The sequence below is a fragment of the Suncus etruscus genome, chromosome 6 (genome assembly GCF_024139225.1).
Source record: "Suncus etruscus isolate mSunEtr1 chromosome 6, mSunEtr1.pri.cur, whole genome shotgun sequence".
NCBI lineage: Eukaryota > Metazoa > Chordata > Mammalia > Eulipotyphla > Soricidae > Suncus > Suncus etruscus.
In genome coordinates, this window is record NC_064853.1 from 18,419,640 (window position 1) to 18,480,587 (window position 60,948).

At 35.7% G+C, this 60,948-nt stretch overlaps 1 protein-coding gene across 7 annotated transcripts; it reads left to right on the forward strand.

Moving 5' to 3' along the window:
* The first annotated feature begins 3,347 nt into the window (after nt 1-3,347).
* LOC126010975 (cytochrome P450 2J2-like) lies at nt 3,348-57,517 on the forward strand. 7 transcript variants are annotated; one of them, XM_049774591.1, is made up of 9 exons: nt 3,348-3,594; nt 8,545-8,707; nt 12,009-12,158; nt 15,263-15,423; nt 17,263-17,439; nt 20,383-20,524; nt 22,948-23,135; nt 24,052-24,190; nt 57,290-57,517. In XM_049774591.1, the coding sequence occupies exons 1-9, from the start codon at nt 3,397-3,399 to the stop codon at nt 57,466-57,468; spliced, it is 1,497 nt and encodes a 498-aa protein (XP_049630548.1). In that variant the 5' UTR covers nt 3,348-3,396; the 3' UTR covers nt 57,469-57,517. The 7 variants fall into 7 exon arrangements, with proteins under 7 accessions (XP_049630548.1, XP_049630547.1, XP_049630549.1 ...); XM_049774590.1 differs by lacking the exon at nt 24,052-24,190 and adding an exon at nt 54,877-55,015; XM_049774592.1 differs by lacking the exons at nt 15,263-15,423; nt 17,263-17,439; nt 20,383-20,524; nt 22,948-23,135; nt 24,052-24,190 and adding exons at nt 44,069-44,229; nt 47,609-47,785; nt 50,817-50,958; nt 53,553-53,740; nt 54,877-55,015.
* Nucleotides 57,518-60,948: the final 3,431 nt, after the last annotated feature.

Sequence of the window (60,948 nt, forward strand, 5' to 3'; positions counted from 1 at the left end):
GTTACTAACAACAGAGATATTCATTAATTCTAGTCTATCAGCATAGCTATGTAATTTCTTTGAGACTAAAAAATAAGTCAGTTTTATTTGAGTCGTATATATTTGATAGCCTTCCTATTAGATTATCCCATGCAATTACTAGTAATCAGTGCTTCTTTTTTTGGGGGGAGGGCCCACACCCGTTTGACGCTCATAGGTTACTCCTGGCTCTGGGTTCAGAAATAGCCCTGGCTTGAGGGAACCAAATGGGAAGCCGGGGATCAAATCGAGGTCTGTCCTAGGCTAGCCCTTGCAAGGCAGACACCTTACCTCTAGTGCCAAAGAGATAGCATGGAGATAAAGGTGCTAGCCGGATAACATAAAAAAAATTTTTTTTTGGTTTTTGCTCCACACCTGGTGACGCTCAGGGATTACTCCTGGCTATGTGCTCGGAAATCACTCTTGGTTTGGGGGACCATATGGGGCGCTCGGGGATAGAACCGTGGTTCATCCTAGGTTGCACAGGCAAGGCAAATGCTCTATCGATTGAGCCACTGCTTCAGCCTCACCCTTCTTTAATCTCTGGCACCAGATAGAGTCTCCTTAGCACCACATAGAGAGATTCTTGAGCACAAACTAATGACTAATGGCTGGGTGTGCTAGAAAATTTTTTAATAAAATTAAATGAGTAAGTAAAGATTTAAGCTAAGTGAGAGATAGCTAAGAAGTCAGAAAGTAACTGAGTTAAAACACTAGCAATATATATAAATCTGAGTGCCATCCTACATAACATTTGTGGTACCCTGATCACTAATAAGATTGTCCAGGAGCCCCCCCCCCCCCCGTAACAATGAGCTGAGAAACACTGCTGGGATAAATACCTTATAACCTTGGTGCCCTAAGCACTGAACTTGAGATTTGGTTAGCAGGGCTATCATCAGGCTCCCAAAACTGAACCAGGGGTGAAAGAATATAATCCATATCTTATTTCTGATCCTATCACAAAGCATGTACTCCAACCCTTTGAACTATATTCCCAACCCAAATACAGGTATTTGTTATTTATTTATTTATTTATTTATTATTTATTTTTGGGTTTTGGGTCAAGCCCAGCATCGCTCAGTGGTTACTCCTGGCTTTACACTCAGAAATCGCTCCTGGCAGTCTCAGGGGACCATATGGGATGCCGGGATTCGAACCACCAACCTTCTACATGCAAGGCAAACTCCCTATCTCCATGCTATCTCTCCGGACCCCGATATTTGTTATTTTAGTTGTTGCTGCTGCTGCTGCTGCTGCTGAGAGTCAAACCTATGGCTTGACATAGCAAGACACATCTCTGGCCTGACACTTATCCTTGGCCCCTTTTATGTGTTTTGTAGGTAATCTTTTGTCAAGTATACTTCGGCCTTTTCTATTATATTCTAATTCTTGCTGATAATTTTAAAATTTTAAGATGTGCTGAAATTTGTAAAATACTTGTTCTGCATCTATTGATCAACTAGATAATTTTTTTTAGACTGTTGATAAAATAGGCTATATTTATTGACTTTCAAACTATAAATTAACTTTGTTTATCTAGAATAGTTTACTGGGTCACAATGTACGAATATTTTTATCCAGTTTTGAAATGACTTTGCTAGTATTTTTCTTAAGTTGTTGCCTCTAAGTTCAGGAAAATACACACCCAGGCCCTCATTTGTTTTTTTTTTGTTGTTGTTGTTGTTGTTTGTATGTTTGTTTGGTATGTTTGTTTGATTTTGATTATTACATTGAATAATTTTGTGTTCATGGAATCAATCAAAAATTATTTCCTATGCTTGTATTTTCTAAAGATGTAGAAAATTCCTATATTTTACCTGAAAATGTGATAGAATTTTCCAATAGATCTTTTCTTCAATATTTATATTGATATTCATAATAAGATCATCTACTTTTCTTGTGTGGCTTTTTACTTTTGTAACTACTCGGGGATTGATTCATTTCACGTGGAGTCTCAAACTATGGACATAGAGTAATTACCTTATTTTTCTATTACCTATCTAATATCAGAGAATTTAGTAAGATCGTCCTTATTTATTTGTCAAAGTAATTTTTGTATTTTCTTCGTCTACTTGAATAAATGTATTACAAGCCCCAGAGCTTCACATTGGAGATTGTTACAATCAGAATTGATTTTTAGTTAAATAGTTAATTGGTTTTCAATTTATTATTAGAATTTCATGTGGCATATAATATCTATAGTGATGTAATTCACATTTCATCTAGTTGCTTTAAAATTTTCTTTATGTGATTTAATTTTTAAAAATCAATATGTAATGTTGCATTCTCTCTCTTATTTCATTCTTCTTTTCTATTCTCAGAGTAGTTCCATGATTTAGAGGAATAGGTTAGTGATCCACAAAGAACATAAGGAAGGACTATATAGAGTAACACTGAACACCAATGCCAGGACTCACCCATTCACTTAAATTCAGTTTATTCACTTTTGTGTTACTTTCCTTCAGAACAAAATTCCAAATTAATCCTCGAACCTGAGGCATGTACATAATATGTAGAATACTTTTCATAAGTTGTATTACATCTGAAAATTTTTGGACCTAAGTGCCCTTATGATTTGCATAAGAAGAACAAGAACTCCAATGTTTTTGTTTTCAAAATTCTAAAAGGTGTGTGTGTGTGTGTGTGTGTGTGTGTGTGTGTGTGTGTGTGTGTGTTTCTAAATCTATGCTGTTTCCGTTTTTCATCTTTAGTAAGACAAAGGATGTCCCACAGATAGTGGTGGAGGAGGTTGGGGAAAGATATTGGAACTAGGGGGTACTGAGAGGACCTCAGAGAGGATAAGGTAGCATCTCAGAAAAAGTCCACAAGGACAGGAGTAAAGTAGATTCTTTCGGTACTACTTAAGCACTTTGTACCAGGACCTCTGCTGGGAGTCCTGAAACATTACAGAGAATCTTACACACCCAAAGATTCACTTATTTGCGATCTTTGGACCAAGAAAGGCTCATGAGTCAGAGTCAGAATAAATGACATCACTTCCTGTTTACAAACTCCCAGTTACACTGAAACAAGATGAGGGGAGTACTCCTGCTCCAGACAAAACCTTTCCCAAACCTGGGCAAGTTTCCTAGGAATGCCGGTGGCAGGGAGAGGTGGGGCCAGCGGGAGCAGAGAAGGAGCTGAATGAGCTTTTCAAGCCTTGGGCACAGCACCTAGCCTGAGTTCTGGGGCTGAGACTCAAGAATTCTCCAACTGGGAACCTGTCCAGGCACAGAGGGCTGGTCCCAGAGCGAGCTAAAAGGGGCGGGACAGGATGCAGCAGCAGGGAGGCAGTGACAGCTGTGACTGTCTTCTACTTAGATCTCACAAGGGGAGCAGAATATATTTACCCAACTGCCAACCAAGCTCTGGATCATGGGTTTCCTGGAGACGGTGCTTTGGTCTGTGCTTCATGCGCGCACTCTCCTGCTGGGCGCAGTCGCCTTCCTATTCTTTGCTTATGTCTTCAGAAAGCCTGGCCCTAAGAATATGCCACCAGGCCCCCCGCGCCTGCCAATCCTGGGAAACTTATTCCAGTTGGGCTTTAAGGAGCCACACTTGCAGATCCAACAGGTAGGAGCTGTGGGTAAAGAGACTGGGGTGGCATCCTGAACTTGACCCCTAGGGCCAGGCCATTCCAGATCTCAGGTCTGGAGACAGAGGCAGAGGTTAGGGTTAGGTTATAAAGACCTAGTAACCCACTGGGAGCCTAGACCCTGCTGCAGGGTCTCCTTTCTGAAAATTGATAAAAAAAATGTTCTGAGGGATTACTAATCTACCTCTTAACTTAGAGCTGCACGATGTGCTAGACTTATTTCACACTGCTTGCTTTACAGGAAACATTTGATTGCTTTCAGTTTTTATTGACTTTGTGTTTTGTTGGCTTTGATTTGAGGGCCGCACCTTGAGAAAATCAGGGTTTCCTTCTGACTCTGTTCTCCAGGCTCATGCTCGAGAGGCTCAGGGAAAGATGGAACTAGTTCAGTCATATGCAAGGCAAGCCTTCAATCTCCTGTACTATCGCAAGGCCCAATTACACTTTATTTTGGGCATTGAATTTTTTGTTGATTTACTTTATTCACTGATGTTGATTGGACCTGTAGGTTGTCTTTTACCAATTAGAAAACTTTTGGATCATTAATTCTTAAAATAATAATCTCTAATAAACTCTTTCCTTAAAGATCCTTTTGTACACTCTGATGTTAGAAATATTAGATCTTTGGTTTCTCAAACATGGATCTGAAGAATCCAGATCCATTCTTTTCTATATATTTTAACTCTTCTTGGATATATATATTTTGTTGTTTGTTCTTTGGGCACACCTGTGACGCTCAGCGGTTACTCCTGGGTTTGCGCTCAGAAATTCCTCCTGGCTTGGGGGACAATATGGGATGCCGGGGAATTTAACCCAGGTCCGTTCTAGGCTGGTGCTCACAAGGCAGATGCCTTACTTCTTGCGTCACTGTTCAGGCCCCTTCTTTAGATATTTTTATAGATCCATTCCACAGTCCTTAATTTTTCTTTAGTTACCACTCTGTTATGAAGCTAATTTCTTTTAAGTTCTTTTCATCTACTTTTTTTTTTGGGGGGGGGAGGGCTCACCCGTTTGATCTCAGGGGTTATTCCTGGCTAAGCGCTCAGAAATTGCCCCTGGCTTGGGGGGACCATATGGGACACCGGGGGATCGAACCACGGTCCTTCCTTGGCTAGCGCTTGCAAGGCAAACACTTAGCCTCTAGCATCACCTCTCCGGCCCTCCATCTACTTTTTAAAGTATTTTTTGAAACTGTCCTATAGGTTCTTAAATACATTTCTAAAGAATTTTTTTCTTTCTAATAAGAATGTAATTTAATGTAAGAATCTAAAAAGTTGTAGTTTTCAACAAGACATATTTCTATCATTATGTTAGCATTTTTCCTTTATTATTTCAACATCTGCACCACTTCAGTGTTGGTATCAACAAACTCAAGCTTGATATTACTTGTTCTTGATACAGCAGGTATATTTGACTATAAAGTGCACATGTTTTATTTTACCTTATCAGACATTGTGCTTACCTTTTATTCCAGCAGACAATATCTGCAAATTCATAAAGCTCAAAGGTCAGTGTAAGTAATAAAGACGCCCATTAGGTCTCTTCCTCTGTTAGCAAAGGGTGATGGGTGAAAATGGGAACAAATGGCAAAGCCTCCACTGAATCTTGTAGCCTCTTTCTTACTCCAACGGTAAATGGAAATCATATCCCTTCCTATCCCTGCTTTAAGAAAATGGTTTCTTATTCATTATTTATTTAAATGCAATGTTTTTTTATTTTATTTTTGTCTTTGTTTCAGAACCACATCCTGGCCCTCAGAGGCTAAACATGGTGCTGTTCAGTGCTAGGATGGCCATATGCAATGCCAGAGATTAGACTACGGGCAACTCCATGTTAGGCAATCACTTTAATCCCATTATGTTCCTTCTTTCCCTGCTCTAGAATTATATTTTCAGAGGATAAAAACCCAAATTATTAATCATCCTCCTCCAGAGAGTCTCTTTATAAAGTTTAAGTGTGGTCACTGCTACTAAGCTCTCAGTCTCAGAGAGGAGAGATACCAACAGGCTGCTGTCAAAGTCTAATGTAGACATGTTTCCAATCGTAATAAGCAACCCCAGCCCAGGAAATAGGATGGCCCCAGCATTCTTGATGGTGTTCACATCTAGAGAGGTTTGACAGTTAACAGGATCAATTATCTTATGTCATATTTAAGGCTTATTGACTAAGAGATAAACTATATTCCATAGAGTTACTTTTGTCTACATCATTAATCCTATGATTAAATGATGAGATTTGATTCAATCTTGTCTGAAATAGTATATATGCTCTTATTTTGCCACCAAAATAGAAATTACTAGCAATAAATAGGCTAGGGATGAAACCCAGGCTGGTATCTGATACCTAGCTCAAAATTTGTATCCCCAAAACAGGTGTGCTCATTTGATTTTTATCCCTCTTCCTCTGACTCATTTGGCTCAGCATAATACTGTCCCTATACATCCACAAATAAGTAAATTTTATGACTTTATTTTTCCTAATAATACTGCACAGTATTCCATTGTATAGATGTATCAATGCTTTTTATCCACTCATTTGTTTGAGGAAATCTTGGCTTATTTCCAGGTCTGATTATTGTGCATAGTTCTGCAGTGTAGATTCCATTTTTGGCATTGTGGTTTTTGTGCTCCTAGGGTATATTCCCAGGAGTAATTTTGCTGGATCATATGGGAACTCAATTTCTAAGTATTTTGAGGAATACATATATTGTTTTCCCAAGAAGTAGGTCAAATTGACACCAGCAAGGAATGAGAATCCCTTTCTCCCCACATTCATACCAGCACTAGTTGTTCTTGATATTTTTATGTGTTCCTATTTATGTGAAGTGAGATGATATTTTATTAAGAACAAATTAATTTTAGTGACTAGAAAGATAGCACAGCAATAGGACATTTGCCTTGCAAGTAATTGATCCAGAACAGACAGTGGTTCAAATCCTGGCATCCCATATGGTCCCCCCAAGCGAGGAGCAATTTCTGAGCACCTATCCAGGAGTAACGCTGAGTGCCATCAGTGTGGCACAAAAAACAAATAATAAAAACAAATTAATTTTAGCATATTTTCCCTAACACATTTCAGGTAAAGGATTATGCATTATCATGTTTTGTCAGTATGTTTTACTGTAAAAAGTCTTTCATATGTTCTCTGAGTCTTATTTAGATTCACATACATGTAAAGCAATAGGCAGGAACACTTGCATAGCACAGTAAAGAACTATGAGAAAGCACCAGACATTCATCAAGTTATTCATCCAAATTTTCAAAAAATCAAGTGATTTATAGGGAACTATTCCTGCCACTTTTAAAAATAAAGGCATGTACTTTAGAGGCAGAACACCTTGAATTGGAACCTTAACTCAGACCTTCTAAATAAGACAGACTATTCTCTAGAACAAACAGATTGGTAACAGGTCGATAAACTTTGGAAGATTGAAGTCAGGCATGGTTTTGAATATGGGAGCAGGATGGTATAATATTAAATTGATTAGATTTTATCTATCGGAGACCATGGAGTTCTGGGTGCTAGAGCACACTTTGGCACATTGGAACATATCTGTGCTAGGAGTTGGAGATGAAGGGCAGAGATATATGAACAGGAAAAAAAATTCGATATTTGTAATACTGTTTGAACTAGACACAGTACATAGCCTACTGTGAGTCAAAGATTTTTGTTGGTATCTAATCACTGTCAACCAAACCTTCTTGTAGCTACCTGCATACATAGCTATAGCTCTTACACCACCACTACTACCATTACCATCATCTCTTTCTTGCTACACACATTCACAAACACACACACACTTTCTTTCACTTTCTCTCTTACTCCTCCTCCATGAACTTTCATCTTCAATTATTTTGCTCAGATTTAATAAACACTTAGATTTGGGAGCCATCTCAAACCTTACATAAGGCCTGGAAGACAGTAGGATTGCCATAGACCCCCAACACTATATCCCATTTTGGCTTTATTTCTTTCACTACCACTCATTTCTTTTTCTTAAAGATAATGACAGCATTGTTACCCCAGGGAAGTTGTGAGATTTCATGAAATAAAAGTGGAAGATGCTCAACATGGAACTGAGAAACAACTATGACCATAGCACCCTCTTCTTATGTGTCCTGCCACATGGTCTCATTCTCTATCGCCATGGGGGTGCGGGGCACCTCCATTTACTCATAGGGCTTGTTCTGTGATATATATGGCTGTGCATCTGGCACCAGAAAACAAAGTAGTTTTTATTTTCTTCTTTCATTTTTCTTCAGAGAACCCTTTCCTGAAGGAATAGTTTTTACCCTTTTATGTTTGGGGAGCCAAGATTTTTAAGAATGAAGCTTGAAATTCATAGAATAAAGCTAAAGAGTTAGGCAGTCAAGAGGCACACATACTATACAGCCCTGGATTCTTCTTTTCTATTGCCACTCCGACATAATAATCAATTCTTAATTATCTAGACAAGTGGAGTCTGAAGAAGTTTTTCTTCATATTAAAAAAAGAAATTTACTGAGAAGTTCCTTTTTGCTACATACATACATACATAGTCTAAATAGCTCTGATTTCCTCTGCAAAAAGGAGATGCACTGAATCATTTTCTTCGATTTTCTCTAGAAAACTTGTGATTAGAGACACGTAATTTATAACAATCGTAGCTTCAAATTTCATTATAGGGACACAAGAAATATGCTCACTCAATTCTCTAGGTTGAATACATGAAGAAGTATTTTATAAAGAATATCCATGACCTATGGGAGATTAAGTCAGGATCAAGATGCAAAAATATGAATTGGAAAAGGGAAGAATTTTGTCATCAGATTATAGTGTGTTTACAATTTACACACAAAAGATACATTCTAGAGAATACCTTTCCAGCCAATACATACATGTGCATAGTCATGTGCCTAGTCACCTCTGACTACTGAACTGTTTTTTAGGTTGTGAAGAAATACGGGAATGTTATTTGCATGAAATTTGGTGGTATGTATACAATCTTTATAACTGGATTACCTTTAATCAAAGAAGCCCTTGTCCATCAGGACCAACACTTCATAAATCGTCCCGTACTTCCTATGCAGAACCGTATCTTCAAAGGAAAAGGTTAGTATCTTAACTTATTTGTGTTATATCAGATGGTCATCTTATACTGTATCTGTTCTTACACAAGATTTTCTGCCAGTGTTTGAAATGATATTGCCATGTCTTAACCCTTCTGGTATCTGTAAAAATGTCTTTCCATAAATCCTTGAAGTTATCACTAGATAAATAAATAATAATAATAAATAATAAATAATGAAGTTATCATGAAATAAAATTCTAACTGAAAAATGAATTCTCACCCTACCATAGCAAACTATTCTATAGACTTCTCAAGTTCTCTTTATCATATTTTATTCAGCAATTCTTCTTATACTCACTTTTTAATCTGCCTGGTAAAGCAGAGTACTAGGAGGAGGTGCTGGAGGTGGCTTCTGTCCTACAACACCAATGGGATTTCAATAAATCCACTTTAGGGAGAGTGGGTTGCACAGGTGGTGAAATATGAAATAATGAAACCACACAAAATAAATTGTATGGGGACCTGCATCTTCAATAGACATGAGACAATTTTCCTCTTCCATGTTGATAATATATGTAGTCAACCCAGTCTCAGGTATGAAAGGAATTTCTGCCTTAACAAAAGGCGGGAGTCATAGAAGAAGGGACACAATGACAGTAGGCCCTAAAATATACAGATCAAAAACTAGCCAGTAGAGGTGCAAAGAAGTCCTGAGCTAGGAAGGAGGATCTAGCATAATAAGGAGAAGGGATGTAGCTAGTTTAGAAAGGAGAATCTTAGGACAAAAGATGAAAAACCTTTTTTGCTACAGTTTGGAAGCTGGCCCAGTGGCAGGAAGATAGAAACTGTTTGTTTACCATTTAGAAGTTGAAACCAGAAAGGGGGGTTTGTATCTTAGCTGGCCCTAGCTTTTGAGATGCAGATTTATTTGGCCAGTAGGGAAACTTCTTAGACTTTTGGTGCTGAAAATTTCCCTGAGCAGAGTCATTAACTGAGGCCCTATTTTCACCTGTAATTTTTACAAGGGAGAGAATGTGCCAAATAACAAGAAATTGTAATATCACTATCATGTCATGAATTTCAAAAATATTGCCACATAGGGGCACATAGGGGGTATAATTAACGTCCACCAACGGGCTTGCTGGTTAAATATTTCTTGGGGATTTATTAGCTCACTGCTCCAGGAGAATTCATAGATACATCTGGATGTGTCTTATGCCATGGAGTAGCAAGGAGGGATATAATATCAAGCATAACAGATAATTTCATAGCCTTATACAATTTATATTCTACTTAGACTATTTCATGTAACTAAATAATCAAATGTATTGGTGTTATGGCCAGCTGCACTTACTAGCATCATCTAATTGAATTTTGTGATTCAGAGAAAGTAAGCATAATATATAGTATAGATAATAGAATAGAAATTTATAGTATATTAATAGAAGAGAATAGAGCAGAAAAGAACTTAAAGAGCCAAATTGAGCAGCACAGAAAAGATAAAAGAATACCAATAGAACAAAACAAAGCAGAATAGAGGAACAGAAACAAGGGATGTTTCTGAAATAGGAAGAAAGAATGAACTCAATATTTTGAAAAATGGGCAATGTAGTAAACAGAAGGTTGATATGGATATAATTCAGAGATTGGGAAGCCGCATAAATTGATAAAAGTAATTATTAAGCATGTAGCTGTTTATTCTAGTGGCATAAAAGTCTTTAATAATTTGAAACAGCAAAAGAATTATTGTAGTTAGTTGTGCTTTTTAAAGACTTATCTAAAATAAGTCATTGTAGACACGGGGTTGTAGTATTGCAGAATAGGGAAGATGGTAGATAGGTCTAGGGAGAGGTCAAGAAATGACAATCCAGTAGATTAATAAGAGATTGTGACCAATGATACATAAATTTAAGATGTTCGGGAAAGGGCCCAGAGAGATAGCACAGTGGCATTTGCCTTGCAAGCAGCCGATCCAGGACCAAAGGTGGTTGGTTCGAATCCCGGTGTCCCATATGGTCAACCGTGCCTGCCAGGAGCGATTTCTGAGCAGACAGCCAGGAGTAACCCCTGAGCACCGCCGGGTGTGGCCCAAAAACCAAAAAAAAAAAAAAAAAAAAAAAAAAAAGATGTTCGGGAAAATCCAAGAAGATAAACTGAAAACAGTGGGAGTAAAATGAGGCATTGAGATACAAAATAGGTAAATGATAAGACTAAGAAATAATTCTCTAAATTCTTCTTTAAGGACATGTTTTCTTTTATTTCAGTTGGTCAGATGTTGTAGAACAAATCATGCAATAATCATAATTATACTGTGTTAGAAATGCCAAACCACCAAAATCAAGCTCACACATTTGTATGTGCCTGGAACTTAGAGACAGAATATGATAGGTCACAATCAATAAACAACATGTGGCATTATAGGAGTTAATGTGAATATTGTAAATGGTAACAAAAGAGAACTTTAGATCTCAGCTTGAAAAACTGCACAATCTCAAATGAGATGAAGTAGCAAAAGATATGGATCTTCTTTACTGTCAGAGAATGAAGAGATAAAGAGAGTGTTGTTTCCTAAGCCCCATCAAATGATGATGTTTCAAAAATAGTTTCTCTTGATGGCAATACCAAATAAAATGAAAGCTGAAAAGTATCTCTGGACTTAACAACAAGGAACATTATTTCACTTATAAAGTACAAACCAAAGTCAGATTTTTTTTGTGGGGAGAAGCTAAAGAGTATTCTGGAAGCTGAAATCTGGCATTATCTATGCTAAAAATAAATTATGGTGTGTTGGATACACAAACATATGTTTTTACTCTTTGCTTGTGAAATTCTTTCTGTAGAGATCAATTATTCTTAAGTCACTTTTTTATCATTAAGGACCTACTTACAAGAGGATCTCTCTTCCTACAGAGGTTGTTTTTTTGTCTTATCTATTGGTACTTCTTAGCTGTAGCATAACATTAATGCTTAAATTTACTATGTTAATATTAAAATATGTCATCGACCCTGAATTTTAGTGCTGCTCAGCAACTTACTATGCCTTTCAAGGTTTATTATGTAAACCACTAATTCTCAAAAGCAAAATGGTAGGTGGAAAAGAATAATTTTACCTATCACATAGAATTGCTATAAACTGAAATATAATGCACAAAGAAAGTATTTCGTATTGCAAACAATCAGTTCACACTGGTCATTATATCAATTTCCTTGGTATTATTTCTCTAATCTTTAATTTTTAATATTCTTTACATTCCATCTACTTATGACTTATTCAAAAAGCATTATTATGAAAGATATTCATGTAGAAAAGTAGAATAGCATATTCTTGATTTTTTTCCCAAGGAATTATTATGTCTAATGGCCAAGCATGGAAGGAGCAAAGAAGGTTCACTCTGACAACACTAAGGAACTTTGGTTTAGGAAAGAAGAGCTTAGAGGAACGTATTCAAGAAGAGTCATACTACCTTGTCCAATTTATAAAGGAAGAGAATGGTGAGTGTTTTACAGAGCAAGTTTACTTGGTTATAGCAGCATATTAACCGCATAAGTACTTTCACTGTGCACAGTTTCATATAAAACATCATGGTACAATAGGAAACTCTTACTATACCTTGTCAATAAGATGTCTGAAATTATGCACACCTAGCTAGTCATTAATCACATTATTTATTTAAACTCACTTTACTGCTCACACATTGACTTTATGACTCTCTTATTTAATATCTTTATTTAAACACCTTGATTGCAAATATGATTGGAGTTGTGTTTCCGTCATTGTAAAGAACACCCCCCTTCACCAGTGCAACATTCCCATCACCAATGTCCCAAATCTCCCTCCTCCCCACCCCACCCCCCACCTATACTCTAGACAGGCTTTCTACTTCTCTCATTTATTCACATTGTTATGATATTTCTCAGTGTAGTTATTTCTCTAACTGCACTCTTCACTCTTTGTGGTGAGCTTCATGTTGTGAGCTAGACCTTCCAGTCCTCCTCTCTTTTGTCTCTGACAATTATTGCAAAAATGTCTTTTATTTTTCTTAAAACCCATAGATGAGTGAGACTATTCTGTATCTTTCTCTCTCCCTCTGGCTTGTTTCACTCAGCATAATAAAATCCATGTACATCGATGTATAGAAAAATTTCATGACTTCATTTCTCCTGACAGCTGCATAATATTTCATTGTGTATATGTACCACAGTTCCTTTAGTCATTTGTCTTGGTTGTTTCCAGAGTTGCACTATTGTAAATAGTACTGCAATGAATATGGTATGGGGAAGAGATTTTTGTATTGTACTTTTATGTTCCTAGAGTATATCTCTAGGAGTGGTATAGCTGGATCGTATGGGAACTCAATTTCCAGTTTATAGAGTAATCTCCATATTGCTTTCCATAAAAGTTGGACTAGACGGCATTCCCACCAGCAGTGAATAAGAGTTCCTTTCTCTCCACATCTCCACATCCCAGCCAACACTGCTTGTTCTCATTCATTTTGATGTGTGCCAATCTCTGTGTCATGAGATGGTACTTTGTAGTTATTTTGATTTGCATCTCCCTGATGATTAGTGATGTGGAGCATTTTTTCATGTGCCTTTTGGCCATTTGTATTTATTCTTTGTCAAAGTGTCTGTTCATTTCTTCTCCTCATTTTTTGATGGGATTAGATGTTTTTTTCTTATAAAGTTCTGTCAGGGCCTAGTATATTTTGGAGATTAGCCCCTTATCTGATGGGTATTGGGTGAATAGTTTCTCCCACTCAGTGGGTGTCTCTTGTGTCCTGGGCACTATTTCCTTTGAGGTGTAGGAGCTTCTCAGCTTAATATATTCCCATCTGTTTATTACTGCTTTCACTTGTTTGGAGAGTGCTGTTTCCTCCTTAAAGATGTCTTTAGTGTCAATGTCATGGAGCGTTTTACCTGCGTGTTGTTCTATATATCTTATAGTCTCGGGTCTGATATCAAATTCATTTGGATTTGACCTTTGTAATTGGTGTTAGCTGGGGATCTGAGTTTGCTTTTTTTGCAAATGGGTAAGCAATTGTGCCAACACCACTTGTTGAAGAGGGTTTCATTGCTCCATTTAAGATTTTTTGCTCCTTTATCAAAAATTAGGTGATTGTATGTCTGGGGAACATTCTCTGAGTACTCAAGCCTATTTCACTGCTTTGAGGGGTTGTTTTTATTGCAATACCATGCTGTTTTGATAACTATTGCTTTGTAATACAGTTTAAAATTGGTGAAATCCCTAAGTATAGTTTACCTATTTGAGGGTGTTTATTATTCCAAATGAATTTCAGAAGTGTTTGATCCACTTCTTTGCGTATCTTTAGATGTATCACATTAAATCTGTACAATGCTTTGGGAATTTTTGCCATTTTAAAGATATTAATTTTGCCAATCCATGAGTAGGGTATTTGTTTCCATTTCTGCGTGTCTCTCTTATGTCTTGGAGCAGGGTTTTATAATTTTCTCTGCATAGGTCCTTCAATCTTTAGTCAAATTGACTCCAAAATATTTGAGTTTGTGTGACACTAATGTGAATGGGATTGTTTTCTTAGTGTCCATTTTTTTCTTATTATTATTAATGTATAAAAAGGCCATTGATTTCTGTGTGTTAATTTTGTAGCCTGCCACATTTTTATATGCATTTATTGTTTTTAGAAGCTTTTTGGTAGAGTCTTTAGGGTTTTCTAAGTAGAGTATCATGTCATCTGCAAACAGTGAGAGCTTGACTTCTTCCTCTCCTATCTGACTTCCCTTGATATCTTTTTCTTGCCTAATTGCTATAGCAAGTACTTCCAGTACTATGTTGAATAGGAGTGGTGAGAGATGACAGTCTTTTCTTGTACCAGAATTTAGAGGGAAAGCTTTTAGTTTTTCTCTTTTTAGGTTAATATTTGAAATTATCTTGTGGTAGATGGTCTTAACTATATTGAGAAAGGTTCCTTTCATTCCCATCTTGCTGTTATTTCAGTTTGGAGTTTTTGATTTCTATATCTGTGGTCTGTTCAGTTTGATCTATGCTTTCTTTGAGTTCTATGAGCATCCTTCATATTTCTATGCTAAACTCCTTATCTGAGAAGTTAATTAAGGTGGTTGACGTTTTTTAAGTCATCAGAGCTGCCATCTTCATTCTCTATGAATGCTGTTGTCCTGCGTTGTTTCCCTATTGCTTGAAGTGTGATTCTTACTCCCTGTTGAGCTGGGGTTCATGTTCTATAAGAAGTGCGTGGCTGCAGAGCAAAGCTCCGTGTCCAGCCCTTTTTTCTTTTTTATCTTTTTTATTTTTTGCTGTGTTCTTTGATTTTCACCCAGCATCAGGAAGTAGCCCCAGGTGTCGCTTTTAAAAGAGTCCGCTGTAGCCCAAAACACAGCAGGAATTATCTTTGTGGGTGGAGGCACTCCTACCTGAGTTAGGCCCTGGAGAGCTGATTTTGCTGTGTTCTTCTTTGATTGTCACCACGGATCAGACTTCTCACACTTTTCAGACTCATATGTGTTAGCCAGAACCTCATGCATGGCTCTGCACTCAGTATGTCATAAGGCATGAGGGTCTTCCTAGAAAGTAAAGAATCCACTGTTTCTTTCACTTCCAGGACAGCCTTTTGACCCTCAGTTCAAGATCAACAATGCAGTTTCCAATATTATTTGTTCTGTCACCTTTGGGGAGCGCTTTGAGTATCAGGATGAAAAGTTTCAGGGTCTTCTAAGGATGCTGGATGAGGCCATGTCTTTATTAAATTCTCCATGGTGCCAGGTAAATAAGTTCTTATTCTATATATCAATATATATATATGCAATTGATCTTTATCTTGGTTAATATATTGCATCATATTACATACATGTATATTTTATACTATTGTTCTGATTTTAGGGGGTACACTCCCAGTGACAATGTGAGCTAACCTAAATATGTTACTCAGGGTGAACTTGTAATGGAATAGTGAAACCTAGACTTTCCCAAAGGCAAAGCTTGCACTCTATTTTATGAGAAATCTCCCAAGTTATGAGAAAACAGGAAAATTGACTTCAACACATCACTGTTTGAAGTTCATCTGCTGTCTTTATTATTATAAGTAATAGGGCCTGGGAGATAGCACATAAATTATAAATATGTAGAGTATTTTCCACACCACAATGCCATGTATGTAGAAATTTATTATAAAGAAGAAAAGTTATAATTACAAAACCTGAATGACATACTGTTAAATGTCTACTGGCTGACAGAGAAAGTCAAAGGAGTTAATATTCCTTAAATAAATAAGAATAAATTTACAAAATGTCAACAATCTATGTCAACAAAGAAAAAACATACAAGCTGACATAGGAAATAAGAAAAAGTTCAAATAAATATTCTAATCTTATAGCCCCCAAAAACTAAAAGAATAATAACAAATTAATACCAAATTAAGGAGAATAAATAAAATAATAAATGTAGAATAGAAATACTGGAGGGCTTGGGCTAGAGTAATTGCAGAGAGGGGAGGATATATGTCTCACAGAGACAGGTGACCCAAATTCAATTTTCAGCACTCCATATGATTCTCTGAGCCTGACAGAAGTAATTTTTAAGTGCAAAGCCAAGAGTAACCCTTGAATGTCACCACGTGTGGTAACAAAACAAAACAAACAAAAAACCAGCAATGACAACAACAAAAATTACTGAAGAGTGAGTACTGAGGTTATATGGCACCAAATTCCTGCACCACATGATCCCTGGAGTACAACCTGAAACAGCCCTGGAGGTTCCCAAGAACTTCTTTGTGAAGTTCTATAATACCAGTATGGCCCACGTGTTCTTTCAAATCACAGTTTCTAAGCAGCACTGCATTCTCAGGACCTCACATCTAATTACCAGCCCCAACTGACCAATCAGAACTCAAAGGGGCTGCTAGACATCCTGAACACCAGTTGGTAGGCATCCTCACCTCAAACACACACACACACACACACACACACACACACACACACACACCAGCAAGGTTCAGTGAAATCGTACAGATGGGTTAATCCCCAGAACAATATATGATCCTTTGAGCCTCACTAGAAGTGATCCCTGAGTATGTATACCCAGGAGTAAACCTAAGCATCAAATATGGACTGAAAACCAAAAGAGAGAGCAAAAATCAATATAAAAATGTTACTATAAACAACATTATGCCATTAAGGGAAAAATCAAAAAGAAATAAGTCCATCTTTAGAATCATAAATCCTCTCAAGAGTGAACCAGTATAATGAAAAAAAAAATAAAGTAAATCCCAAGTAGGGAAACTGAAGCAATATTTTCAAAAACCTCAAAAACAAAAACCCAAGTTCAGATGGCTTTACTAGTAAATTCTATCAAACATAGACTTACTACATATATTCCACAAGCTCTTTTAAAAATAATATCTGTATGATGCCAACATGACCATAGATGGAAAGCTGAATTGTTCTGCTATTAGCATGCAAGTAATTGGGAGAGAGCTAGAAAGAGTGAAATACTCTAATTTAATATAAATGATTAAATGAAATGGAAATGGGTATTTCTATTGTGTTGAAGTGTGAAAATACTATACTTTGTTGTCTCCTTGTTTGTTTTCTTTTTCTCAATTAGCTCTATAATGTATTTCCAAGGATAATGAAATCACTTCCTGGACCTCACCAAACATTCTTTAATGACTGGGAAAAACTGACATTGTTTGTTGCTAAAATTATTGAAAACCACAAGAGAGATTGGAATCCCAATGAAACAAGAGACTTCATTGATGCTTATCTCAAGGAAATGGAAAAGGTGAGAAAACCTTTGTCTTGTTCCTATTCTTAATTCCTATACTTAATTAACTAATAGAACTGCCACAAACTTGGTGAATTAAAATAATTATTTATTTTTTGGAGATCAGAGTCTGAAACCATTTTCACTGGACTAAAGTTAGGGTGTTGGTTGGTAGGACAGAAACTTCAGAAGACTTTAGGGTTAGCTTGTTTTCTGGAATTTTCCATCTTCTCAGAAATGTCTATATTCCTCATGACCTCTTCTCTATCTCAATTCAGATGTGTAGGAGCTCTCTGCTATCATTCTGGCATCTGTTTTTTATTGCCATTTTACTTTTGTCTTATAAAAGATTGGATATGGATTCCAGATAATCTTATTAGGATATCAAGAAAATATTCAAATATCAAGACCCTAAGCTGAATCACAATGTGAGGTTCCTTTGATTCATTTTATACAAGATAGCATCATGGATTTCAATAATAAGTGCAAATTGAAAAATGACCAGTATTTCATAAAACGTGAGTATGACATTAACTCAGGATTGATGGCAAAAAAATTTAGGCAGAAATTGAATTATTGATTTTAGCTCTAGATATGTCCAAACACTGATTTTTCCCTCTTCTGTCTTTTTTAAAGAATTATTTGGAATTTTGTGTAATTTAGGGGGTAGAATGGTCATTTTAACAATATTAACTATTCGAGTTCATGATCATAATTTTAATGATGAAGACGATTCTTTGACTTCTTTTTCTTTTAGATACTTTAGACTTTAAAGATTTTACTAAATGTGTTACCTTTATTAAATTGACTCATAGGTACTTAATATTCTGATCATAATTATGATTTATAGTTTGCATATGAAAATTTTACTAAGCTAGAAAAGAATTACTATTATTGAGGTAAGTGTAAAATGATTTCCATAATGTTAGTACTTATGCCTCAGATATGCAAATGTTATTGCATTAAATCTACCACTATATTACCAATATCCTTTTACCATTGTTCATATGTCCCTCAGTTTTCCACAGATTTCTACCTAACTACTTCTACCATTATTTAATACCTTCAGGTTTATTGGATCACTGTTTGTTTCTATTGGCCATGTCTATCTCCTTGCTTGGTTTATATACTACACATGAAATCACCTGGAATTTGTCTTTACTCATATTACTTAATATACATAATAAGCCATCTTTAGTTCTAATCATGTTTTAGCAAAAGATACAATTTTATTTTTCTAATAGATTTCTAGTATCCCATTATGCATATACACCACAATTTCTTTATTGAACATTTGGGTTCTTGTTTTGTTTTGTTTTTTGTTTTTTGTTTTCTTTTCGGAACACACCTGATAGAACTCAGGTGTTACTCCTGGCTTTACACTCAGAAATCACTCCAGACAGGTTTGGGGGACCATATAGGATGCCAGGAATTAAATCGGGTCTGTCCCAGGTCAGCTGCTTACAAGGCAAACATCCCTCCACTTTGCTATCTCTCCAGCAAAGGGCATTTAGATTCTTTAGATCCTACTGTAAATAGTGTTACAAAGACCCCAATATAAATATAACATTTTGAATTAGTGTTCCTATATTATCATAATAGATAGATACCAAGAATTGAATTTATTGGATCACTATGGTAGTTTTCACTTTATTTCTGGGTAAGGCCTCAAGGTGTATATTTGGCTCTGTGCTTAATAATTCATAGTGATATTGGGGGAACATACGTGGTGCTGAGATTAAACTAGAGTCAGGATAATGTGCAGAATGAGCACCTTAAAAACTGTACTATTGTTTTAGCCACTATTTTCAATTTTTTGAGAAGTCTTTATAGTGTTTACTAAAGAGGATGACCAATTTGCACTCTCAGGAAGAGTAATGAGTGTTTCCTTTTGCTTCATTTCTGCAGCACTAGTTGTTTCCAGACTTTTGCATCTCAGTCATTTCATTTCATTGGTGTGATAATATAACTGTATTTTAATTTATATTTTCTGATAATTAGTGACAGATTTTTTTTATTTCCTTCTTTTTTGGGGGGCATACCTGGTGGCACTCAGAGGTTACTTCTGTCTTTGACTCAGAAATTGCTCTTAGCACTCTCAGGACCATATGGGATGCCAGAATTCAAACCCAGTCAGCCACAACAGCTTATTGTGCTATAACTCTGTCCCTAATTCGTTTCCAATTTAATTTTACATTTCTACTTGTGTTTCTGTATAAATGTATATAAAATATACATAGTTTGTATAAATGCATAATACCAATAATATCATTAAGACCATTGGCTGTGTGTGAGGAAAATGCCCTAGCTGCTTCACTGTCTCTTTTCAGTTTCTTTTTTTTTTTTTTGGTAAAATACTTATAATACCCCTTAAAATTACATTTATGAATTATCAAGATGCAAAGTTACATATAGAAAATATACTCATCATAAATATATATATAACCTTAGTGAAGCACATAGCAAGGAGTTATTTCTGAGCACCATCAAGTATGTGATCCCAAAACAAAAACAAAAAAATCAAACAAACCAGAACATTGAAGAATAGGCTTTGTGACTCGTCTGTCCTTTGCACTAACAATGTATATTGATCCTATACTATGGTCAAAGAAAAGGTATGAAAATGGTTGGTAGAACCTAAGATAGAACTGGGGTTAAGATGTTTGCATTGCAAGTGACCAAGCACTTTTCCAGATCTATCGCCAATTGTGATGCCATGCGAGATCCCTGAATACACAGACAATGTGAGAAGTTGTCTTGCTTTTCATCTCCCTGATTAACAAATTTCCTGCTCTTGTGATCGGATGACGTTGCCCTTTAAGCCTCTTCTTTCTGGGGAAAAAGAACGGAAAGTGGCTTTTTCTGGAGCTGTTTCCTTCTATGTTTACTTATAGAATGAAACCCACAGTGCTGTGAAAACCAAGATCCCTTTAAATAAACCAGAAATATTGTACTTTCTAGCATAAAGATGACACAGCTACCAGCATTGATGAAGAAAACCTCATTTACACTACCCTGGATCTCTTCTTGGCAGGAACTGAGACAACTTCCACTACACTGCTCTGGGCTCTGCTTTACATGGCCCTCTACTCAGACATCCAAGGTGAGCTTTTCTGAAAGTGTGCTGGGAAAGGACAGGAATGTGCCTCCTGAATAGACTGTCCCAAAGTTAGAGGCTGAGAAGAGCTTTGGGTAATGGAAATCCATATCGTTTAATCAGGAGACCATCTATGTAGACTTGAGAAACAAGTATATTCTTCAGAGTTTCAGTCAGGATTTTGCTGGATCCCCATAAAGTACAGTTATGTCCCAGAATCTCTTGCCTCAGGAAACTTCAAGATGAGTAGAAAAATCAGAATCATTATAAAGAATTCCAGGAAAAAGTTAAATTCTCACAAAAAAATTGAGTTCTTGCCTTTCCTCCTTTAATATATTGACTTCCTATTGTTGTGTAGATGAAGATGTTTTGTAGACAGACCTCTTACTCTAATGTCCATCCATCTGATGTGCATCTTCCAGCAAGTCTAACCTCTGTCACCACCCTCCCACCCCCATCCAGGGTGTCTTTCATGAGCTACAGGTCATTTTTTTCCCACCATGGAACCAGCATTTCTGCTTTTTCCTCTACTGGAATGAATTATTTAAATTTCTCTAAATAGGACTGCTTAAAAAAACTTCTCAAATATAATTTCTTCTGAAATGTTTCCTCACTCATCTAGGAAAGAATTAACACTGTTTTCTTCTGGAGATGCCCTAATGTTTCACTATTACTGTGCTTCTCACACTAAGTATATCATTTCTCACCTACATCAACCTGTTCAAACATGTGATGTGACTGTTAACAATCATTTCTTCTTTAGGTGTCAGAGTGATATAAGTGCTTGGGATATGTAATCTGTTGATAGTTTTAGTCATAGTTGTTTAATTTAGGTTTAATATGTTATTAATAACAGTAGTTAATTAATGTCACATGAATTTGATTTATTGAATCAGTGTCAACTTTATTTCCATAAAATTAAAGTAAAAATTGATTTGAATATTTGGGCCATAAAAGGGATGAGCTTATATATGAGACATACTTACTTCACGGCAAAGAGGAGGTATTTAACTATAGAGAGGATCCAAAAGATTGCCAATAAAGTGTATTGGTACTTCTTGCTTATTTATATTTGGGATCTGTAGATGGCAGTGTTCAGGGGTTCCTTAGCACTGGTGCTATGCACAGGGGTTATTCCTGCAAGTTCTGCGAGAATTATACAGTACTAAGTTCCAAATCCAAGCAATGTATACAATTCAGCCTTTGAGCTGGATTTTAAGACTGTATACTTAAGTGGGGGAGATTATTCTTTGAAGAAGTAAAATTGTAGATGTGTGAATTTAAAGCAGGGGTCTCAAACTCAATTTACCTGTGGGCCACAGGAGGCAAAGTCGGGGTGATCCTTGAGTGCAAAGTCAGTAGTAAACCTTGAACATTGTGGGATATGACCCAAACAACTAAAACAAAACAAAACAAAACAAGATTCCTCTAGGGCAGGGCCACAAAATGTTGTATGGAGGGCTGTTTGTGGCCCGCAGGCTGTGAGTTTGAAACCCCTGATTTAAAGGGAGTGAAATATTATACTTCATCCTGAAACAGTCATGTAAATTAATATTTCAATATTAATTTGTTTATGAAACTTAACTTTTAAATATATGAATATATTGCTTCCTCTGTATATACATGGTTATATATCTTAAATTGTGATTAAATATGCTTATAAATGTGAATAATAACTTTTAATTTAATAATCTACAAAACTCTGGATGGATTTGGTTTCTAAAATAGATCCAAAATACATTAAAATTATATTTCACTCCAATTTAACAGCAATGTTATTCATAATATTATTAGGTGGAAAACATGAAAGTGCTATTGAGTAATTAATGATAAACAAAATGTGTTATATATGTACCATAGAATACTGCTTATTCTTATAATTGAAGGACATTTCTGAGTATGTTAACACTTGAATGAAAACTGAATACATCAAACTACATTAGATAACTCAGTTAAATTCCAAATACTGTGTAATTCACTTAGATGACTTGCTTAGTAGTCAAGTTTATAAAAATAATGGGAAATAAATTGTGGCAGCCAAAAGCTAGGGGAGAAGGCAAAAAAAAAAAAAAGACCTGAAGGTACAATCAATACTTTTATTCTTTCTTTGGTTAGATAATTCAGCACACATAAATATAAAATCATCCTTAAGATGAGCATACATTCATCATAACTCATGATAAAATTGATTTTCAGGGTTTTTATGACTCTTTTTGTAACAGGAATGTTATAGGAAAGTAGATTATCAGAAGGTTTTCTTACACCAGAGCCCACATTCCACTCTTATTTTTTCTGAAAAATTAAGAATTTTTGTTGAATATAATAATTTTAGCCATTTGATTGATCTGAATGATATTGGCTCCCCAAGTAAGTAAAATCAAAGGAATTTATGGAGTGGTTGAATAATTGATCCTTCTCTTTGTTTTCAGAAAAAGTGCATGCTGAGATTGACAGAGTGATTGGACAGATGCAACAGCCAACCATGGCCCTCCGAGAGTCCATGCCCTACACTCTTGCAGTGGTCCATGAGGTACTAAGGAAGGGAAACATTGTCCCATTGAATGCGCCCAGGGAAGTGACAGCCGATACCACCCTGGCTGGATACAATATGCCCAAGGTAAACTGCGACTCCCATCCTCATTTTCCAACCTTGCATTTTAAAAGCTAAGAATATAAATCTGATATTCATACTCTAGTGTGTTACATAAGGAGAAATTATGCCAGTATTATGCTAGAGGTTTATATATATATACATATATATACACACACACATAATCATATACACATTAGACCATGGATTGTGAGTGCACTTGCTATTAGTGCATCTTATCAAGGGTAAAGAGATTCCAAGATGAAATGTTTAGTCAAAGACTAACTTTGGTTAAAGACTGGCTTTCTGGGTTTGGGAACGCCTTAGAATTTACTGTATAAAATATGTAGCTTAATCTTTGTGGAATAATGAGGCAAAGTTCTTAGTATAGATTTGCAGAGTAATCCTCTGTCACTTGGCAGAACATCTTATAATAAATAAAACCTGCCAGAGTTAAGTGGAAAACACTTCTGAAAATTTCTATATTAAAACAAGATGTAATCAACTGACACTATAATGCACCACATGGGGCACAGGCCTTGCATGCAACTAGGTATGGATTTGGTCTCTGGCTCCATATATGGTCTTGAGTTCCTCAGGCATCAGCAGTAGGTGCACAGCCAGAGCCAAAAGTAACCAAACTATGTCAGATTTGACCAAAAGAATGAAAAAAAAAATCAGGAATCTTTAAAACCACCTGTACATATCTATTAATAATACTAGAATTTTTTAAAAATTTATTCCAGTGTATCTTATCCAGCTTTACCATATAATCACTGAAAGGGATGATTCCACAGGAAAAGCAATTCTTGAGTGTACAATGTTTTTTTATTCAGCCATTCTTCTCAGGGAATTTAGTTTTATATTTTATAAATAAAATTGTTATGAACAACATAGTACAAATGTTCTTTCCCATTTGCCTGAATCTCTGCACTTTTTCCAGGGAACCATGGTCATGACCAATTTGACTGCACTGCACTTTGACCCTGCAGAGTGGGCCACGCCTGAAAAGTTCAATCCGGAACATTTTCTGGAGCATGGACAGTTTAAAAAGAGGGAAGATTTCCTGCCTTTCTCAATAGGTGAGCTGACTCTGGTAACTTACGAAAATAAAATTACTCATATATGGGTACATTCAATCTCTGTCCAGCAGGGTTAGTTGCAAAGAATGAGACAGACTATGTGGCATATTCTAGGTATAAGCTAGCCTTGACAGTTCTCAAACAAGGGAATTACTGAATAGTTTCCTGATTTTCTCCCTCTGGTACAAAGTCAAACACTATACATAAGTAACTTTCTAATATGTAGCCAATAGGGGATGTAGGGATGACTGCACTTTTCTGGTTATAATAACCTTATATTTACTATTGAAGTCCAAAGTTTCATGTCTATTTCAAGTTTTATCATTCAAGTTTTAAAATTGACAATTATATTGTCCTGAGTCACTGACTATATACAGTTGTAAGAAAATTATCTCATTTTACCCCAATATAAACATCATGATATAGAAATAGCCAGATGGCTTTTTTCCTTCATATAAGGAAAATAATCATTAGAGTTAAAAGATCTATGATGGTCTGAGGCTAACCTAGGACAAATGCGAGTTCAATCCCCAGCATCCCATATAGTCCCACAAGCCAGGAGCAACTTAAGAATACAGAGCCAGGAGTAACCCCTGAGCACTGCTGGGTGTGGACCCCCCCCCCAAAAGAACAAAAGCAAAAAAAAAAAACCCTAAAGATCTATAATAAATGAGCAGCAGAATAAGTAAAGTACAGTTTTCATACATGTAACTGCGTCTCCTTTCTAATACAACTAGATAGTAACTCACCTAACCAATTTATATTAACTTGCTACTTTGTGATCTCTCACTTAATATTCACTGAGATCATAAGCATATGCATATTGCTAATTAACAAACCATCTTAGAGTCAGTGGCTTAAAATCATAATTTTGTAACAATTTTCCCAATCTACTGTTCAGTTACATAGCTCTGCCAATAGCAACTTCATTACTCATGGAGAGTTATAAAAGCACCAACAAGAAGGTCTGAGTTTATTATAATCTATACTGTAGTTTCACCATCAAGTAGTCCTCAAATTCAGACATTTAAAGCAAACTCCTGCTTATTTAATTTTTGTACCCAGGCTAACTATAATTTAAACTAAATATACTAAATAAAATAAATATAATATTTATGAGAGAGATTATTTAAAAGGCTTTTTAAGGGATAAATAATTAGCTCCACAATAATAAAAAGTTAACTTACAATGCATAATTGGTTACTGGCAGAAACAGGGCCAATAACCTATATATATATATATATATATATATATATATACTTCCAAAGATGCTTAGATAATTATGAGAGGTGATATTGGGTTACTTTTATATCTGCCCCATTTTATTATTTTTACTAGATCAAGGGGAAAAGATGTGGGAAAAGAGATGAAGGTTCCAAATCATAGGTTCCAAATTTATTTGTCATAACGGTTTTTTTCAAGGGGAAAAAATCACTCAGAAGTGTTTTGCAAATCCACCTTTCTTAAACTAACAAACAGAAAGAAACTACCCAACCCCAATACCTCATGGCACAACTGAGTCAAGTTTTGCTCACTTTGGGTAACAGCGAAGTAGGATACACAATCACAGGATGGAATGGTGCACTCATTGGGATATTTTTATTCTAAGGACTGTTGTGTATATTCTCTTTTATTTCCTCGGCCTCTCAATACAGATAGGGAAAATCTGGAAGCATTATGTTCTAACTCTATCATTCTGTCCATGGATTTTGCAATTTATATTTGTGTAAATAAGTATTTTTCAAAATCATGAATATATGCTTCCAGAATTTTATTGATTTGGTTATAACTTTTAACATAGTTGTTTGATGCTTAAAATTCTTTCAGCTAAAAAGTTCTTTCTAGGTCAATACTCCAGGTCCCACACCTGTTTCTTCCTAGTTGGGTCTCACTAGCTGTCCTCATAGGCACAAGACTTGGGGTTCCATATGGCCACATCCTGTTTTTGTCAACCCAGCTGGTTGTTAGAGTAGATGAATCTCTCTGGCAGAGTTGTCGGAGCAGAACAAGTGCTTCCTTTAGTAAGACACAGAGGAAATGGAAGAAAATTTTTACTGAAACTCACTTGCTTTATACCTTTCTCTTTTAGGAAAACGAGCATGCCCTGGAGAAGTGTTGGCTAGGACTGAACTGTTCATTTTCTTCACTGCACTCATGCAGAAGTTTACCTTCAAGCCCCCAGACAATGAGCAGCTGACCCAGGATTTCAGGATTGGTTTCGCCCTTGCCCCTGTCAAATATAGAATCTGTGCTAGCCCTAGGGCATAGAGGCCTGGGACAAGAAGAAAAGGCCCCTGAAGACTTGTGTGAGTTTAGAACCTAGGAGACATAATAGAAGTGGTTCTCAAGAGAAATGGGGGAAGTGGATCCCAGCTTTATAAGGGTCCTGGGCTGGCTCCAGGGAACGCGTGGAGGCCGGGGGGGGGGGGGGGCAGAAGAAGGGACAGCTGGGGGCCTACCAAGGCTCCCAGCACCCCCAAGCTAAGGAGAAGGCCTTCGACCTGGGGTCTCTCTCCCCAGACCCCATGTCGGCTAGCATGATTTATCTTTTCTATCAGGAGATGATAGGATGCTATGATATCCTCTTAAAGGAATTTTTTGTAAGTATCATAGCATATCAGAGACTCTAAGGTGTTTTGAACTAATCAGGTAGTCTTAAACTCACACCTGGGACCTATTGCTTGCTGCTTTCTTCCTCGTGTGATGAATTTGGCCTATGGGTATGGCTCAATCTTTCGGGGAATACAGAATTGAGAGGAGGGGAAGTTATACCATCATATGGCTATCACCATTGGTCTCACACCACATCATACCACTGTATGGACTCAAAGTTTCTCACACATAGCCCTGGACATGTGCTTTCTGGTTCCTGCTTCAGCCTTGTCTTCAATAAAGTCAGCAATATCCTACTTAGCACCCAGTTCCTCTAAGAAGCCATTATTCTGGTTCACCTAAGGGAACACAGTGAGAACCAAGTAATGTGTGACCACTATTAATCCAACATGGGAAGCATGATGTTAATGAGAAACAGTTACCTTAAATATTCAGTCAACTTGGTAATCCCAACTTTCAGAGTGCTATGACTATTTGGGTGGATTGATCTTTTCTTACAAATAAAATGTATGGTTTTATTTAATTGCAATTACTAGCAATGTAAACTCAACAGGTAGAGTAGTAATTATATAGAGGGGAATCAGGAATGTCAGAATCATGCCCAATTCTTTTGTGTGAAATTATTGAGAAGATAATGCAATAGAAATAGAAGAGCAACTAATACTGAGAATAAAGTAATGCTTGACAGCTACTCTAGTACACACACTCACACAAACACACACACACAAACACACAAGGTCCCCAAAGAGGCCACAGAGATCTCTTTCCTAAAGTGATCTAACCCTGAATTTAAATATCTTAGAATAAACTGGGCTTTGAAGCCCAGACTTTTCCGTTTCCTATTGTTTGTGATTCAGAGAAAAGGAAAGTTACTTAGGAACACTGGAAACAATTAAGATAGAACAATAAATAGGTCACAGTGAATAATAAACTACTTCAGAAGTACCTTGTGGGGTTGGGGGTAAGGCAGAGTGAGTCAAGGGTTTTAGTCTAATTTAAAATGAAAACCAACCACTACCCTGGCTTATAAATTCCTTGTTTGCCATGACATCCACCCTCTTACCTCTTGAACTTTCCCTTATCTGCACTTTTCTGTGTAACTCTAAGTGAATAAATAGATAGCAAGCCTTCCACCCTAGAAAGGCCTTCAGTCCTCCTACAAGAATCCTTCAGGTTCCTCTCAATTTGTTTAACATTACTGACTCCATTTTGGCATCTAGGTATAAATGAATTATTCCTAATTCATGGAAACATAAAATGTTTAGACATCAAGAATCACTTGAGTATGCTTTACTTGACTTTTTTTTACCGGATGAAGTGTAATGTTATCCCAAAATTTTGCTGTTTTTTATTTCTTTCAATTTTTTGGCCCACACCCAGTGGTACTTTGAGGTTACTTCTGCTTCTTTGCTAAGTAATTACTCTTAGCAGGTTTGGGGGCCATATGGAATGCTGGGGATAAAACCTAAGTATCTTTGTGCAAAACAAATGCCCTACCCACTATGCTCTCACTTTGATCACCAATTCTTTTTACTACTTTTTAAATGAGCTGTCAGCACTTGTAATTATTGAGTACTGGATCATGTTTTTCTTGCTCTGGTGGCTACAAGAGAGACTAGTTACTCTTAGTGATGAATACAGAGTTGTTGATAAATAACAAATGAATAACATCACCCCAGTGATATGGTTCACACACCTATCATTCACTTATCTGATTGATGTAAGACAGGGCCAATGTGTGTAAGAATTTTGTCACTGTTGATGTCAATGTCACTGATCTTTGTAGATCTTGTACTTTTTCCATCATTTCCTGTTATACTGTGGACTAATATTACCATAAAATGAAGGTGTATTGTCACATGACTGAATGCAGCCATGCAATCCAGGATTTATACATGGTAATTTGATAAGGTTAAGTCTCAGAGGTGGTCAGTTTCTGTTGAAGGATATAGGGTGTGACATTGGGCTGCTTTGGTTCATGTAGAAAGAAGAGTCTTTTACCATTACCGTACATAAGAATGCCACAAAAAGTACCAGTCCAAAACAGGCTAACTGGAGACTATTGACAATCTTTTAGTGCTGGTGGAGGAAGTAGGCCATTTTTTTCAATAAGCATTCTTTAAACAAGATCTATGTTTTCTTATTTTGGGGTAGATATCCCCAAACCTGCCAGTTTTAACTGCTGCTATGTCTTTTCTTTAGGACCAATCCTGATATAACCCTCCTACAAACTATGAAGCTTTAAGAAAAATTTTGTTCGTTTTATTCTCGATTAGTAGGAGTTACTTTCAGTTATTATATAATTATTATTTTTATTTGGAAATAATCACTTTTCTCATATGTTGTTACCCTTTCCTCTGTTGATCATTTCTATGCAAATCAAATATTTTAGTGATAAGTATCCCTAGTTTTTAATTATGTGTTTGTTGTCTCTACTTTGATAATCTATAAAAAATAAAGCATTCATAATTAATTATATGAACAGAGAAAGAAAAACTCAAATAAACCTTTGTATTCTGATGTTTGATTCCAACTATTGTTACCAGAGTTAGGAGAAGATAAAAATGTAAAGAAATTTTAGTGCATTATAAATATGAGATATTAGTACTATGGCATTGTATGTGATATGATAACAGTACAATTGAAAGAAGGGACAAGAGCAATAGCAAAGTAGGTAGGGCATTTGCCTTGCATGTGGCCAACTTGGATTGGATCCCAGGCATTCCATATGGGTCCGTTTTGCCTGCCAGAAGACATTTCTGATCTGAGATCCAGAAGTAACCTCTGACCACTGCCATGCCCTCCCCAAAAGAAAACAAAGGAGGGGCCAGAGCAGTGGCACAAGAAGTAGAAGGATTGCCTTGCATGCACTAACGTAGGATGGACAGAGGTTCGATCTCCTGTCATCCCAAATGGTCCCCCAAACCAGAAATAATTTCTGAGTACATAGCCAGGAGTAACCCCTGAGCATCATTGGGTGTGCCCCCCCAAAAAAAAGCAAAAAGAAATCAAAGGAGTATAGCATTTATCTAAGACAGAATTGTAAATGAAGGTTACCTTAACTTGAAAAGCACTTTTTAAGGTTATACAGACAAAGAGTCCAGTGTTGAAGTTTTTCTTTCATACTTTTCTGTAGAAATATTACAGACACAAGCCTTATTTATATGTAATACTCCCTTTTAAGTTGAAAATTACATATTGTGTAAAAAACAATTCAATTTCACCCTTTTCCCCAGGACATTTAGTTTGCTTGTTTATTTGTTTTTGGGCCACAACCTGTGACTCTCAGGGGTTTCTCCTGGCTATGCGCTCAGAAATAGCTCCTCACTTGGAGGAACATATGGGATTCCAGGGATCCAATCCAGGTCTGTCCTGAGTCGGCTGCATACAAGGCAAATGCCCTACCACTATGCTATTGTTTTGGACCCACTCAGCACAATTTTTAAAGAGACTCTCTTTTCCTATTATGCATTGTTGGTACCTTTTATTTTTATCATTTGCCATTTTATCAGTGAATTATTTCTGGGTTCTCTTCTCATCATTGTCTATAAGCCTATATGTTTGCCATTGCCAAATTGTTTTGATTTTTATAGTTTTAAATCCATTTTTAAATTTAAAATTTTCTTTCTCAATATTTCTATGACTATTTGGAATGCTTTTTACATCAATATAAATTTTAATATATTTTACTTGTTATAATTGGAGATTTATTCTTAATAAAATGGCATATTGACAACATAAAAGTAGTAGATTAATATGGCATGCCATTTTATTTATTTGTGTCTAATTTCATTTATTTCAGAACTATTGTATAGTCAATAGCGATATAAGGCTTTTGCTTCTTTAAATAATTTTGTGCCTATGTCTTTTGTCTTTTTATCATATAACTAAAATCATCTCTATTATCAGGTGATATCCTATTACATAAGCCCTAAACATTGTCAAAGCAAATTACTTCATCTAAGCTGCAGAGTATAAAAGTAGACAATTATATTTCTACACACTAATAACAAAACTCTAGTTTCTCAGGGACACAATTCCAACACTACTCTCATCATGAACATACCTATCTCCCTCACGCAAGGCTGCTAGTTATATTTTGAACAAAATAAAACAAAGGTATGTGTGGTCCTGGGTGGATTCTAGGCATTGCATGCCCCAACACAATACCCTGGATCTGCAGGTCTAACACCACAGGCCTATAGGCCCTGAAAAATTTCAGCAACCTAGTCTCTAACACAAAACGATGAGCCCCCCAAAATAAGAGTATAAAATATTTGTTTCAATTTCACCTTTTTCTTCTCTAACTTTAGTCTCATATTGATATAGACATGAATTCCTCATGTGTGTATATTTCTTTTTCCTTCTGGTGAATTTCTTTAACATTTCTTTAAGGCAGATCAGCTGGGCAACAAATTCCTTCATTACTCAGAACATGGTTATTTAGCTTATTTTTAAAGCTTAGTAAAATAGGATTGTTTATAAAGGTTCATTTATTTTTAATTAATTCTATCATGAAAAACTAAAACAAAATATCCAATGAAAAAAAAGCCACACATCTTCCAAGACAAACTTTATTTTCTTTTATTTCTTGCTTTGCATTGCTCAAATTTAAAAAAAAGTGACTTATTTTGGCTCTGTGGCTTATAAATTATTATTAGCAGGATTTCATAAATGAGATTCCAGCATCACATCCTCCACTCATATATCTATTTCCCTTCACTTTTGTCCCAGGACTTCCTACTCCCTTCTTTCACCACCACCAGGTAAGCTTCCTATTGAAGACAAGTTCTCCATTTATGTTGCTATCGGGCATTTTTTATTATGCTATTCTGTTCTATATCCTGACACCTGGCTTTTGCCCTTTGACACCAGATATGGTGGCCATGCATCAACAGGGCTCACTCAAATGCACAGAGTCAGAAATAACCCCTGAACAACATAAAGATGGAACAGCACCCACTCTCAAATATTAAAGTATCTTAATTCTTTCAAGAAAATTTCAAAGTAAAAACTCATTATTTCAATGATCAGAGAGATAGTATAATGTGTAAGGCACTAGGCCAATCCAGGTTCAGTTTTCATCATTCCAAATGGTCCCAGAAACATCACCAGGAGTGATTCTTGAACTCAGAGCCAGGAGTAATCTCTGAGTATTACTGGGTGCGGTTCATAAATATTTTTAATTCAATATTTCTGGTTGCAAAATATTCCTTTCGATCTCAAAATCTCTAAGATCTTGACATATAAGACCTAAAGACACTATATGTATATTTTTTCTTCTTATTTTCTCTTTCTACCACATACTACTGATACAAGTATTATTCTTTCTTTGTCTTGTTTAATAAAATTTAATATTGTCTTTATTGAACCATATTGCAGCAAATGCAAGAGCTCATCTATTTGTATATCTGATTAATAGTATTGCATTGTATAGACACAACACATATTCTTCATCTAAGCATCTGCCCGCAAGTGCTTTAAATGTTTCAAGTTCTTGGCTTTGAAGTTAATGTTTCAGTACACATAGGTGCATATAACTATTTGAATTCTTATTTTTTATTTTTAGGATATATTCTGAAGGGATATAGCTGGATCACATGAAATTTTTGTTTTACATCTTTTAAAAATATTTGTAGTATTTTTCATGGAAAACACATCAGTTTTCACTCCTACCAATGGAATTTAAAGTTAATACTCTTCCAGGCTTCTCTTTAACACTAGTTATTTCTTGGTTGTTGTTGTTTTTTTGTTTTTTGTTTTTTTGTTGTTTTTGTTGTTTTTGTTTTTGTTTTTGACAGTAGCCAGTATGTGAGGTGTGAGATGATAGCTCATTGCTTTGGTTGATATTTATCTAATAATAGGAATACATGAGCATTTTTCATATACTTATTGGTATTTGTATATTTTCTTTTTTTTCTTTTTCTTTATTTTGTTTTGTTTTTTTTTTTTGGCCACAACCAGTGACTCTCAGGGTTTACTCCTGGCTATGCATTCAGAAATGGCTCCTGGCTTGTGGGACCATTTGGGATTCTGGGGCTTGAACTGAGGTCCATCCTGTGTCAGCCGTGTGTGAGGCCAATACCCTTCTGCTGCACTATCGCTGTATGTTTTCTTTTGAAAAGTATATTTTAAATTCTGTTCATTTTTAAATTGTGTTCAGTTTTCTTAAGTTCCCCTTTCAATAAACCCTTCATAAACCCTTAAGAGGTAAAAAAAATATCTAGTTTGATTCCATAGGATATCTTTCTATGTAAATGTGACTGTATTTTTTCATGTAGACATCTTTAAATTGATTTTATTCTATTTTCTTATTGTTGCTTTCATTTCTCTATTAGCGTTAACCCCCAAGACATATATAAAGCCAGTATTAAAGAATATATGCCAGGGGCCGGGCGGTGGTGCTAAAGGTAAGGTGCCTGCCTTGCCTGCGCTAGCCTTGGACGGACCGCGGTTCGATCCCCCGGTGTCCCATATGGTCCCCCAAGCCAGGAGCAACTTCTGAACACATAGCCAGGAGTAACCCCTGAGCGTTACTGGGTGTGGCCCAAAAACCAAAAAAAAAAAAAAAAAAAAAAAGAATATATGCTCATAATTTCTTCTATAGAGTTTCAAGTTTTATTACCTAGTCTTTAATCCATTTTGAATTCATTTTAATCTGCAATGTAAAAAAATTATTTCTTCAATTCTTTTTCTATGGCTGCCCAATTTTCTCAAAAATCATTCTTTATAGATAACACCCATCAGTGCTCAGAAATATTTGTGCCTCAGTGGCTGGGAGTCATACCTGCTGATGTTTGGTGGATTGTGATATAGAGAAATAATTACACTGTCCTTATACATGAAAATCATGTGCTCTGGCTCATTGTGCCATCTTTCTGACCTTCAACATATTTCATTAAGGAAGCTTTTCTTGCTCCAAAGAAAACTCTTTGCTCATTAGTCATACTTTAGTTATCCATATTGATTAAAGATGTTGTTTTGTTTTCTGTCCTCTCATTTATGTTCCTATGATCTGTTTACCTCCTCTGATCTTACTACCATGTATGTTATCACTGTGTAGAAAGGAAGTGTATTTAATGTTCAAGTAATTTAAGTTTTACATCCTATCTTCCTGTTATTAATTATAAGACCGATTCAATTGTTGTATAAAAATTCATTTGCATTTATATTTTCCTACTTATTATTGTAAGGTTAGCACATGTTTAAACCCAAATGTGGTTTCTTTTGATTAATCTTTTATCAAAGTTAGCTTTGTTAAGAATGTATTATCTATAGCTGTCTATTGATGGTGTTCAGTTTAATTCCACGCTTGCTGATGCTCTGCTTCTTAATTCTATGAGTTGATGATAAAAAAAATCCTAATATCTTTAACTATAATAGGGGTTCATCAAGTCTTCATTGTAAGTGCATTAAAGTTTTCTAGCATATTTTGAAAATTAGATGTTAGATCTAACACATATTTATTGAAGCTTCATCGATAATTAATCTGTACATTTATAAAATGACTTTTTGTATGATGCTTTTCCTTGCTCTGGTGTTAAATGTGTCTAAAATTAACATAGCTATTTTTCTGGAATTAACAGATATGTCTTTTAATTTTATTACCACAGAATTAGTCACTCTATTTCTCTACTGTGAGTGTAACATTATCTTTATATTTAAGGCAGTCTCCTGGAGACAAACTAGTAGTGTCTTGTGGGGGGGTTGGGAAAGTTGCTGTTACTATTTATTGGGAAAATCCCTAGTGTCATTGACAGGGTGGATGCAGGAGCTACTTACAATTGAATCTTTATCAACAGGCCCAGTTGTCAAGTGCTCAGGAGGCCTGGAAGAGCAGGTCTATTCCTGGTAATGCTCAAAGTGGGGCTAATGGAGTGCTGCAGACCAAAATCAGTACCTCACACTTAAATCTTAAGTACTTGAGTAATCTCTAAATCACCATGGGTCTTATTGTTGTTGGTCTATTAAGTGATAAGTGTTCTTTAGCTAGGCTTCATTGTTTAAGGAGTTTACACTGGCCAGTGCTCAAAGGCTGCTCCTTTGCTCTAGGAACAATCCTGGTCTCAATCTGCAAATCTGAAGTGATGGGAAGGATTTTGTTTTTGCTCTTCTCACTTTGTAGAGTTACTTTAAATGTTATATCATAATTATTTATTATTCATTTATTATACATAATGTAATGTATATATTATACAATAGTACACATTATTATACTTGTATTATACAATATAATATATTATACATTATATACATATTATGCATCATTTATAGGTGATATATAATTTATAAACATTTGTTATTCATTATTATACATGTTTTCACACATCTCATATGTTTCCTTTCCATCTGTTGGTAATTTCTTTGCTGAACAAAAATTTTTAATGAGATATATTCTGACTTTTCAATTTTAGAGTTGTTTCTTTTTTTTTTTTTTTTTTTTTTTTTAGGGTTTTGGGCCACACCTGGTGTTGCTCAGAGTTTACTCCTGGCTGTCTGCTCAGAAATAGCTCCTGGCAGGCACGGGGGACCATATGGGACACCGGGATTCGAACCAACCACCTTTGGTCCTGGATCGGCTGCTTGCAAGGCAAACAGCAATGTGCTATCTCTCCGGGCCCCTAGAATTGTTTCTGTATATCAGTAATCTATTAAAAATTCATCTTTGTTACAAACAATTATAGGAACAGAGAAATACAAATCCAAATAAACTCTAGGTTTTGGAACTTTCATATCACTGTGGTTGCCAAAGATAGAAGGGGATCACAATGCAAAGAAAGTTCAATACCTTGTAAATATGAGATATTGGTACTTTGGTAATACATTTGATAGAATAAAAACAATTTAACATATTCCTAAGGCATATGCAGTGTTATATGAAGGTTATTTTAATTACATAACATCATTTTTAAGGTTATAAAAATACCAATATTGTAAAGGGGTTTTTAAATTATTTATCTTAGGAATATTACAGGCTAAAATTTATATGTCATGCTCTACTTTGAGTTAAAAAGTATATATCATGCAATAAATAATTCATTTTAACTTTTTCATACAATTTTCATATTCAATTTTCCAGAACAGTTTTTGTAGAGATACTCTCTATTATGTTGTTATGAAATATCAGTTTGGGGGGGCTTGGGGCCACACCTAGTAATGCTCAGGAGTTACTCCTGGCTATGCACTCAGAAATCTCTCCTTGCTCAGAAGACCTTGTGGGATGCCAGGGATCAAACCCAGGTCTGTCCTTGGCTGCCTTGTGTAAGGCAAATGCCCTACCACTGTGCTATCATTCATGTCCCAAAAATCTCAAATTTTTAAGTTAAAATTTTAATTAAAATTTTTTGTTAATAAGATTAATAATAATGTTTTCTCATAGACATCAAACCAAAAAGCACTCATTATAAATGTACCCATATCCTTCCCCCAAGGCTACAAGTTTTATTTTTAATTGTTAGCTATTAAAGAAAAAAAAATAAGAGACTAGGGGAAGGAGGTAGAACAAGGATGCATGTGGCCCATGTGTGATCTCAGGCATTGCATGAAACCTCTGCACGAATTTCCCAGTGCTGCACTCTAGCACAATAGGATCATGGCCCTGAGCAATTCCTAACTTCTCAGAGTTCAACATGGTCAACGAGCCCCTCTGAGCTTCACATTCGAGATTGTTACAATCAGAATTAATTTTTAGTTAATCAGTTAATTGGTTTCCAATTTATTCAAATTTTATGTGGCATATAAGCCGAAGAAAAAATCTAACAATATCTATAATGGTATAGTTCATATTACATTTAGGTGCTTAAAATTTTCCTGTATGTGATTTAATTTTTAAAAAGTCCCTATGCAGTGTTCCATTTTCAACTTAGCTCCATGATTTAGGAGAATAGGTTAGTGAACCACAACGAACATAAGGAAGGAGAATGCAGAGTGATATTAAACACCAATGTCAGGACTCATCCATTTACTTAAATTCAGTTTATTCACTTTTATTTTCATTTCCTTCAGGACAAAAGTTCAAACCAATCCTTGAACCTAGTGGATATACATTACTATGTAAAATACTTTTCATAAGTTGTATTATACATGAAAATTTTAGGGCCCAAAGGCTGTGATGATTTGCATTAGGGGAACAAGAACTTCAATTTTTTTTTATTTGTTTTCAAGATTTTAAAACGGTGTGTGTGTGTGTGTGTGTGTGTGTGTGTGTGTGTGTGTGTGTGTGTGTGTGTGTGTGTGTGTGTGTGTATGCTTAGGTTCTATACTGTTTCCATTTTTATCTATAGTAGTAAGACAGAGGATGTCCTGCAGAGGAGAGGGATGGAGGAGGTTGTGTGTGTGTGTGTGTGTGTGTGTGTGTGTGTGTGTGTGTGTGTTTAGGTTCTATACTGTTTCCATTTTTATCTATAGTTGTAAGACAGAGGATGTCCTGCAGAGGAGAGGGATGGAGGAGGTTGGGGAAAGAAATTGAAACTGGGGAATATTGGGGACCTCAGAGATGATAAGGAAGAGTCTCACAAAGTCGACAAAGACAGGAGTAAGGTTGCTCCTTTCAGTGTTAATTAAACCATTAGTACTGCTAGGAGCTCTGAAACATTAAAGAGAATCTTACACTCCCAAGCATTCACTTATTGGCTATCTTCGGATTAAGAAGAACTCATGAGTCAGTCTTAAAGAGTGAGAGAAGTAGAATGCCAGTCTCAAATACAGGCAGGGGTTGGTAAGGAGGGAGGGGGGTCATTGGTGCTGGGAATGTTGCACTGGTGAAGGGGGGTGGTTCGTTTATGACTGAAAACACAACTACAATCATGGTGCTTAAATAAAGATTTTATATATTAAATAAATAAAAGAATGAAGCGACATCACTTCCTGTTTACCCAAACGCCCAGTTACGCTGCAACAAGAATCAGGGGAGTCCCCTGCTCCAGACAAAGCTTTTCCCAGACCTGGGCAAGTTTCCTAGGAACCCCAGTGGCAGGGAGAGGTGGGGCCAGCTGGCGCAGAGAAGGAGCTGGTTGAGCTTTTCAAGTCTGGGCGCAGCACCCAGACTGAGCTCTGGGGCTGGGACTCAGAACTCACCCACTGGGAACCAGCCCAAGAGCATAGGGCGTTCCCTCTGCTGAAGCGAGTTTAAAGGGATTGGACAAGAAGGGGCAGAGGGAAAGTGGTGAGAGCAGCGATTGTCTTTGGCTTAGATCTCACAAGGGGAGCAAAATAAACCTAAATACCCAGGAAGCTCTGGGCCATGGGTTTCCTAGGCACCATGCTCTGGTATGTGCTCTATGCACGCACTCTCCTGCTGGGCTCAATCGCCTTCCTGGTTTTTGCTTATTTCTTCAGAAAGCCTGGCCCCAAGAATATGCCACCAGGGCCACCGCGCCTGCCACTTCTGGGAAACTTACTTCAAATGAACTTTAAGCAGCCACACTTGCAGATTCAACAGGTAGGAGCTGTGGGTAAATGGACTCGGGTGGCATCCTGATATTGAACCACAGGGCCAGTCCATTCCAGGTCCCAGGGCTGGAGACTGGGGGAGGTGCTAAGGCCAGAGACCTGGTAACCCACTGGGAGCCTGGACTCTGCTGCAGGGTCTCCCTTTGAGAATTGGTAAAACAGTCCTGAGGGGTTACTAACTTACCTCTTAGAGCTAACTTATTGCTAGACTTATTTCACACTACTTGCTTTACAGGAAACATTTGCTTGCTTTCAGTTTTTATTGACTTTGTGTTTAGTTGGTTTTTATTTGGGGGCCACATCTTGAGATAATTAGGGCCTCCTCCTGACTATGTGCTTCAAGATCACTCTCTAGAGGTTCAGGGAAAGATGATACCAGTTCAGTCACTTTCAAAGGAACTATTTGAGCTGCTGTACTATCGAAAGGCCCAATTACACTTTATTTTGGGCATTGAATTTTTGTTGTTGTTGTGATTTACTTTATTCACTGACATTGGACCTATAGGCTGTCTTTTACCAATTAGAGAACTTTGGGGTCATTATTTTTTTTAAATATTTTACTCTAATACTCTCTTTCCTTAAAGATTCTTTTTTACACCCTGATGTTAGAAATAGTAGATCTTTGGTTTCTCAAACATGGGTCTGAAGAATCCATATCCGTTCTTTTCAATATATTTTACCTCTTATGTAGATATTTCTATTGATCTGTTCCACAGTCCTTAATTCTTTAGTTACCACTTTGTTGTGAAGTGATTTTCTCTTAAGTTCTTTTCATCTATATTCATTTAGGTATTTTTTAAATTGTCCTGTAGGATCTTATAGACATTTTTAAAGAAATATTTTCCATTTAATAAGAAGGTAATTAAATGTGATAACCTAATCAACTGTAATTTTTCAACCAGTTATATTTATATCATTGTTAGCATCTTTTCTTTATAATTTCAACATCTACATCTCCTTGGTGTAGGTATCAATTCACTCAATTTCAAATTTCCTTGTTCTTGATACAGCAAGTATGTTTGAATGTAATGTGGACATATTCATTTTATCTTATCAGAGTAAACAGAAGAAATTTACTGATAAGTTCCTCTTTGCTACATATATACATACGTACATTCATAGTCTATATAGCTCTGATTTTCTCTGCAAAAAAGGAGAAGCACTGAATCATTTTCTTCCATTTTCTCTAGAAAACTTGAGATTAGACACTTAATTTATAGAAATCATAGCTTCAAATTTCATTATAAGGACACAAAGAAATATGCTCACTCAATTCTTTAGGTTGAATATATGAAGAAATATTTTATAAACAATATACATGACCTATGAGAGATTAAATCTGGATCAAGATGCAAACATAGAAATTGGAAAAGGGAAGAACTTTGTCATCAGATCATAGTGTATCTACACTTTTACACACAAAAGATGCATTCTATAAAATACCTCTCCATCCAGTATATATGTGCATAGTCAGCTCTATCTACTAAACTGTTTTTCAGGTTGTGAAGAAATATGGGAATATTTTTAGCATGAAACTTGGTGGTATGTACACCGTCTTTATAACAGGATTGCCCTTAATCAAAGAAACACTAGTGCATCAGGAGCAATACTTCATAAATCGTCCTGTGCTCCCTATGCATGAGCGTATCTTTAAAGAAAAAGGTGAGTGTCTGGGTCTAAGTATGATGTGTTTGTGTTATACCAGATGGTCATCGTATAGTGTATCTGTGAAAATAATTCTCAAAAATTTCCAGAAATGAAGTTTATTATAAATTCCTGCCAAGAAAGAATGCCTGAAGCTCTCTTTCAAGATTTAGCAGAGTCAACCTTATGGTCAGATATAATGAGAAATGCCGTTTTCTATTTCTGTTGTTTGACAAAAGAAAATAAGCACAATTGCTCAAGCAAAGAGGCCACATAATTGAAAATTCAGGTTTTCTACCTCAGTTCACTTCCCATGAAAAATGGATTTTGATCTGTTTCCTTCTGTTCTTGCACAGAAATTTTCTGCCAGTGCTTGAAATGCTATTACCATGTCTGAACTCTTCTTGTATCTATAAAAATGACTTTCCATAAAGCGTTGAAGTTATCATTAAATACAATTATAACTGAAAAAGTAGATTCTCACCCTAGTATAGCATACCATTTCATAGGCTTCCCAAGTTCTCTTTGACATATTTTATCCAGCAATATTTAGTATACTCATATTTTACAAGTTCTTTTTTAATAATTTTTATTGTGACCAAAAGTGAATAACAAATTTTTCACAGTAATATCTGAGGTACATAGTGGCAATTAATCAGGGCCATTTCCACCACCAGAGCTGTCCTTCCTCAATCCTCTTCCCAGCATGCAACCCATATCTCACTCCTTTGATCCCGGGAATGCTAGTGTAACTGTTTCCCTCTGTGTATAGCTTGTTGTAGAAGGTATATTGATTCTGTTATTGTTGACTTTGGGTTTGGTATTTAAGTCTGATCATTTTTTATTTCCGCTCAATGTTCATACGTCTGTTTGGTCTGGTACCATTTGTTTTTCTTTTCCCCCTCAATTCGTGAGGCAGATGCTCATTTTTTAGCTGCCCTGTTAAGGACAGTACTAGGGAGGAGGGATATAATAGGAAGCATAACTGATCATTTCATAGCCTTATACAACTTATATTCTACTTGAACAGTTTTAATTGGCAAAATAATTGAGAGTATTGACCAGCTGCACTAATTAGCATCATTTCATCGAATTTGTGATTCCTAGAAAGTAAGCATAAAATGTATAGTATACATATTATAATAAAGAAATGTATAGTATATGAATAGAAGAGAATAAAGAAGAATAGAACTTAACAGAGCTGAACTGAGTGAGCAGCACAGAGAATATAAAATGATATCAAAAGAACAAAATAAAACAGAACAGAGGAACAGAAACAAAAGGTGTCTCTGAAATGGGAAGAAAGCAATGAGCGCAAGATTTTGAAACATGGGCAATGTGGTAAACACAGGGATGACGTGGATATAATTCAGAGATTGGGAAGCTTCTGAAATTGATAAAAGTCATTATTAAGCATTTAGCTATTTATTCTACTGACATAAAAGTCTTTGATAATTTTAAACAGCAAAAGAATTGTTGTACTTAATTGTGCTTTTTAAAGACATATTTAGAATAAGTCATTATAGACACTGGGTTGTAGTATTGCAGAATAGGGAAGGTAGAAATGGGAAGTGGAGAAGGGAAGAGGTCAAGAAATGACAATCCGGGCTCGGAGAGATAGCACAGCGGTGTTTGCCTTGCAAGCAGCTGATCCAAACCTAAGGTGGTTGGTTCAAATCCCGGTGTCCCATATGGTCCCCCGTGCCTGCCAGGAGCTATTTCTGAGCAGACAGCCAGAAGTAACCCCTGAACACAGCCAGGTGTGGCCCAAAAACCAAAAAAAAAAAATTACAATCCAGTAGAATAATAAGATTGTGACCAAAGATTCATAAATGTATGATATTCAAGAAGTCAATACAAGAAGACATAATGACCTAAGTGGGAGAAAAATGAGGTGCTGAGATAACAAAATAGGTAGATGAAAAGAACAGAAGTAGTTCTCTGGGCCGGAGCAATGGTGCATGGTAGGGCATTTGCCTTGCACACAGCTGACCTAGGATGGATCAAGGTTGAATATGGTGTCCCAAGGAGTGATTTCTGAGTGTATAACCAGGAAATACCTGAGGGTCACTGAGTGTGACCCAAAAGAGAAAGAAAGAAGAGAGAAAGAAAGAAAGAAAGAAAGAAAGAAAGAAAGAAAGAAAGAAAGAAAGAAAGAAAGAAAGAAAGAAAGAAAGAAAGAAAGAAAGAAAGAAAGAAAGAAAGAAAGAAAGAAAGAAAGAAAGAAAGAAAGAAAGAAAGAAAGAAAGAAAGAAAGAAAGAAAGAAAGAAAGAAAGAAAGAAAGAAAGAAAAGAAATAATTCTCTATATTCTTCTTTAAGGACATGTGTTTTTTATTTAAATTGGTCAGAGGTTGCAGAACATATTATGCAATAGTCATAATTATACTGTGTTAGAAATGTCAAACCAATAACATCAAGTACATAGATTCGTATGTGCCTGAAACTTAGGGACAAAAATTAAAGGTGACAATCAATAGATGTCAAGGTATTTTAGGAGTTAATGTGACTTCCAAGAAATGTAAATGATGACAAGAGATGACTTTAGATCTCAGCCTGAAAAACTACACAGTTTCAAATACAATGAAGTAGCAAAAGATATGGGATCTTCTTTACTATAAGAGGATGAAGAGATAAATCAAGAGACTGTTGTTTCTTAAGCCCCATCAAATGACAACGTTTCAGAAAGTTTCTCTTGATGGCAATATCAAATAAAATGAGCACTGAAAAGTATCCCTGGACCTAACAACAAAGAGGATTATTTCATTGATAAAGTACAGGCCAAAGTCAGATTTTTTGGGAGATGCTAAAGAGTATTCTGGAAAGTAAGTTGAAATGTGGCATTACCTATGCGAAAAAGTAAATTATGATGTGTTGGACACACAGACATATGTTTTTCCTCTTTGCTTATGCAATTCTTTCTGTAGAGATCAATTATTCTTTTTTTTTTTAGAGATCATTATTCATGAGTCACTCTTTCAACATTAAGGATCTACTGACAAGAGGGTCTCTCCTCAGAGAGTGGTTTTTTTGTCTTATCTATTGGTACTTCTTAGTTTGTAGCATAACATCAGTGCTGTTTTCTTTTTTTTTTTTTTTTTTTTTGGTTTTTGGGCCACACCCGGTGACGCTCAGGGGTTACTCCTGGCTATGCGCTCAGAAGTCGCTCCTGGCTTGGGGGACCATATGGGACGCCGGGGGATCGAACCGCGGTCCGTCTCCTAGGCTAGCGCAAGTAAGGCAGGCACCTTACCTCGAGCGCCACCGCCCGGCCCCCAGTGCTGTTTTCTATGCTTAATAATAAAAATACGTCAATCAGACATTGAATTTCAGTGCTGCTCATCAACTTATTATGACTTTCAGGTTTATTTTGTAAACCGCTGGTTTTCAACAGCAAAATGGTAGGTGGGAACGAATAATTGTATCTACCACATAGAATTTCTATGAGCTAAAACATAATGCACAAAAAATTATTTAGTATTGCAAGCAATCTATACATACTAGTCGTTATGTCAATTTCTTTGGTATTATTTTTCTAATTTTTTTATTTTTAATATTCTTTTCATTCTAGCTACTTAATACTTACTCAGAAAACATTATTATACCAGATATTCATGTAGAAAAATAGAATACCAAAATCTTGATTTTTTTTTTCCCCAAGGAATGATCATGTCCAATGGCCAAACATGGAAGGAGCAAAGAAGGTTCACCCTGACAACACTAAGGAATTTTGGTTTAGGAAAGAAGGGCTTAGAGGAACGTGTTCAGGAAGAGGCCTACTACCTTGTCCAATTTATAAAGGAAGAGAACGGTGAGTGTTTTACAGAGCAAGTGCAGAAGTGGTGTTCACTTGGTTACTAAACAGATGCATATTAACTGCCTAGGTATTTTAATTGTGCACAGTTTGTAAACATAAAACAGCAAGGTACAGTAAAGAACTTACTATACCTTGTCATTAAGAGCTCTGAAATTAAGCACATGGAGCAAGTCATTAACCACATTATTTATTTAAACTCGTTTTACTTCTCACACATTGACTGAGTGATTTTTGTGGGTCAGACTCATATGAAATGTGTTAATCAGAACCTCATGCATGACTCTGCACTGTGCACTCATCAGGTATGAGGCTCTTCCTAGAAAGTAAAGAATCCACTGCTTCTTTCACCTCCAGGACAGCCTTTTGACCCTCACTTCAAGATCAACAATGCAGTTTCCAATATTATTTGTTCTGTCACCTTTGGGGAGCGCTTTGAGTATCAGGATGAAAAATTCCAGGAAGTTCTAAGGATGATGGATGAGGGCATGTCTTTGTTAGCTTCTCCATGGTGCAAGGTAAAAACGTTCTTATTCTATATTTCATTCTATATCTATATCTTAATCCATGTTTATATACAAGTGGTCTATATCTCAGTTCAGATAACAGCATCAGATTACACACATGTATACTTTATAATATTTTCTGGTTTAAGGGAATACATTCTCAGTGACACTGTGAGCTAACAATACATTACTCAGGGTGAACATGCAATGGAATGGTGAAACCTAGACTTCCTCGAAGGCAAGCATGCATGCTAGCTTTTGAGCAATCTCCCAAGCCATTGTGACAAACAGGTAAAATTGATTTCAACACATAACTGTTTGAAGTTCATCTGCTGACTATTATTAGTATTATTATTATTTAGCACAGCAGTTGGGTGTTTGCAAGTGGCTGACCCAGGAAGGACCTGGGTTCATCCTCGGCATCCCATCTGGTTCCCTGAGTCTGTCAGGAGCAATTTCTGAGCTCAGAGTCAGGAAGAACCCCAAGTGGTCTCCAAAATTGTATTATATATAATATTGTCAAAATATTATATCTTTAGCACATTGCTATTATTCATATAAAATACAAAAGTTTACATGCCGTGTATCTCTATGTTTATATTCTTTGATTTTAAAATAAAAATATTGCTCTTGCCTTTGAGTCTGTTCTCTCAGCTCTCTCTCCTCCAATACATCTATCTACCTTTATTCTTTTTTACAGGTACTCTTCTGTGATTTATCTGTTGCATTGCATACTGTTCTGAGATTCACCTTTATAGTTTTTTAAAGAACAATATTACTAGTATTTCATTTTATGTGTATACTTGTTTGTTGTTCTTGTCTTTACTGGTCAGCATTTTGTTTCTAGCTTATTAATTTTATACAGAGTTGTATAACTTCATTTGAACTGTCCACTCATTTATTTTTGAAAATAGACCTTGGCATAAATGATGTTTAAATATTTTATATGAGTTGTTCTATTTGTGAACTCAATCTTATAGTCATATGTTATAAATCTTTGTCATTCAAATCTCACCCCTTCTTTAAAGACTCTCTTCTCAATTTGAGTCTCTTTGGGACTGTGATTAGTCTCTTATCTCTGCTCAATTTCTTGGTATCAGAGCTAATTTTGTAGATTTGGAAAATATTCAAGGTTTTCATGTTCTACATATGAAAATTTGTCTCATGTGTGTTGCTGTCATCTGGTATACAAAGTTGATTTTATTTCTGTCAAGTATCTTGAAACATTTACCTAGAGACAAGTTTTATAACACCTAACCTGTTAAAGCAGAGTAACTTATTCCTGACACAATATAAGCCATAATTAATTACTGCTGTCAGAATTATTTTTAATGTATTATCATTCTTATAATCATAATGCCCCCAGTTTAATGACTAAATTTTCTTTCCTCTGATGAAAACTGTACACATTTTATCTCAGTCACTTTTAAAACTTTATAAAGATGAAATGAAACATTGTAATATCTTCAGCAAATATGGAAATTTTTAGGCAAATCCAAATGAGGACTTTCTGGATCTCATGCCATTTAAATTCTGAATTAAATTAAATTATCATCATCATATTATTATTTTCTTGTCATTGTTGTCTTCACTATTGTTATTATCAAATTATTACAACTAGAAAGCTGTAGAGGTAATTGTTAAATTCATGTGTGTCTAATTTTAAGTCTAAGTAATTTACATCTGGCATGCTATTTTCTCCAATATGATAAGATAAATTATACTAAGAAACAGCTTAATTTTAGGGGCTGGAGAGATAGCACAATGGTAGTGCTTTTGCCTTGCATACAGCTAATTCAGGATGGATCAGGGGTTCAATTCCTGCATCCCATATGGAGCAATTTCTGAGCTCAGCGCCAGGAGTAACACCCGAGTGCCACCAGGTATGGCCCAAAACAAACCAAAAAGAAACAGCTTAATTTTAGTGAAACATATTAAACTTCTTCATAGAAATTAGAGTATCCTGAGAATAAATATATATGCTTAATGATCATAATATATTAATTTAAATTGCTCTTTGGGGAAATAAAGCAGGATAATGGGATGTAAAGTGTAGGACAATAGTGCTGCTACATATGGCACTATCAGGTAGTATAATTCCATGGATATAACACTTAGGCATCACAAAATGGTGAAGTTGCCAAAATTTTTAACAAATATCCAAGAAAGAAGAAGACATTGATAATACAAAAGCCTACAGCATGAATATCATTTATCTTCTTTCAAACATAAATGGTATTGAACTGGAGAGAATAAAATATAAATGCAGGAATAGCAAAAAATAAGGCCTCAGGTGTGTGTGCTGCAATCTCATAATGAGCTTATAGATACGGAAAATGATAGCACTTTTGAGTGTCATAGAAATTATTGGGGCCCAGGGTTGGAGCGATAGTGCAGTGGTAGGACATTTGCCTTGCACGCAGCTGTCCCAAGACGGACCTCAGTTTGATCCTGGGCGTCCCATATGGTCCCCCAACCCAGGAGCAATTTTTGAGCACATAGCCAGGAGTAACCCCTGAACGTCACATGGTGTGGCCTAAAAACAAAACAAATGAATGAATAAAAGATTACACTATTAAGTGACTCTAGTGGTAGTTATGTTTAGGGAGACTGGGACTAAGGCTAGAGTGTAATTGGGCAGGCAGAAATTATTGAGCATCAAAAAATACAATATCAGGACTTAGAAGACTGATAGAAGCAAACTTTTGTATCAGTGATCCCAATGACAAGACACAAAAATCAATAAATAGGAAAGAGATGAGTTTTTGAATGAAAAAAAAACATTTTTTTTTATTTTTGGGCCACACCCAGTGGCCCTAAATAATGATTTAGGCACACTTATGGGGTAAATAAAAGTGAAATGCTAAATAGTCAGGTAAGAAATGAATTGTAGCTATTACCTAAGGAAATAAAAAATAAAAAAATTTTACTATAAACAACATTATGCCATTAAATGAAGAAAATAAAAGGAATAAGTCCATCATTAGAATCATATACCCTCTCAAGACTGAACCACGATAAAGAAGAAAAATTAAACAAAGTAAATCCCAAGTAAGGAAGCTGAAGCAATATTTTCAAATAACCTCAAGAACAAAAATCCAAGTTCAGATGGGTTTACTAGTAAATTCTACCAAACATGGACAAAGACATACTACATATATTCCACAAGCTCTTTTAAAATATATAATAAAAATAATATTTTATTATGATGGCAATATGACCTTAGATGGAAAGCTGAACTGTTCTGCTAATAGCATGCAGGTAATTGGAAAAAATACTCTAATTTAAATATAATTGACTAAAAGAAATGGAAATGAATATTTCTATTGTGTTGATGTGTGAAAATACTATGCTTTGTTGTCTCCTTGATTGTTTTCTTTTTCTCAATTAGCTCTATAACATGTTCCCAAGGATAATGGAATTACTTCCTGGACCTCACCAAACATTCTTTAATGATTGGGAAAATCTGAAATTGTTTGTTGCTGAAATGATTGAAAACCACAAGAAAGATTGGAATCCTAATGAAACAAGAGACTTTATTGATGCTTATCTCAAAGAAATCAACAAGGTGAAAAGACCAAAGTTGTTCCTATGCTTAACTCTTAAATGGAACTGCCACAAACTTGGTGAATTAAAACACATTTCTTTTATGGAGATCAAAGTCTGAAATCACTTTCAGTGGACTAAAGTTAAGGTATTGGTTGGTAGGACAGTCTTCACAAGATTTTAGGGGTAGCTTGTTTTCTGGAATTTTCCATCTTCTAGGAAATGTCTATATTCTTCATGACCTCTTCTATATTTTAATTCAGAAGTATAGGAGCTCTCTGCTATCATTCTTACATCTGTTCTTTATTACCTTTTTACTTTTGTTATGAAAGTTTGGATATGTATTTCAGATATTTTTATTAGGATAACCAATATAATCCTCGAATTTCAAGTCCTTAAGCTGAATCACAATATTATCTATTCTATCTAAGATAACATCATGAATTTCAGTAATTAGTACAAATTGAAAAATGGTCAGTATTTCATAAAGTGTAGCTGTGGCATTAAATCAAGATGGATGACTAAAACAAAAATAGACAGAAGTTTAATTATTGATTTCTGCTCTACATATTCCCAAACATTGATTTTTTTTCTCTCTTCTGTCTTTTTTGAAGAATTATTTGGAATTTTAATCAGGATTGCATTTAATCTGTGTAAACTAGGGAGTTCAATGGTCATTTTAACAATGTTAACTACTCCATGATTTTAATCATGATTTTATAATTATGATTTTAATAATCATGGACCTTTCTTTGTCTTCTTTTTATCTTAAATACTTTTGACTTTAGAGTTTTTAATAAATTTGGCACCTTTATTAACTTGATTCATAGGTACTTAATATTTTGGACATAATTATAATTTAGTGTGCACATATAAAATTTTTACTAAGCTAAATAAAGAAGTATTATTCTTGAGGTAAAATGTAAAATGATTTTTCATAATGTTTCTACTTATGCCTTGATATAATGTTATTGCATTAAATCTATATTACCAATATCATTTTATCATTATCCATATGTCCCTCAGTTTCCCACAGAATTCTACCTATTTCTCCCATTACTTGATACCTTCTTTTTTATTAGAGCACTGTTTGTTTCTGCTTGCCATGTCTATCTCTTTGCTGGTTTATATACTACACTTGACATCACTTGGAATTTGTCTTTTCTCAAATTATTTAAAATATCCAATAAGCCATTTTTAGTTCTAACCATGTTTTAGCAAAAGACATAATTTTATTTTTCTAATAGATGACTAGTATCCCACTATTCATATACACTACCATTTCTTTATCTAATCATTCATTATTAAGCATTTAGGTTCTTGTTTGTTTTGTTTTTGTTTTTTATTTTGAGGCCAAACCCAATAGCAATCAACGGTTACTCCTGACTTTACACTCAGAAATCACTCCTGATAGGTTCAGGGGACTATATAAGATGCCGGGGATAGAAACTGAGTCCTTCCCAAATCAGTGCAAGGCAAATGCCCTGCTGTTGTGCAATTGCTCTGGCCCTGGGCATTTAGGTTCTTTAGATCTTAGCTATTGTAAATAGTGTTACAAAGATCACCAATGTACATATAATTTTTAAATTATAGTTTCTATATTCTTTATTATTATTTTTATTCTTAAATTTTTCGTTATTCTTGGAATAGATAGATACCAAGAACTGATATCACTAGATCACTATGATAGTTTCACTTTATTTTTGGCTAAGGCCACATCCAGCAAACTCAAAGTTTACTTTTGGTCCTGTGATTAATAATCACTCCTAGTGATACTGGGGATACATATGTGGTGCTAAGATGAACCAGGGTCAAGATAATGTGCTGGATAAATGCCATACAAACTATGCTATTTTTTCCAGCCAGTATTTAAGTTTTTTGAGAAGTCTTCATAGTTTTACTAAGATGACCAATTTACACTCTCAAGAAGAATAATGAATATTTCCTTTATATCATTCCTGCCAGCACTGGTTGTTTCCAGACTTTAGCATATGAGGCATTTCATTTCATTGGTGTGATTAATTTCTAACTGTATTTTAATTTACGTTTTCTGATAATCAGTGACAGATCTTTGGTTTTTTGTTTTGTTTTGTTTTTTGGGCTACACCCAGTAGCACTCAGAGGTTACCTCTGCCTCTGCTCTTTGAGATTACTCTTGGCACACTCAGGGGACCATATAAGATGCCGGGATTCAACCCTAGTAAGCCCAAACAGCTTACTCTGCTGTAACTCTGTCCGGAATTGGGTTCTATTTTAATTGTATGTTTCTACTTGATGTTTCTTTATATATGTATATAAAATATGTACCTAGTATGTATAACTGCATAATGTCAATAATATCAATAAGACTATTGGCTGTGTGTAAAGCAAATGTCTTAGCTGCTCACTAACTTTCTTCAGTGTCTTTTTTGGTAAAATACAATTATATATCTGTATATATAAAGTACCACTTAAAATTACTTATGAATTACACAAGATGTAAAAGGACATAGAAAATATGCTTATCATAAAAATATCTATAACCTTAATGAAATACATAGACAAGAGCTAATTATGAGCACCATCAAGTGTGTGATCCCAAAACAAAAACAAAAACAAAAAATCAAGCAACTCAGGACACTGAAAAATAGAATTTGTGACGCAAGTCTATCCTCTGCATTAACAACGTATTTTACTCCTGTACTATGATTGAAGAAAAGACATGAAAATGGTTGGTAGAACCTAAGATAGTACTGTAGTTAAGATGTTTGCATTGCATGTGACCAAGCACTTTTCCAACCCTACCAACTGTGGTCTCCCAAGCCATGTCTTGAGAGATTCCTGAATAGAGAGATAATGTGAGAAGTTGTCTTGCTTTTCATCTTCCCAAGCTAACAAATTTCCTGCTCTTGTGGTCAGATGATGTTGCCTTTTAAGCCTCTGCATTCTGGGGAAACCAAAAGGAACATCTTCTGGAGATGTTTCCTTCCATGTTTACTTTTAGAATGGACCCCACAATGCTGTGACAACAAAAGATCCCTGTAAATAAGCCAGAAAACTATTGTACTTTCTAGCATAAAGGTGACACAGCTACCAGTTTCGATGAAGAAAATCTCATCTACACCACCCTGGACCTCTTCTTCGCTGGAACTGAGACAACTTCCGCAACACTGCGCTGGGCTCTGCTTTACATGGCCCTCTACCCAGACATCCAAGGTGAGCATGTCTATAAGGGTGCCTGGGCAAGAACAGGGATGTGCCTCCTGGAACAGACTGACCAAAGTTAGGGACTGAGAAGAGCCTGGATAATGGAAAACCATGTCGTTAAGTCAGGAGACCATCCATGTAGACTTGAGAAATAAGCACATTCTTCAGAGTTTCAGCCAGGATTTTGCTGCCTCCCACAAAGTACAGTTATGTCCCAGAATTGCTTGCCTCAGGAAACTTCAAGATGAGTAGGAAAATCAGAATCATTGTAAGTCAGTGTTGCATAAAAAAAAAAAAGTTAAGTTCTCACAGGAAATTGGGTTCTAGCCTTCTTTCCTTTTATATAATATTTGCCATTGTTGTGTAGACAAAGTTATCTTGTAGACTGACTACTCTAATGCACATCCATCTGATGTGCGTCTTCAGGCAGGATCAACTTCTGCCACAGCTCCTCACCCTCCCTACCTGCCCCATGACCTTCCTTAGCTACAGGTCATTTTTTTCCCACCATGGTTGGAGCAAGCATGCCTGCTTTTAACTCTACTAGAATAAATTGTCCTAAATTCTCTATCTAGCACTACTTGAAGAATTTGTTCAAATATCATTTCTTCTGAAAGGTTTTTTCACTTATCTAGGAAATACTAATACAATTTTCTTCTGGAGATGCCCTAACACATCACAATTACTGTGCTTCTCACACAAAGTATATAATTTCTCACCAACATCAATCTGTTCAAGCACATGATGTGACTGTTAACAATTATTTCTTCTCCAGGTTTCAAAGTGATATGAGCTCTTGGGATATGGTATGTATTGGGAGTTTTAGTCATAGTTATTTATTTTAGGTTTACTATATTATTAATAACAGTAGTTAATTAATGTGACTTGATTTTGATTTATTGAATCAATGTCAACTTTATTTCCATAAAGCAAAAGTAAAATTTATTTGAGTATTTGGCCTGTAAAAGGGATGAGCTTATATATGAGACATACTTACCTCAGGGCAAAGAGGAAGGATTTAACTAGAGAAAGGATCCAACAGGTTGCCATGGAGGTGAAATGGTACGTTTTGCTTATTTTTATTTGGGAACCATTGATGGCAGTGCTCAGATCCTGAGCACTGGAGTAATAATGCACAGGGGTATTCCTGCTAGTTCTAAGCAGGGGTCCTCAAACTTTTTAAACAGGGGGCCAGTTCACTGTCCCTCAGACCACTGGAGGGTCTGACTAAAACAAAAACTAAAACAAAAACTAAAAACAAAACTTATGAACAAATTCTTATGCACATTGCATATATCTTATTTTGCAATGAATAAACAGAACAGATACAAATACAATATGTGGCCCGAGGGCCATAGTTTGAGGACCACTGTAAGGGAATCATACAGTACCAAGTTTCAAATCCCAGCAAAGTTTACAACCCAGCCTTTTATCTGAATTCTAAGACTGTGTACTTAAGTGGTGGTTGTGTTTTGGGAGATTATTCTTTAAAGAGGTAAAATTATAAATGTGTGAATTTAAAGTGAGTTAGTGAAGTGTAAATTAATTTTTTTTTTGGTTTTTGGATCACACCCACTAGCACTCAAGGGTTACTCTTGGCTCTATGCTCAGAAATCGCTCCTGGCAGGCTCGGGGGACCATATGGGATGACAGGATTTTAACCACCATCTTTATGTATGTAAGGCAAATGCCCTGCCTCCATACTATCTCTCAGACCCCTAATATTTTATTTTTAATGAGTTCATGAAACTAAATTTTTCACATATAGACATAGATGTTTCCTATGTGTACACATGTTTACTTAACTTAAATTGTGATAAAATACATTTATAACTGTCAATAACAATTTTAACTTAAATATCTACAAAATTATGACATAGATTTGTTTTCTAAAATAGATCCAAAATACTTTAATATTAATTAAAATTAATTAATATTAATGTAAAACATTATATTTTACTCCAATTTAATAGCAATATTATTTGTAATATTTAATAGGTGGAAAATATGTAAGTTTTATCAAGGAATTAATGATAAACAAAGTGTGTTATATCCTTAACATTGAATACTGCTTATTCTTATAAATGAAGGACATTTCTGAATATGTTAACACATGAATGGAAACTGAGTACAGTAAACCATATTAGATAACTCAGTTATAATGTCAAATACTGTATAATTCAATTAGATGACTTGCTTAGTAATCAAATTCATAGAAATAGAAAAAGATGTGGTGGCAAAAAGCTAGAGGAGAAGGCAAATAAAAAAAAGATTTGAAGTTGCAATCAGTACTTTTATTCTTTTTTTGGTTATATAAATCAGCACATATAAATATAAAATTATCCTTAAGATAAACATACATTCATCCTCACTCACAAGAGAAAATTCCTGTTTTTATAACAGGAATGTTATAGGAAAATAGATTAACAGGAGGTTTTCTTACACCAGAACCCACTTGCCACTCTTCGATTCCTCCTGAAAAAGAAAAGTCTATGTTGGATACAATAATTTTAGCCATTGATCCAAATGATGTTGGCTCCCCAAGTAAGTAGTATCAAGGGAAGATATGGAGTGGTTGAATCGATCCTTCTTTTCCATTTTAGAAAAAGTGCATGCTGAGATTGACAGAGTGATTGGACAGATGCAGCAGCCATCCATGGCCCTCCGAGAGTCCATGCCCTACACGCATGCAGTGGTCCATGAGATACAAAGAAAGGGAAACATTGTCCCATTGAACGTGCCCAGGGAAGTGACAGCCGATACCACCCTGGCTGGATACAACATGCCCAAGGTAACTAGGGGCTCCAACCTCATTTTCCAACCTTACTTTTTAAAAGATTAGATATAACTGTGATATTCTTATTCTCTGGTGTTACATAAAGAGAAATTATGCCAGTATTATACTAAAGGTATACACACACACACACACACACACACACACACACACACATTAGGACATGGACTGTGAGTCCACTTGCTATTATCAAGGTGCATCTTATCAAGTGCATCTTATCAAGGTAAAAGAAACGCCTAGGTAAAATGTTTAGTCAAATACCAACTTTGGTCAAAGACTGGCTTTCTTGGCTTTGGAAATCCTCAGAATTTCCTATATGAAATATGTAGCTGAAACTTTGTAGAATCATAAGGCAGAGTTCTCAGTATAGATTTGCCTTGTAATCCTTCTCTGTCACTTGGTGGAACATCTTATAATAAATGAAACCTGCCAGAGTTACATGGAAAATTCTTTTGAAAAATAATCTATATTAAAACAAGATGTAACCAGTTGACACTATAATACAAGTGAAGCACGTGATTATAATGCATCTTGGCAAAGATTTGGTCTCTGACGCCATCCATGGTCCCCTGAACCCTACCAGGCATCAGCAATAGGTGGAGAGCCAGAGGCAAAAGTAAATCCTGAACAGTAACAAATTTGTCCAAAAAAATGAAAAATTCAGAAATATTTGAAATCACCTGTACAAATCTATCAATAATGCTAGAATTTTTAATAAATTAATTCCATGGTGCCAGAACTATAGCACAGAGGTTGAGAGCTTGTCTTACATGCACCAATGAAAGACTGACCCTGGTTGTATGCCTGGCATCCCATACATTTCCCTGAGCCTGCCAGGAGCAATTTTCAAGCACAGAACCTGGAGTATCCCCTGATGACAGCCATCTGTGACCAAAAAAAAGAAACAAACAAAAAAAAGGAAAAAATTATTCTATCAAATTTTATCTAGCTTGACTATATAATTCCTGAATGGGATGATCCCACATGAAAAGCAATTCTAGAGTATGCAGTATTTATTTTACTCAGCTATCCTTCTCTGGGAATTTAGATTTATTTTTTATAAATAGAATTGTGATGAACTACACAGTGTAAATGTTCTTTCACATTTGCCTGAGTCACTGCACTTTCTCCAGGGAACCTTCGTCTTGACCAATCTGACTGCACTGCACTTTGACCCTGCAGAGTGGGCCACACCTGAAAAGTTTAATCCAAAACATTTTCTGGAGAATGGACAGTTTAAGAAGAGGGAAGATTTCCTGCCTTTCTCTATAGGTGAGTTTTGTCTGTGGAAACTTACCACAATAAAACTAGTCTGTTGGGTACCTTCAACTTCTGTCCAACAGGTTAAATTGCAAAGAATAAAACAGATTGTGTGGCATATTCTAGGCATAATCTAGCCTTGACAGTTCCTAAAAAGGGAATTATACAATAGTTTCCTGATTTTCCCCCCTCTGGTTCAATGTCAAACACTACTTAGTAACTTTCTAATATATAGCCAATAAGGAATGGAGGAATGATTGCAGTCTTCTGGTTATGACCATTTTATATTTACTATTGAAGTCCAAAGTTTCATGTTTATTCCAAGTTTTATCATTGAAGTTTTAAAACTAACAATTATATTGTCGTGAGTCATTGACTATATACATTGTAAGAAAATTATCTCATTATCTCATTTCATTCTAATAGAAACCTCATTATATAGATAGAAATGGACAAATGGATTTTTCCTTCATATAAGGAAAATAATAATTAGAAAGAATTAAGATCTGTGATGGCATGAGGCTGACCAAGAACAAATGTGGGTTCTATCCTAGACATCCCATATGGTGCCCCAAGTCAGGAGCAATTTCTGAGTGCAGAGCCAGGAGTAACCCCTGAGCACCACCTGCTGTGCCCCCCTAAAAAAGATCTGTGATTAATAAGCAGTAGAATAAGTCATAAGACTAGTTTTTATACTTAAAAATGAGTCTCCTTTCTAACACAACTGAACTGCAACTCATCTAACCATTTTATATTAACCACTGCTACTTAGTAATCTTTCTCTTAATATTCACTGAGATCATATGCATATTGCTACTTAACAAACAATATGAGACTCAGTGGATTAAAATCATAATTATGGGGGCCAGGGCAGTAGTGCAAGTGGTAGATCATTTGCCTTGAGCACGCTAGCCTAGGACAGACTGAGGTTCTAATCCCCCATATGGTCTCCCAAGCCAGTAGCAATTTCTGAGTATATATCAAGGAGTAGCCCCTGGGCATCACTAGGTGTGACCCAAGAAGCAAAAAATAAATAAACAAACAAATAAATAAATAAATAAATAAAATCATAATTATGTATCATTGCTCCCAGTCTACAGCTCAGTTACATAGGTCTGTCAATAGCAACTTCATTACTCATGGCAGTTATAGGAAGCACAAACAAGAAGGTCTGAGTTTATTATAATTTATACTGAAGTTTCTTTAAGTAGTCCTCTAATTCAGGCATTTAAAGCAAACTCCAACTTATTGTCATTTTGTATTTAGGCTAAACTATAGTTTAAATTAAATATGCTAAATAAACTTAACATACTATTTAGTAGAGATATTATTCCAAATGTTTAATAAGGGTTAAAGAGCTACATAATGATAAAAAGTTAATTTACAATACAATACTTGGATACTGGCAAAAACAGGGCCAATAGCTTGGATATTGTCATTATTTATATACTTCTATAGGATGCTTTGATAATTAAAAGACAGATGATAATGTGTCAATTTGATATCTGTCCCCATTTTATTATTTTTACTGGATGAAGGGGAAAAGATGTGGGAAAAAGAGATGAAGTCAATCACAGGTTCAAAATTTATCTGGCCTAACAGTTTTTTCAAGGAGAAAAAAAAACACTCAGAAGTGTTTTGCAAATCCACCTTTCTTAAACTAACAAGCAGAAAGCAAATATCCATCCCATATAGTTCATGGCACAACTGAGACAAGTTTTTCCTTTCTTTGGGTAACAGCAAAGTAGGATACACTATCATAAGATAGAATGACGGACTAATTCGGACATTTACATTCTAAAGACTGTTGTGTATATTCTCTCTTTTATTTCCTCTACATCTTGCTAGAGATAGGAACAATTGGAAGCATTATGTTCTATCTCTCTATCCCTCTGTCCACTGCTTTTGTAATTTATATTTGTGTAAATAAGTATTTTTCAAAATCACTAATGTATGCTTCCAGAATTTTATTGATTTTGTTGTAACCTTTAACATAATTGTTTGATGCTTTACATTTTTTTTCAGCTAAATAGCTTTATCTAGGTCAATGCTCCAGGTCCCACACCTGGTTCTTCCTCCGTGGTCCTCACTACCTGACAGCATAGGCACAAGACTTGGGATTCCAAATAGCTATATTATGCTTTGGTCCACCCAGATGGCTGTTAGAGATGATGAGTCTCTCTGACAGAGTTGTTAGAGCAGAGCAGGGACTTTCTTTGTCAAGACACACCAGAAATGGAAGAAATTTTTACGAAAACTCACTTTCTTTATGCTTTTGTCTTGCAGGAAAAAGAGCATGCCCTGGAGAACTGTTGGCTAGGACTGAACTGTTCATTTTCTTCACTACACTTATGCAGAAATTTACCTTCAAGCCCCCAGACAATGAGCAGCTGACCCAGGATTTCAGGATTGGTATCACCCTTGCCCCTGTGAAATACAGAATCTGTGCTATTCCAAGGGCATAATGGCCTGGGACAAGAAGAAAGGGCCCCTGAAGACTGGCGTCAGCTAAGAATCTAGGAGACATAATGAAAATGGTTCTCAAGGAAGATGGGGAAGTGGATCTAGAAGAAATCAACTCAAATCCCAGCTTTATAAAGCGTCCTCACCAGTGTAACTAGCCATGGGCATAGCAAATCATTTTATCTCATGTATGATTTATTCTTTCAATCAGGAGATGATAGAAGGCCTTGATTCCCTCTCTAATGAACGTTTTATGAAAGGATCAAAGCATGCCAGAGACTCCAGGGTGTTTCGAACCCATCAAGTATCCTTACACTCACATCTGGGACCTACTGCTTGCTCCTTCCTTCCTCATGTGATGACTATGGGCTGTGGGTATGGTTTAGTCTCTCAGGGAATACAGTATTGAGAGGAGGGGAGTTAGACCCTCACATAGCTACCGCAGTTGATAGGGCCACAAAGTTCCTCATAAAGTAACCCTGAACATATTCTTTCTGGCTCCTGCCTCAGCCTGGTCTTCAACAAAGTCAGCAATATCCTACTTAGCACCCAGTTTCTATGAAGAAGACGTTACATTTCTCTGAAGAAGCCAGTTTCTGTGAAGAAGCTATTTTTCACCTAAGGGAACACAGTGAGGACCAAATAATGTGTGACCACAATTAACCCAAGATGGGAAGCATGATGTTAATGATAAATAGTTACTTGAAACTTTATTCAAGTTGGTAATCCCAAACTTTTTGTAGTGCTATGACTATTTGGGTGGAATATTTTCTTACAAATAAAATTTATGTATTTTAATTGCAATTACTAGCAATGTAAACTCAACTGGTAGAGAAATTCTACAGTGGAGAATCAGAAATGTCATAATCATGCTCAATTCTTTTGCATGAAATCCTGAGAAGATAATGCAATAGAAATAGAAGTGCAGCTAATATTCAGAATAAATAAATGTTTGACAGCTGTTCTAGTATGCACACACACACACATAACACACACACAAACACCAAATAAGCCATAGAGACCTTTTTCCCTAAAGTGATCTTTAAAGTGATCTATTCCTGAATAATTTAAATAGCTTAGAATAAATGGGACTTTGAATCCTGACCATTTTCTTTCCTATTGTTTGAAATTCAGAAAAAAAGAAATCTACTTGGGAACACCAGAAGCAACTGAGATAGGACAATAAAAAGGTCACAGTGAATAAGAAACTACTTCAGAAGCACTTTGTGGGGATGGGGATGAGGTAGGGAAAGTCAAGGATTTTAGTCCAATTTAAAATAAAAACCCAACTGCTACCATGGCTTATAAATTCCTTACTTGCCATGATATCCACCCTCTTACTTCTTGAACTTTTCCTTACTTGTACCCTTCTGTGTCACTCTAAGTAAATAAGTAGATAGAAAGCCTTCCATCCTAAAAAGGCCTTTAGTCCTTTTACATAAATTCTGCAGGCTTCTCTCAATTTGTTTAGCATTACTGATTTCACTATGGCATTTAGGTATAAATTAATTATTCCCAATTCAAGGGAGCCATCAAATGTTTAACATCAAGAATCACTTGTTTCTGCATTACTTGACTTTTTTTTTCCTGGATGGAGTGTAAGGTTATCTCAAAATTTTACTGTTGTATTTCTTTTGTTTTTGGGGGCCACACCCAGTGGCAGGCTGAGGTTACTTCTTGTTCAATGCTCAGTAATTACTCTTAGCAGGCTCTGAATACTGGAGATAAAACCTGGGTCTGCTGTGTGTAAGACAAGTGCCTTACCCACTATGCTATAACTTCGGTCTCCAATTTATTTTCTACTTTATAAATAAGCTGTCAATGCTTGTAATTATGGAGTACTGAGTTATGTCTTTCTTTTTCTGGTGCCTAGGATAGAGACTAGTTACTATTGGTGATGAAAAAAGAGTTGTTGATAAACAACAAATGAATAACATATCACTCCAGTGTTATGGTTCACACTCCTATCACTCACTAATTTTATTGAAGTAGGACAGGGTCAAAGAGTCTTAGAATTTGGTCACTGTTGATGTCACTGACCTTTCCCATCATTTCCTGTGATACTGTGGACTGATATTACCATAAAATTAAGGTGTAATGTCATGTGATTGTGTGCAGCCATGCAAGCCAAGATGTATACATGGCAGTGTGATAAGGTTAAGTCCCAGATTTGGACATTTTCTGTTGAAGGATCCATTCTAGGGTGTGACATTGGGCTGCTGTGATTCATGTAGAAAGAAGAATCTTCTATTCTTCACCTTCATGAGAATGTCCCAAAGGTACCAGTTCATACCAGGCTGGTCTTTTGGAGGTTGGCAGAGGATCTAAGCCATTTTCTTTAATAATTTTTCTTTAATCAAGATTTCTGTTTTCTTATTGGGGGGTGGGGGTAATGTCCCCAAACTTCCCAGTGTTCAACTGCTTTCTGACCACTTTACTCCAGGACCAATCCTAACACCACCACCAAATCCTAACACCACCACGACCCGCAAACTATGAAGTTCCGGGGGAAAATTTGTTCTTGCTATTCTCAATGAATAGGAGTTACTTTCAATTATTATATAGTAATTTTAATTATAGATTTGAAATTTTTCACCCTTCTCATCTGTTGTTGCCTTATCATCTATTGATCATTTCTTTGCACATCAAATATTTCACTGAGATATATCCCTAGTTTTTAATTTTGTGTTTGTTGTCTGTACTTTGGTAATCTATGAAAAATAAAGCTTTGTCAAAAACAATTATATGAACAGAGAAAGAAAAACTCAAATGAGCCTTTGTATTCTGACCTTTGATTCCAACTATTGTTGCCAAAGATAGAAGATCAAAATGCAAAGTAAGTTCAGTGCATTATAAGTATAAGATATTAGTATTATGGCAGTATATGTGATATGATAACAGTACAATTAAAAGAAGGGACAAGAGTAATAGCTAAGTGGATAGGGCATTTGCCTTGCATATGGCTGACTTGGATTGGATTCCAGGAATCCCATATGAGTCCTTTGCACCTGCCAGAAGTAATTTCTGAGCTCAGAACCAAAAGTAACCCCTGATCACTGCCATGCTGCCCCAAAAAAAACAAAAGAGTATTGCATTTGTCTGAGGCATATATAGAATTGTAAATGAAGGTTACCTTAACTTAAATAACATTTTGTAATGTTATACAGACAAAGAATACAATGCTAAAAATTTTTATGTGTTTTTGCAGAAATATTACAGACACAAGCCTTATTTTTATGTAATACTCTCTTTTTAGATAAAAATTACATATTGTGTAAAAAAAGAATCCAATTTCACTCTTTTGTATGTGGATATTCAATTTCCCCTGCACATTTTTAAAGAAATTCTCTTTTCCTTTTATGCATTGTTGGTACCTTTTTTAATCATTTATCATACTATCAGTGAATCTGGGTTATCTTCTCTTAACACAGTCTATATGCCTATATTTATTTTATAGAAATAATACATATACATATATAATG

Coding starts and splice junctions, on each gene's coding strand:
- LOC126010975 (XM_049774591.1), top strand. CDS start 3,397: ATGGGTTTCCTGGAGACGGTGCTTTGGTCTGTGCTTCATGCGCGCACT. Junction 15,424..17,262: donor TAAATTCTCCATGGTGCCAG/GTAAATAAGTTC, acceptor TTTCTCAATTAG/CTCTATAATGTATTTCCAAG. Junction 17,440..20,382: donor ATCTCAAGGAAATGGAAAAG/GTGAGAAAACCT, acceptor TGTACTTTCTAG/CATAAAGATGACACAGCTAC.